At 32.5% G+C, this 70369-nt stretch overlaps 1 protein-coding gene across 2 annotated transcripts; it reads left to right on the forward strand.

Moving 5' to 3' along the window:
- Positions 1-2922: 2922 nt before the first annotated feature.
- LOC127704508 (Friend leukemia integration 1 transcription factor-like) lies at positions 2923-60726 on the forward strand. 2 transcript variants are annotated; one of them, XM_052208604.1, is made up of 7 exons: positions 2923-3074; positions 54885-54917; positions 57130-57235; positions 57828-57959; positions 58833-59108; positions 59475-59658; positions 60072-60726. In XM_052208604.1, the coding sequence occupies exons 2-7, from the start codon at positions 54894-54896 to the stop codon at positions 60211-60213; spliced, it is 864 nt and encodes a 287-aa protein (XP_052064564.1). In that variant the 5' UTR covers positions 2923-3074; positions 54885-54893; the 3' UTR covers positions 60214-60726. The 2 variants fall into 2 exon arrangements, with proteins under 2 accessions (XP_052064564.1, XP_052064563.1); XM_052208603.1 differs by lacking the exon at positions 2923-3074 and adding an exon at positions 52072-52183.
- Positions 60727-70369: the final 9643 nt, after the last annotated feature.

Here is a 70369-nt window from a genome sequence, read left to right on the forward strand (position 1 = left end):
TATTTAGTTATGGGCTAGTTTAAGGGCTATATAAACAATTATTATCACCGTAAAAATTAGTATGTGATATCCCGTCCGTTTTTAATGAGAGTTCTACAGCCAAACCTTCTAATCAAATCTAACTATGAAAGAATTTGGTAAAGGTAAAGATTTTAATAATTTGTAATTATAATATTCCTGACTTAATAATTTACTAGTGATGCATAATTTACGGTCATTAAAATTTAAATCACGACTACAGACACGGGCATAGCGAGCAAGTTGTGAAATACACACACCGTTAGAAGAGGACAAAATTGAAAATAACTATTAATCAGAAACGATTGTTTTGTACATAAGTCAGACCGTAAGTTTTCTCGTTTGTATTGGTTTACACTTGTCATGTCGGAGCCATTTATTGCTTGCTGTGCGTTGATAACTTCTACTTTTTTCTGGTATTAAGTTGTCTCATTGGCAATCATACTTCAATTTCTCAGTTTTATATAGGTAGCATTGAAAATAAAACATCGGCGATACTAAATTCTTTAAAAATCGAGTATTGATACATTGTAACAGATGCTGTGAATCATAACCCGGTTCTTTGTTTGCGCGAGACAAACGAACCATTGTTAGAATCTCGTCTAAATATACAGGGATATGATAGAAATTATGGCTTAAATAATGTTCAAATTAACTTTTAACCAGCAAAAATTTTACGTCAGAGAAGATGTATTTGGAATTTGATTTCATACTATTCATATAGAAATTCATTAGTACACTGCATAATGTGTTTCCAATGAAATATAATTCTTTCTTTAATTCATTTGAAAAGTTGTACATGTAATTAATTTGAATAACCATTATTCTATGAAGGGTATTTTTTTTTCTTTGTACTATGCTCGTATGCATGGATTCCAAAGGAAAACATTTATATGTAAGATGTCATTTGTAAGTATTGATGGTAGGATGTCATTTGATGCATAAGTTACATGTTAATATGTCCTTTGATTGAGTTAAGCTATTTCAGCTGATATTTTATAGTGTGTCTTTCTATGTTGTGATGTTACACTATTGTTTCAGAAAAAGGGTGAAGGTTTGGTACCATTAAAACGTTTAAACCCACTGCATTTGTTTGCACCTGTCCTAAGTCAGGAATCTGATGTTCAGTAGATGCGATTGTCATACAAGTGAGTGGTTTAGCTAGCTATAAAACCAGGTTCAATCCACCATTTTCTACATAAGAAAATGCCTGTACCAAGTCAGGAATATGACAGTTGTTATCCATTCGTTTGATGTGTTTGTGTGTTTTTTTTATTTTGCCATTTGATTGGGGACTTTCCTTTTTGAATTTTCCTCGGAGTTCAGTATTTTTGTGATTTTTATTTGTAAGCATTGATGGTAGGATGTCGTTTTTTTTTGTCCCTGCATACAAACTAGCTTTAAATCGGCCAAATATCCTCTAACTATAAATACTTGATCAATAACATTTAGAGAATTAGTTAAGAAGAGCCCAGTTCTTACCGAAATTTTTAAAATCTGTTTTACACACTTACGAGCAACACTACGGGCGCCACATGTGGAGCTAGATCTGCTTACCCTTCCGGAGTACCTGACATCACCTCGGATTTTTGATGGGGCTCCTGTAGCTTAATCTTTAGTTTTTTTATGTTGTGTTCTGTGTATTGTTGTTTGTCATTTGGTCGTTTTTTGTTGTTTGCTATGGCAACGGACGTACTTACAAATGTTATCAAGTTAAAGGCTGCATTAAATATATTCTCAGAGTTAATGTATCATTTCAAATCTTTTAAATAAATGAGACCAGCTGGAACCCGCCTCAGGTTTCGCTCTACGTTGAAGACCCATTGGTAGCCTTGAGCTGTTTTCTGCTCTTTGGTCGGGTTGTTGTCTCTTTGACACATTCCCCATTTCCATTCTCTATTCTATACATATGTAGTTACTTTTTATGCTGATGAAAAACTGAATAGGATTTACTGCTGAACAGAATACCGTGACCTAGCATAAATAATCCATCATGTAACATGACCTATTTAGTTTAAGTTACACATGTAATAGTGCTTTCAATGACAGTGGTGACTTAAGTATTCTTAGAAATGGATAAAGCCTTATAAGGAAATCGAAAATCAAAGAAAAATATACTGTTTTTTTTTTTTTGCATCGATCTAGATTTCACGATTAACCTTCACAACAGCTGCTTAAATTCAAAGATAATGATATATAAGTACGCAGCAAGGGTATTTCGTAACACCAGCAATAATCTCCATCAACACATACACGCGCAATATGATGGATCAACATTTTCCCCAACAAACCCTACTGTATAAGTATTTTTTAAAGATTATAAAAGCAGAAAGAATTTTTAATTGCTGTTTCTTCAGTTTTCACAAACAACTGCAGAGATTTGTGTATCTTAAGTTATTTTCAGCTTAATTATTTTCCTGAAATCATCTTTCACAATTGACTTCACATTGCTTTATCTTAAAATCCTTTTACTCACACGTATACATTATGGTGCCATTGACAAATATATAATGTGTGTTTCGCAATCATTTTAAGCCCAACAAAACAATACTTTGTATGTGAATTTTCTATATCATTTTTTGACGCTTTCTATAAAACTTCTAAGGTCAGCATCTTACTCAACTTATCTAACATTGTTAAATCAGAGATGCTCCATTTTGTATTGTATTAAAATCTTCCTTAAAAATAACTTTTTGTTATATGCGATAATGTAAAGAAATTGATAAACTAAAGTCAAATACACAATCAAAGTAGATATAATTTCCTACTGAACTTATTTTTTTTTATATTATACATATACACGGCACTAAAATTTCCCCGTTCCGTGAGGAAACAAAAAATCATTTAAGAGATATATGTATGGAAATCTTTCCGTATTTTAGCACTTTCTATCATCCATGTCCATAGTTGTAGAATCTAATGAGTGTTAATTAATAGTTTTCTTTGGATACTATGTGCTCTAGCTTTATCAAAAACTTATAAATACCTGAATGTTACTAGGGAGTACCTGAATTGAGTATTCACATTTGAAGCATATTGCTGGAGATGATTTTCAGGTTTGTTCCTTTTGTTTATTGAGATTGCTTTAAGCTTGCTATTTATTGCACGGGACAAAAAGTAAGTGCACTCATTTTAAATGATCAGAGTTGTTGGTTACAATGATGTGCCACATATACATCCACATGACAAAGATGATAAAAAGATAAAACTGAATTGTTTGAAAAACAACTTGTAGAGACGTTTATGCTTATATGTGTATATGTTGATAAATACATGTTAAAATAAATTAAACAACGACAGATGTTTCAATCTTTATAATTATAATGGTTATATATAGATGTTGAAGGAATATCAAGTTATTCTAGGGAACATCTCATTAGTCAAGGTATAAAACAATCACGGCAATGATAGTGCAACCAAATGCCTTCAAAGGGTCTAGGCATCTCATATTATGCATGCATCATACGTCATAAACCATTCCAAATTCTTATCAAAAGTAAAGGTCAAAGCTAGGGAATGACTCAGGTCAAAGCTAGGGAATGACTCAACTGATAATAATGACACTAGTGGGTTTAGAAACTGAGATCTTCCAATTTAAGACCCCGACACCATAGAACTAGGAAGTGGTGTAAAGTGAAAATTACCGTAGTTCTTAATAAATGAAAATAGTAATTTAGTCTATAATAACTCTATTATCAAACCAAATAACAGATCACGAGGTTTTAAGGTTTCGTTAGTACGAAGACATTAGATGAGTGCATCAACTTTTTTGTCAACAACTACAGTTCTACTCTTTTGGGGCAAGGTTGATTTAATGGTTTTATTGTTTTGCTATTTTTCTCGGTGACCAATTTTGATTTTCCAGCTCTCCATATTTTTACATCTTTCCTTTGACCATTCCTGCAAAAATGTCTTTGAACTCAACGAATTGAAAAACAAAATCATTCTATTGTAAAAATGGTGGTAAACATTCTTTTTAAGATTTCATTTTTGAAGCATTTCCTTGGCAGATATGGTCTTATAAACAAATGATAACCTGACATGAATTACAATAGATATCACATGTTCTTCCTAGAGAACAAACAATTTTTATTATTAAAAAATTAAATAAACAACCTGCATTGTAAAAAAAAATGTCATAAAGTCTATGCATGATGCGAAATTTCGAATTTACGCAGCGGGGAAAAATAATTGCAATTTTAAGTAGAAACAATAATGATTTGGTGGCTTCTGTCATTACTCCTTAAACAGTTAAAGTTTTATTCTTTGGGAACTGAGGGTATATAAGTATTAGAATAACAATTTAAACTCTGACATGAAGTCTGAATGAACACTTTTAAAAGACATGTATTTTATTTTCTTTACAAAAAAAGAATACAAGAGAAGAGAAAATGCCTAAAAGATACAAATGAGTTCAAAATAAGTCATTTGTTTGGAATCGTCACATTTCTACTTAAAAACTTTGTCTATTGTGTTCACCTACGCAATTTTATTTCAAACAAACCAATTTCCCCCACACATATTACTGATATTGGATGTACTTATGATATACAAAATAAAACATGAGAACAATGTAGAACAAAAAACCAAAAAACGTGCGTGTTAGGTATACATGTATGGAGTGTATTCGTAGTACTTGAACAATTTCAAAATTAAAAAAAGATAGATTAATAAAACGAGTACATTCTGTATATTCATAAAAATGAGAAGATATACGTCAAACTAAAATTTAGAACAAAATAGACGAATATAGAAATCTAACATATATTAATATGTAATAGATACGGTCTATAATAAATACTACAGAAACCAGAGATACATTATTTTGACTAGCTTTAATGTACGCTTCCAATTAATATATACATTTATATATATAAATCTAAAGTTCGAAATGTACTAACAATCCTTTAATTTAAAAACTGGATGTACATTATCATCCATGATTATCACAAAGTTGTGAAACCGGTTGGAGAAAAATGTAGTTAATTAAATATATGTATATAAGTTCATCTTGTCGTCATATCAACCAAAATGAATACTAATTGAGAAATTTGAAATCTGTTTATTATTTATTTTTAAATATGAAAATGTTTGTACCAGGCAAGTGGAGGCAACAAGGATCCGGAAAGTTGTCTCTTTTATCTTGTTTACACATCATCCGCAGACTCGAGGGCCAACACTTCAGTTAACCACAAAATGTCGTATCTCTTACCATCTTAGGAAAGTCATTTTAAAATGTTAATTCTATAAGCTTAAAATAACAATTTTAAGTTAAAACAGTACGATCAAATGAAATAAAAAAAAAATGCGGTTATATTTTTTGTATACATGTAATAAACAATACTGTAGACTAGACAGATGTGCAGTGTCCGTGTAAATAAACATTCACACATGTATATACACCTAGCACCCACACGTACATTAGTAGACACGCTGAAAAATCACAACTTTTATAAGTTAGAGTAGATTTAGAGCAAGGCATATTGTATATAAGCTATTTCTGATAATGCCTTGTGCTGAGCTCAATTGTGTTATTATTTGTGTTTCGTTGGGGTTCTGTCTCATTTACTAATACCGATTCTGTTTAACTCACAGTTACAAATATGTATATACTTCTTGGTTGGTCTCCTGAACAATTGTACTAATTCATCATTGTTATAATTTGCAAGATTTCCAAGGGCAAAAACATTTAGCCATGTAATCTAACATATAATTATCGAAAACCTGATTATTAAAAACCTTTTTTAATTGGCAGCAACAGAAAATTAAGTCTTAGGATTATCAGCCTCTATCTGGATTCCTTTTCGGGTTTACCACGCCATTTTATTTTAAATCTTCTGTTGATAAAGTTCTTCAGCGTTTGATTCAGGTTTCGGATTTCCAGATACATATGTCGGTCAACAGACAGTCTTGTCCCAAATAAGAATCTAGTTCATCAGAATTGATAACTTATATGTACGTAGTTGTAAACAATTTTACAGTTAAGCTTTATATAGCATACATTGTTAATACAACACAAAGACGAAACAATAATCAATATTGTATACATGTATAAGGAAGACGAATGTTCGGTTTTCACTGTTTTCACATTATTGTTATTCTATTTTCTCATCATTTTGATAAGGTACCATAAAACTGCGCATGACGTCTTTTCGGTTTCATTAACATAAAATAATGAGCATTTTGTCAAATATGGAGTTTAACAATTTTAACACATAAAACATTTCCTTCTAAATAAAATTAATTATCGAATATATACTACAAAGGAAAAATATAAGTACATTGCAAGTTTCTAAATTAAAATTCATAAAAAAAGGACTCAAACTTATTCTGGCAGACATGTAGATGGTTTTAGATTTGGCACAACTTGTTTTCGAAGTAGACAAAGCCTGACGTACTAATTCATAAGCCTGGTTCCTTGGTGACTTTTTTTAACCTACACCTGACATAATTTGCTTTAATTTCTGTAAAGCATATATCATGTATTCCTTGTAGTCAACAAATTTATTTTGACATAGTAAATTATATCAACAACAATGTTGTGCCTTTTTCAGTTCATATATGTTGTACCCGACTCTTATAAACATGAATAAAACGAGGTAAGGGATAAATTCTATCAGTCCTTACTAACTCTATTATTAACCAAATGACAACAATAATCAAAGACATCTTGAGGTTAATAAGCGGTTTTCATCAAGAGACAGGGGTTTATACAAAATGTCTAGTTTTATGAACAAATTAGACAGAATCTAGCAAAGATTTGCTATGTAGACCAAATTCTGAAAATTAAAAAAAAACAACAAATAATTAAGAAATGACATATGACAACCTTTGACGAGGTCACGGACTAAGGACAGATATATGACCATGCAGTGAGGTGGTAAAACAAACATATTTAAAAATATAATTGCGTCTCGATTCTTTAAAAAAAAATTATATATACAAATACAATAAGTTTGTTCTCGATCACCCCATTGCATTGAAAGTATACATTTTTTCCAAAAGAATTTATACATGAAAAGAAAATGAAGACTAAATAAGAATAAAGGCTAAGACAAAATGATTTGAATGGTTATCACTATAACGTATCAATTTTGAGGAAGCTTTCCGTAAACTGATTTGTTATATATTTATTTTGTAAATGTCCTTCAAATAGTATATCCACAATTACTGTACTCCATATTTAGAAAAAGCTATTGCCGGTTTGTTAAACATTGAAACGTTAAACTTATTCATTATAGATAACGCAAATAAAATAGAAAGTAAATTTAATTTAAAGTATTAGTTTCAGTTAATCAATTAAATCAAAACTAATCATGTTATTATTTGTCTCATGTATTTTTATTTTATTTTTTACATTATGTTTGAAAATAAGAATAGTAATTGTTCTGCTCATTTTGTTAGCCGTGATTGGCAAATAAATATCTTGGGTTTTTTTTTTTTGGGGGGGGGGGGGGGGGGGTTGCTGGGGTTCGTATGTCTCAGTCTTTAGTTTTCTATGTTGTGTTTTGTAAACTGTTGTTTTTCTTTTGGTCGTTTCTCGCTTTTTACCACGGCGTCGTAAGTTTGTCCTCGACTTAATGAATTAGATGAATTAGGGAGCTACCATTTGATTTTTATGGGGGGGGGGGGGGGGGGGGAGGGGGGGCTAGAATGAAAAATTTTGTCCTGAATTTTTTTTAGTTGTGATCTCTGTCCTGCCTTTTTATTTTTCACTCTATTCGGTCCTGCCTTTTTTTTATTAGTTTATCCTGAATTTTTTTACATAAATTGTCATCCTGCCTTTTTATTTTGCAAAGTTGCTTATCCTGCCTTTTTTCAAATTTCATCCTAGTAAAAAACTGTAAAGTAACAACATACTAGTTTTTCGGTATCATTTTCATTTTCAGCACTGATTACAAACACGGTAATTGCTAATGAGTCTGATAAAACCCAAATATAGTCTAAAATTATGTCACTCTTTGTGTCTTTTTATTCGCTTATTGTTTTGTAAATTAGGCCGGTTTTTGTATTTTTAGATGTTTCCATTTGTTTCATGAAAGCCTTTTATGTCTTGTTCGATAATTTATAATGCGTATTATTGAAGGCCGAATAGGATGTGTAGATATATTGATATTCATTCATATATAAATATACGCTTTCCGATGAAAATTCTACATTAATAATCTGTAAAACTCTTCCATATCCTTATAAGTATTTATCTGCACTTATGTTCTTATTCAATACTTCAAACGAACATAAAGCATTTACAAAGTAAAAACTCAACACAGTTTTTGGTTATCAGCTCGCCCCGACAGCACAGAAAGCTTATTTTTATTATAAACAATAAACAAATGTCCAATTTGCTGTCATCGACCGCTGCCATCACATATAAACACAATCTACAATAGAAAAATGTTCTATAAGTTGAAGAAAAAATCATTTCGATTTACATACATGTATTTTATCAACTATTTTCTACATAACATACTGATTCACATTCCTATGAAGTCTTAATAAAAGGGGTGGGTGGGTGGGAAAACGAACCTTTCTGTCGGATAGGCGAACCTCGAATGACAATTCTAGATATCTTATTATAATTTTAGCGCTAAAATTCTAGCATGAAGTCATCATGATTGATATAACTTAAACCGGTAATAACTTACTGATGGTCCAATCAAATTAAACATAAACATGTTTTGATTTAAACACACGTGTTAAAAGTAAACAAATACACGTGTTCCCGAGTAACCTTTATAAATACATTTATGTTCTTATTCAATACTTCAAACGAACATAAAGCATTTACAAAGTAAAAACTCAACACAGTTTTTGGTTATCAGCTCGCCCCGACAGCACAGAAAGCTTCGATTGATAAAGAAAGGGACATAAAGAAAAAGGGGGGACAAACAATATAAATTACAATCCTAAATTCTTAGATACTGACAATCTGTTGAGTATACTCTCTTTAACATAACCATCTTTGGCTTTATCACTTTTCCATCTCCCGTGTTTCTTAAACAACCGGTCATCTATTCCAGCTTCTGCCGCGGCAGTAGCTCCTCCTGACCTCAAACTATGTAAGCCAAACTGTTTTTTATCAAGACCTAAACTGTCAAGTGCAGATAACAATAACTCTCTGGCTCTGGTGTAAGAAATATGACTACTCTTTCTAAGTTTGTATATATTCAAAGATTTACAATAACAAATAGATCTAAAAATAAAATCATTCGATTCTTCAGGAATGTTAGCTAACTTTAGATAACGCTGAAGTACATCTACCGGGCATGTAATATTCCCTGTTTTTGAAATGACAACATCTTTCCCTTCTCTATATACATCAGTTTTACTCTTGACTAAATGAAGTGTAAGGTAAGTAGGGGAAAACTGTATATCAGACCTTCTCAAGTTAGCTAACTCGGAGAATCTTAAAAAGCCAGCATAGGCTAATAAACACATACATGCTATTCTTACATCTTTTAAATTACAAGTATTATTAGCATATTTACATACAATATTTTTCAAAATATGCGGTGTGATAGGTTCTTTTTTGACAACTGAATGACCTATTTTTCTATGAGCCCCTTCAAGAACAGATGCAACTAGATTATTTTCACTGGGATCAGCAACGCCAGCTAATTTATGTGCCCATTTTATGGCGTAAAAAGCATCATTTAATTTTGAAACCGATTTTGCAGTTTCAGACAAATGAATTAAATATAAAGAAATATGTAAATGAGATGCTGGCAATGGTGAAAAAGAATATTGACTAGTCCACTTACACCATGAATTGAAGGCATATCTATATTTCTTCTGAGTACTCGCAGCCTTGGACGAAAGAAGGAATTCTGGTAACTGTTTGAACAAACTGCTGAGATCATTATTAGAGGCAACTTGTGAATTAAAGTCTGACCAATGTCCTACTGAAAAAATATCTGAAAAACGTAAAATTGCAATAACATTTTATATACATATACAGAGGACGAATTATTAGCATATTTCAGATTTCTATACACAGTAAAATATAATATATATTCAAATATTTCAACGCCAGCTACAATATCTTTATAGATACTAGGGCCATAAACTGTAAAACAAATTACCATGCCTGCTAAAATATCATTATAGATACTAGGGCCATGTCAAATAAAAAACCAAGCCTGCTACAATATCATTACCGATACTAGGGCCATGTCAACATAAACACCCATGCCTGCTACAATATACATATACTAGGGCCATGTCACAAACAGACCATGACTGCTACAATATATCTATATATATATTAGGGCCATGTCACAAACAGACCATGCCTGCTAAAATATATCTATATATATTAGGGCCATGTCTAAGATGCATCTAGCAAAACAGCCAAAACTGGCGAACCAAACGGTTCAATTCCGAATATCGTATTCTTATTCGAACCTTGCTTATAAATACCATCAGTATTTTTAAACACAATAACATCTTTTACATAATCTTGATAAATCAGATGTTTATCGAATATCAAAGGCCAGAATGCAGCAGAAATCCACTTAGGCACAACTAACGTGCCTCGAGCTTTACAAGCTATAATGTGTTTAATCGATCGTATCACAAGATTAATTGGTGGAACTAGCCAATTATTTTCATTGGTCCAAACTTGAGAAAATGCATCAACTGCTTCAGAATCAGGTTGCCAAAATAAGGAGTTAAATCTCATAACTTTTCTATTTTCGACACTTGCAAACCTGTCAATCGAATAAGGACCCCACATATCATTTAAAAAATTGAAAAATATATGTGTGACTCCCCAGTCCTCGAAATCAACCATTTTGCTGATATAATCAGCCTTTTCATTTTCTTTTCTGGGAATCCATTGAATGTCAATTGATATTCCTTTTTGAATGCAAAATGAAAAAATAGATTTTGCTATAACATGAAGATTTTCTTTCATACTTCCCGAATTAACAATTTTGACACAATTTTGATTGTCAGTAAACCACTTTATAGTTTTTCCTGTGAAACTATTCTTAAAAGAAAAAAGGGCCAACTCTATAGCTTTCAGCTCTCTCCATGTGGAGCTTTGTACCGTTTCACTACATGTCCACATCTTATGGAAAATCTTATTTTCTAATTCAACGGTGTATGCACCAGCGGCAATATTACTAGCATCTGAGTATATGACAACAGAAGATTTACTGTAATGACATAAATTACGATAGTTAATCATGGTGACATTTTCTAACCAGAACTTTAACTCTGATAAAACCTCGACGGGTTTGTACCCTGTAATGGGAATATCCCACCCAATTCTACTTTCAATTTCCATGTAACAGAACTTTGACATAATTCTAGCCACATTTCCGATTACGGGAGTCATAGAAATAATTCTACCTACAACCTGAGCTAAAGATCTAGCTGTAACATAGGGAAATTTAGCCAAAATTACATTCAATGAGAAAATCAAATCGTCAACTCGACGTTGAGTAATAGATAATTTGTATTCTTTCGAGTTCCAAACTATTCCCAACCATTCTAACTCGGTAACAGGTTTAAAAACAGACTTCTCCTCGTTAATAAGGAAACCAGCATCAATCAAAGACCTTTTTACGAAGGACGATTGCTCATTACATGTATTTTCATCTGGACTCATGCCAAATCCATCATCTAAATACAAAACAACTTTTATACCGTTTCCACGCCAAAATTTTACTAGTGGCCTCAAACATTTAGTAAAAATGTACGGACCGGTAGTAATTCCGAAAGTTAAAACAGTATAGCAATAAAATTGACCTTCCCACTGAAAACCTAAGAAAGTCTGTTGCTGTGAGCATATGTCTAAGTGAAAATAACCAGATTTTAAATCAAACTTAAACAGATACATATCTTTGTCAAAATATTGTATAGCTAACTTCCAATCCTCAAATTTTATTTTTTCGCGCTTTATGTGTTTATTCAATTGACTCATATCTAAAATAAGTCGTTTCTTACCGGACTTTTGAGTAGCAACACTCAATGGATTTACCACATATGGTTGAAAAGGCACTTTAATTACGCAACCTATTTGAACTAAATCTTCAATTGACTTTGTGACAAATTCAGTATTCTGCCGTGCTGATCTATTATTTCTGTGGTACATTTTAAAAGGTGTATCTATAAATGGAATAACATAACCATTTTTTATTGTATCAAGCACAAAAGGACAAGCACCTATATTTTCCCAATACTTTACATGACAAGCTAATCTACCTTTCACCCCTTTAAATTTATCATATGACTGACAATTTTCAAAATATTGAACTTGATCTAAAAAAGACTCTATATAATCGTTATCAACAAAACATGTAGAAAATTGGTCATTAATAGTGTCTAAATACTTATCATTCACAATGACTGGAGAGTGACGTGCAGGCCCTACTTTACTACTTCTGGTAGGTTGTGGAGTTGCTGTTGGATGACCTGAGACTGGCGAGAAGAGGACAGTTTTTTCTCCAGTGGCCTTGTTGCTTGCAGTAGTGGCACGTGTCGATTGAGCAAGGCTCACGCCTTGCGAAGCTCCCACGAAAGGGCTGTTGCTGATTACGTTGATAATGCTGAGCGTAAGCAGGGTTACCATAAGATTCCGCAGGTTGTTGACGAGGCGGATTTTTTGGGTAAGGTTGCTGGCGAGATTTTGACTTCTCCTTGGAGGTACGGATAGCTCTGGTCTCAGCTTGTCGTATCTTTCTCTCATCTTCAGAATCTGAAGCCACGGCATTGGATTCGTATTCCCTAACGGTTCCCCAACCAGCAGGGGAAGCATCAGCTATGCGTATTTTCTTATTACGGCTTTTGATCTTATCAGTTATGTCAAGAACTAATCTATAGGCTTGAGTATTGGAGTTAGGGATGAATTTTGAAAGTTTATTAACAGTGTCTAATAATTCCTCGTTAAAGGTGTACTGAATTCTGTTTCCTTCCCCCTTAAATTTTAGAGTGACGTCCTCCTTAATTTTTCTCTTAAGGCAATCTTGTTCTTGTATGAGTTCAGATTTCAACTCACCTAACTTGCTGTCTAAAATTGTCTTAAAAAGCTCTACAGTATCTACCAAATCAGACGACTTATCAGCTGCTTTATGAATATTAGGTGGCGGTAAACTATTATCTCCTTCGAGTAGTATGTCTTCATTCAATTCCAGACGTGGAGAAGATTCGGACATTTTACCAAGTGGCGATTTAAGAAAAAACGAACCTTTCTGTCGGATAGGCGAACCTCGAATGACAATTCTAGATATCTTATTATAATTTTAGCGCTAAAATTCTAGCATGAAGTTATCATGATTGATATAACTTAAACCGGTAATAACTTACTGATGGTCCAATCAAATTAAACATAAACATGTTTTGATTTAAACACACGTGTTAAAAGTAAACAAATACACGTGTTCCCGAGTAACCTTTATAAATACATTGTATATCAACTCTTTAAAATATGTAGTAGATTTTTGATTTTCAAATATTTTGGCCAAGAGCATAACGCAAAAGACTTTAATTAGTGGAACGCTCACCTGATGCAGTAAAATTGGTACCATTAATGTTATGATAGTTTCATGGTGATGACCGATCAGTCATGAAACTGTCATTTGGTAAAAACTGACATAAATTATAAACTATATTCAACAACACTGTTAAACTGTTTCAAAGTATACATCGGGGTTTCATTTTTACTCTTAATTTGAAATGTATTCTTTCACTTATATTTATAATACGTGTTTGTGCAAAACTTATTAAATTAATACAATTGCTCTATTTTAGAAATTATAGGGTAGAATGATATATTTTTTATATGTCCTGGTAATATTTTATTTATTTGTATTAAACAAATTTGAAATTGTCTTCAATTTGAAATTTGTTAAGGTGGATGGGGAGTCTTAATGAAAATCCATAGAATTTTTTTAATAATTTGTTAAAATGTAGTTTTTATCATGCTTTTTTCCAAAATATAATAAAAAGTATGGGTCACCGGACTTTTTTTCACGCTACAGGTTGTGCAAAATTGTCAGATTTTGTATAGATTATGCATGGAAAATCCAATTTTGTGGGATAAAAAGAAAACTACACCATAGAATTTTAAGATAAACTGTGAGAAGATAGCTCTTATAACATACTTTCAGATAAGAAAAAGAAAAAAAAGTCACCGGACTTGTTTTCTTGCTACATATTGAAATAGTTAAATTATCAACACTTTCTATTATAAAAAACACTTTATCTGAGTTATCTCCCTTATCTGGCAAAGTTGAAAAAAATGAATCAAAGAAAAATATTGTGTTTTTTTAGAAAATACAGCCGTACATATGATAAAACACATAATTTTCTATATTAACATAAAAAGTCTTACACATGAATTACATACTACTCTCAAAATTTGCACATTTCATTAAAGATCTAGACCAATTGTTATCTGCTACTTCAAAATCCAAGATGGAGGAAGACGCCCCAGCCACCTTAATAACCATTACCTCACAAAACAATATGATAATTATTGCTTTAACCACCACTATAACTCCTACTTATGCTATAGAGTTGAAAATATAAAAGATTTGAAAAAATATGTTTGGTAATTGGAATTATTTTTTACAGGCAATTGATTATTAAACGTCTCAAATATTGTAATGATGAGTCTTGTTTACACGAAACGCCAGTTTGATGTACTAAACTATAAGCCTTGTATCTTTGAGGACTTTTATCAACCACTAAAACAATACTACTGCTGAAGAAAGTTTCGTCCCCAAGGGCATCATAGGTATCATGATTACATGAAATTCATTTAAACGATCATTTTCTGTAAATTATTGTTAATAAAGTTTCAGATTTCAATCGAAACCCATAGATTTTTTTACCCTAGCCATATAAGGCTTAGGCCAAATTTTGTACAACTTTTTTGAATTTTTGGTTTTAAATCCTCCTCGCCGTTTTTATTGATTTGATCTTCCGAGTTCCTGCTGTTTTTATTCAAGAGCCACATATGAGTTCTATGTAGACGAACCGTGCATTTGGCGTACATAATTGTAAGCCAGGCATGACCAGCAACTAGCATTAGGCTTCATTTTAGAGTATCTCTATTTTAATATCTGATAGACAATGTGCAATAAAAAAACAATAAGTAAAATAGTCTTTTCATAATGACAATTTTGATTTTTTTATATTTTTTATCGGCTGGAATTTCCACTTGATATGCATTTGAATATCACGTGATTTTAAAGTTTGATTTGCATATCATGTGATTATCTTATTTACTTCCTGGGTTTATAATTAAATTTGTATATACAAAAACCTGCTGAAATTGTATTTTATCTTAAAGAAAAAACTTAAGTGCCTTATACTGGGAAATCCAAAAAAAAATGTCTTGAAGTAGCTTATCTCAACGTTTATGCTACATTACGTTTTTACATCTTAACAGATGCTTAGGGAAGTATTTGGTTATAAACAAAACATGACAGAATCTTTTCATACTTTGACAAAGTAGTAAATGATCACGTATGTCAGTCTTCGCGAGACTTCTGTGTCGGCATATAAAGTCCAAATTTTGAAACATCACTTTGATTACCCATTTGTCCGACAAGAAAGTGAAAACCCTAAAAATGTAAGGAAATAAGTCATGGAACACATATTTTAAAGATTGTTTGTTCCAAAAAAAGAGTAAAAGTTGATTTTAACATTACAAAAAACCCTAGCAAAAATCATTCTGTTTCCTATAGATGACTTTTTGTGTTTTCCGTCGTCGACTTGCTGTCTCATTGAATATAAATCCAAGCGATTTTAATTATAAATAATAGAAATAGTAAAAAGTGTCTTTTTAATTTCTATTAAAACATTTGGAATCTGGAATTAGAAAATACTTGAGAAGTTCAAATATGTAACTTTATCCCTAGTTTGTGTTGTTCTAAATATTTTAATAAAGATACTGATATTTAAGTAGGATGCTATCGTTAGTTTTGAAGATAATGCAGGGCGAGTATGTTTGTACTAATATCAACTGTTGCAATATATCTGATAGGTCAGTTGTACTGTATCTATACATTAAACGACTTATATTTGTTTGATTTTTTTTAGTTGCAAGTAGGTATTAAATTTGTATGGATGGTTTACCAAGTCCTCAGCTACAAGTACAAATTCTACCACTCCCTTCAGGACTTTAAGATTGTACTACTGATCTTACATAATACATCTGTATATAGAGATTAAAGTAACAGCTACGAAATACCAAACGAACAATACCAAGTAAATGAAAAGTAATATAAGAATATAGAAGAAGACAAGGACGTTGATGCATAGACAACCGCATGTCTTTTAACAATGAACAAAACCCATACCGTATAGTACGTTATAAACTGTCCCATTGTGTTCAAATGTGAAACAACTCGAAAGGGAAAATCAAACGGACTGATTAATGTATGCTAAATACAATAAACTAAAAACAAGTGTGACAGACAGCAACCTACGATAAAAATTAAGGCTACAGTAATTAACCGATGTTCAAATCTCGTAAATCGATTAAAAAGAGACAAACCAAAGTGACAAACAAGAATCGCATGAGGTTCAAAAAGACAGAATTAGCTAGCCATAAAACCAGGTTCAACTCACCACTTTTTCTTAAAATTTCCTGTACCAAGTCAGGAATATGGCAGTTGTTATCAAATAGTTCGTTTCTATGTATGTTGGCGTTTGTTTTTGTTGCAATTCAGTGTTTCTGTTGTTCCGTTGTTTTCCTCTTATAGTTGATGTGTTTCCCTCGGTTTTAGTTTGTAACCCGGATTTGTTTTCTCTCAATCGATTTAGGACTTTTGAACAGCGGTATACTACTGTTGCCTTTATTAACAGACAGATTCTTAACCTTAGACAGGCACATAAAGAAGGTGGCGATGTTAATCATGCTTGTGAGCGCTCAACCCATGCACGTTTTATATGCTGTAATTAATTCTACGTTACTGAATTCAATGATCACGACACGTATATCTTAAATAACTTTCACCAGGTACGCGCTCGGCCCTTATTGTTTTGTATGTAAAAGACATATCACGCAGTGTTGTATAAAATCACAGGGTGTAACCTGATTTTATTTTCAGTATGAGTCAGAGTTCATTCAGACACTTGTCAACAACAAGAAGATCAAAGAAGCCACATCATCTATTTTCACATTAAGATATATTGATGATGCTCTTTCCATTAACAATCCAAACTTTTCTGATTGGGTTCCATTAATATATCCGCCAGAACTAGAAATTAAAGAAACAACAGACACGGCTTCCTCTGCCTCATTTTTATACTTATACCTCGAATTTGACATAAGCGGTCATCTCAGTACAAGAATCTATGACAAACGAGATGATTTTAATTTTGAAATTATTAATTCCCCCCACCTTAGTAGCAATATACCAACTTCACCTGCATATGGGATATACATTTTCCAACTCATTCGATATTCAAGAGCTTGCAGTTGCTACTTAGACTTTGTTCAACGTCACCAGTGTCTAAGCAGAAAGTTGATGAACCACTGATATGTCAAAGAACGTCTCGTCCTTTTTCTAAAAAAGTTCATCGGAAGATACCAAGACCTTGTTGATAAATATTCTATATCAACTTCACTAATAATACACGATGGTCTTGAAATATAGATTCTAGGTACTGACGTTATTTATTATCTTAATAATGTGTTATATTATTCTTTTATTTGTCTTTGTAAATCATTACTTTTACTGTTTAGTCTATTTTTTGGTAATATCCATTTGACGTGGCTCGGTACTTGTACATCCCGTCATTGTGTTGTGCTATGGTAAATTTGTGTATTCTTGTCTTTCGTTTTTGCTAATGTGCTTTGTCTTTATGCCTTTTTGTTTGTCTTTGTTGACATATTTGCTTGTTTTTGTAGTGATGAAGATTATAATACAATGTTGACTGCTGTACCTCTATTTTTGACATTTTTACCTATTATGGCGGTTTGTTTTGTTCACACATCGTTGTCAATATAATGGAATTTTATGCGACTGTCATACAAGTGAGAGGTTGAGCTAGCTATAAAACCAGGTTTAATCCACCATTTTCTACATAAGAAAATGCCTGTACCAAGTCAGGAATATGACGATTGTTATCCGTTCGTTTGATGTGATTGAGCTTTTGAATTTGCCATTTACTTAGGGACTTTCCGTTTAGAATTTTCTTCGGAGTTCGGTATTTTTGTAATTTTACTTTTTACACAAAAAGATTACAATGTGTTTTCTGTTCTTAATTAAATTGCTTATATTGATAATAGTGTTAACTTTTCATTTTTAACAATTATAAATCTTATAAATAAGTGCATTTTACACTTGTCAGCTTATTATAACAGCCTAGAATGAATAAGTGCTACATGTATATAATTTAAAAGATATGTATGATTGCCAATGAGACAACCCTCAACCATAGATAAAACGACGTAGAAGTTAACACCTATAGGTCACCGTACGGCCTTCAACAATGAGCAAAACGCATATCGCATAATAAGCTATATAAGGCCCCGAAATGACAAATGTAAAACTGTTCAAACGAGAAAACTAATGGCCTGATTTATGTACAAAACAATAAACGAAAACCAAATACGATATTCAGTAACAAACGACAACCAAGGAATTACAGGCTCCCGACTTGGGGCAGGTTTGTACGCCAGACGCGTGTTTCGTCTATAAAACACTCACCAGTGACGCTCGAATCAAAAAGTTAAAAAGGCACAATAAAGTACAAAGTTGAAGAGCATTGACGACCCAAAATTCCTAAAGGTTTATTATTGTTGCTGCATGTGATATTATCTGGACTACACATGACTATGACTTCATTTAGATTAACACAAAGATAGAACTTCATATCATGTAATTTATATTTTCTGAACATGCCACTATTGTGTAAAGTCTGAAATTCATTTCACAGTAATTGATAAAGTGATTGAGCTTTGTTACCGCTAGAAAAAAATGGTTGGATAATTATAAACATCAACATAATGTTCTGTACAATTTGTTTTTTTATCTCAATACGTTTTGCTCTTTCTACTCATGTAACATTGTATTATTTCTTAGAATAGGTTATTCAATACGAGTTTTAAGTTTAAAAAATATCATGTACATAACATTGTAAATTGTGATATAAAAGATAGAGGGGAAATCTTTTTTTACTTTAGAGTATCATTGAAATGTCTTAAAATGTAAAATTAGTTTAGGCATCTGCCAGCATCATTTCTTACATTGTGACTTTTCTACAAACTCCGCAATAATGTCTATAACAATTATTGTACAAAGTGTCAATTTATGCCACGTATTGGGATTTCCATTGATTAGTTATTTACATTTTTAGACATTGAAGCGATTCATATTGGAGCAGATTCAAATATCATATGTACCCTGACACAGTTACTAGGTCAAGGTGACCCTACCTTTCGGCTGTTTCCATCAGTTTTTTGTTTTTTTACTTTGATTAGTATCGTAGTAATGAATTCATGAGATTTGAACATCGGTAATTTATTGTCTGTAACTTGTTAAGGATCTTTTCGATTTTGATGCTTCAAATAGTTCATCTATATGACCTCGCATACTTTTGGACTCGAGTATGTACTAAAACATTTATCATTCGCATTGGCATCAGTATCTAGCATACGTGTATTGTATAGTCTTTCCCCAAACAAAGAAAACATTATTGTGTTATGTTTGATCCTAAATGATTCCTTGTTTAAGTATTAATGTAACTATTTTCATCGTTTATTTATCATGTTTTAAAATAAGAAGATGTGGTAAGATTGCCAATGAGACAACTCTTCATAAGAGGCCAAATGACATCAATAATTTAATATTTAAGTGTCTCTGTAATTTTTGGTGAACTTAGAACTTTTATATTTATGTCCAATGCATAAAATGTTTAATACGTCTGATACCCTACACCCACTTCATCTATTTTATAGGATTTCAAGCAAACTTTTCAAAAGTGAAAATATATGGAAACAGTCAATATATAGAAGTTCATAATAAATATATAACGTATTTGTAATATAAATAATAATTTGATAAGCATATTAACTCAAATATTAAATTCTCACTTAAATTGAGATATACAAAGTAAAAATTAATACTTAACAATTATCAACTGAGTTTGATAAAACTGTTATAGAAATACACCGTTGGCACCCTAAGACAAATCATTGATTCAATGAATGTTAATACATTTGGTGCGTCCAAAGTCAGAAGAAATGCATCTGAATCTGTTGCATATAAACACCAGTTTACATATCATTCCATACTCTTTTCTCAGTGACAATTGATTTTCAAGAACAGAAATGTATTAAAATCTTAGTTCAACGGGTAGATGACCATGTATTATCTATCATTCTGTAAGTGACCGACTTACTTAGACATGTAAAAACCGCTTACGCATGCAAAAGAGAAAGACAATACCAAGCATATAATTACAAACCATAAGTCGAAGAAATAGGAGTATGTAATACACATATATGTGATTTGTAGTTTCAGTATTTGGTACTATCATCTATCACAACTAGTAACAGTCTTTTTATATGTAACATGCAAACTTGAAATCTACTGTTCTATTCCTGTCTCTTTTATCAAAGTTTACAGACCTGTAAAGTGCTGTAAAATGGAATGATTGTTCACTGCACGCAAATACAATTATCAAATCTTTCTAAATGTTATTGAATGGGCCAATTGTTTGTTTTGCTAATGCATAGTGTATTCGTAGTTAATAAGGGGGAAACATTCGATGTGCATACTGATATTGTATCCTTCTTGCAGAAGATTTGGCAATTTAGATCGAATGTGTTCCATTTTTAGCGACAATTTAAAGTCGAGGATATGACTTTTTTAATGTTTTTGAATTTATGTATTTCTCTTCAATTGTAGACACGACATTCTTATTGAATAAATATGTAATTTTCGATTTCGCAGATACCGCACTAACATGACCACATATTAACACATTGGCATACATCTCCATTTTTATATTTGTGTAAAAGATCATTTGAAAGTGGAAAGTTCAGTTTTCTGCATTGATATAACGTTGAACATTGTTGATCGCTAGACACAGGTCATCATTTTATAGTTCATACAATTTCCTCAGTTTTTTGTTTTGTCTGTTTTCTTATTTTGTGTCTTCTTAATTGATTTATGATGTTTGAACATCGGTAAACTACTGTTACTTAAATCTAAGGTTAAATGTGTGTTAGCAAAGAAGGATTAAACTGTTTCTTTTTTGCACAATTAGCGATCCCCGCTAGTTATAAGATAAGAGATAAGATAAATTTTATTTTCAATAGAGGACCCATTATAGGCATAATCAGTACATTGATTTTTTTATCACACAATTGCAATAGACAATACACAAGAAAATAAAAAATAGAAATACAAATGACAAAAATCATGAAATATAAATTAATTAGTAAACCAGTATGTTTAGTGTTTATTGACCATGCACCAGAAGCAACATCACATCCATTAAAAAAAAGCTTGTGAGTTAAGTCTTTTCTCGTGGCTGATGCATATGAACAAATATTATTGTTGTTCATATGCAGGAGTCACAAAGGGCAGGTGCTTAAAGGACACTCAAGCCAATACACAGAAATATGAAAACTTAAACCCTTTACAACACAAGCATAAACTAATACTTAAAAAGAATTACTATATTATAGTCCTCCTTGTGGCTAATGCAAAATAAATAAGATTAATATGTAGTTATCCAAATGCAGGAGCCACCAAGGGTTATATGTTTGCAAATATAAATTAATTGAAATTAAAGACATTACAATTGTATTTCAAATATCAAAGTTTCAATTACTATATATATTGTAAAAAATTCAATAGAATATCGTTTAAGTGTATATCAAAATTAAACAACAGGATAGAATTAAATGATATTTTAAAATTTTGAAAGAGTAGATAAATGCCCTGTTCATCGTTATCTTGCTTTGAGTTTTACACGTGTTTCAAAATGGTTATACTTTCTTTCTTCAAAATTATATAGTTTATTCTTAAAATATGCTTCTAACATAAATTGTGTTACAACAATTGTGCTACAAAATTATAATACTTGTTACGTTATGACGCACTGTTTAGAATAGTTTACATACATATTTTTTTCATAATAATGGAAATCGGTAGGACACAAGTTAAACAAACTTACGCAGTCTTCTTCCTATACAGATTATTACAATATTTATATTATTGCAATATTAATAATATTGTTATCATTTAAATTATATGAAATAAAATTACTTCAGATTGAATAAACATACAGAGGATGATGATGATGATGATGATGATGATGATGTGTATCTTCGAAACGTGAAATAAGATTTCAAAGAAAACAAGAAATCTATCTCATTTAAAAAAAATCCGTTAGAATTGTACAATAAAACGTGATACAATTATCCTCGTTTGAAACTTATACCAGCCAAAAACCGGAATTTCCACTGGACATTAAATGACTTAAATTTGTCATTTATATATTTTAGGGATAGTTGAAAATAGTTATAATTATAAAATTACCGATATATTTCATCCTTTATTTTTTACAAAAAAGTATTGAAAATTAAAGAACCAAAAAGGTAATTATCATGATTATGGAATTAAACACCTGTTAAAACTTTATAAATCTGCACCATTGCGTGACATGTGAAGGTGAAAGGTTATCAACTTTTGCCGATCCAGTTTTCTATATCCAGCGTTATGATTAAATAAATGAATGATTTATTTTATAAAACATATTATTTACAATATTTCTATCCTTTTAAATTTGTTTTATATTTCCAAATAAATTTTCTTCGATAGAATTCTAATATCAACACTGGTATAACTTCAACTAGAAATCGACTAAAACTTCATATAATTTTGTTATATTACTGAGGTTATTCAGGTCCTAAATTTTACAACAATTTGATAAGCAAAGAATTTAAGTTTAGATTTACTGGGAAGAGTTAGATTTAAGATTTAAGCAAGCTTTAGCGAGAGTTAAATGCGTTTTCTCTACTGTTATTATTCATTTATGTATGACGTAAAGCTGCTGTCTGTCCTTAATCAGGAAAATAATCAGTGATTATCTTTTGTCATACAAGTTAGCCATAATTCCAAAATCATTGTACCAAGTGAGGAACATGACAGTTGTTTTCCATTCGATCCGTTGGTTGATATATTGTAACGTTCGATTTTGTCAGGTTTGGGGACTTCCCCCTTTTTTTAATTTACCTTGGAGTTCGGATTTATTTTTAATACTTTTAATATCTTTTTGTCATCACTTGATTACTTTTTGTTTTTATGGAATTTTGATGTACAGGGCTGATTTTTTTAATGTATCTGAATTTATTAACTTTTCAAGACTGCGGTGACGGTTGTTTCTCCCTTTGTTGAGCCATTGCTTTGATTTGTGAAATACAAAACAGCATTTAAAGCTTCTTCGTTACGTTTTTTGCAAGTACGTGGATTTTTACTTGAATTTTTTCATCAAACAAAAAAATACTGTTGACAACCGTTAGTAAACCCACAACTGTCGTTTCTTTGTTTTTACCGAACATCCTCTTTTATTCGTGGGTATCACCATTAATTTTCAGTTTGTTACTGATCTGTGAATGAATAGGATGGCAAGATCAATCAGAGGTATACAATTTTCCGAGTTTTGATTGTCCTATTGGAATCTACATTCTTCAAAACTGTGTGTGATTGTACTAATATCAAGTATATTTGTAAGATTGCTCATGCTCATATAATGTTCATGCAGCCTTTGCTCATTGTGTGAGATAATACGGCGAATTTTCTGTTGCTTGTTTTTCAGCATAATTTTTTAATACTTTCCTCGTTCTTCCTCTTATCATTCAAGTGTAAATTTAAAAAATAATTTTTTATATCCACTTTGGTGGTATAAATCGAAGTCAACAGAAATTTACCAATATTCAAAATATTTAAAAATATTTTTTTATATCCACTTTGGTGGTATAAATCGAAGTCAACAGTAATTTACCAATATTCAAAATTAGAAATTTAATTTTCAATATACATAACAAGGAAGGCATCATAATTATAATCTCCAAACGGATAGAGACCGGGAGCGTCGACAGGGTAAGGGTAAGTTTTGTATTAAAGATAAAGAGGAGTCTGTCACATAATAACAATCATTGTTTGAATCTAATATTTTAAGTCCATAAAGGTCACAATATAAAATGTGATTCCCTTTTTGTAATTAAACATGGTCTGAAGAATAAGGAAACACTATTCCTTTATTTTCTATATTCATGAAAGAAATAATGTCAGTTGAGTTAAAATGTTCTAAAGGGTGTGGCGTTTTCGTGACTTGTTTTTTTTTTATTAAGATATCACATATATTGTAACTGTATTATAACATGTATTAATGATTTTATTAAACAATAAATAATAAGAGTGACGTGAATGAAATAACAAACAAAAATATTCAAATATTAAGCAACCACAATTGCAAATCCCAGTGGACTTTCCATGAAAATGTTGTACTCATATTATAAAACGTTACCATCGATACCGGAATTTTGTGGAAAAAATGCAAAAACACAAACTATTTCCTCGAGTTAATTTAGTACGCGTACATTTGTGGAAATGAATTATCGATTTATAGTGTTTATGTACTATTAATGTATATTCGAATTACATGGTTAAGTCCTAAATATTATGAAAAAGGTATAAATGATTATAAGAATGATAATTATTATGTGATTTCATCATTTATTTATCTATGGTGTATGATGAAATTGTGTAGTTTTATAAACAATAGTATGTGTAGAGTTTTGAGTATAAAAATTCGGTCAGATTACTTGTTTTCACACCGGTACTAGTGTTTGTCCTTAATAGAGTACATACGCATTATACAAAGATACAAAGAAATTCTAGAAAATTGCACGTCTTAATCAGGTAATTTATTTCTAATTTCATCTCAAACATCTTAATTTTTTTTTTTAATTTTGGATTTTCAAATATTTTGGCTTTGAGTAGCACCGAAGAGACATTGATTATCAAAATGCGCATCTGGTGCAATAAAATAAGTACCGTTAATGTTGATGATGTAGTCCTAGAACACAGCGAATGTGCAAAACTTTAGTCTTTAGTGGTCATTTTAATCTTCTATCAGCATCTGAAATTTCTGAACAATGTTGATTCTTTGCAAGAGTTAATGTTGTGATTTGCAGATTTTATCCTTGCGAAATACACGAGTATTCCCCATTCCAAACTGAAATAAAAATTGAAAGAATTGATCCTGCTTTGTTTCATGAAAAGAATGGACAACGTAGAACAAGTATCTTGGGGAGGGACAAATCGTACTTTGTAGAAACATCACTCTGGTTCAAAAAAATCTTTGAAACTGACATTATCAAGATGCTTAATTTCTTGAGATTGATCACATATTTGTTCCGTTAGGAGGGCCTTTTTTCAACAAACAGTCGACATTCTAATCGGAACCAACAGTGCTTCTCTTTTGGCTAACTTGTTCCATTATTTATATATGGCTAACTTTATACAGAGGAAGAATGATATGAAGCTAGCATTATCCTTTAAATTAACGTTCCGCTATATAAATGATTTCTCCCACTCATCAAATAACTATGTTGAACGTATCTATCCAATATCGAACTTGAAATATAGGATACAACAGATACAGTTAAGTCTGCCTCATATCGTGACTTACTTCTAGAGATTGAAAATGAGAGTGAGTTGAGGGGAAAATATTATGATAAAAGAGATAATTTCAGCTTCCCAATTGTACACTTTCCATTTCTATGTAGCAATATTCCAGCAGCGCCTGCATATGGAGTATACATGTATCATTTCGGGGTCTTTTATAGCTGACTATGCGGTATGGGTTTTGCTCATTGTTGAAGGCCGTACGGTGACCTATGGTTGTTAACATCTATGTTATTTCGTCTCTGGTGGAGAGTTGTCGCAATGACAATTATACCACATCTTCCGATTTTTATATCTCCCAGTTGATACGATATTCAAGAGCTTGCATTTTCTATCATGATTTCCTTGATAGAGGATTGCTGCTTACAAGGAAGCTATTGAACCAAGAGTTCAAAGTGGTGAAGTTGAACTCATCCCTTCGAAAATTGTACGGACGCCATCACTACTTGGTTGACCGTTATGGAAAATCTATTTCATAGATCACGACAGATATGTTCCAATTGTAACCCCAATCCTTGATGTGACCTACCGAATTTGACATATCACCGGGTTTGTACTTACATGAGCAACACGACGGGAACAAGGTCTACTCACCCTACCTGAGATCATCCCGTTTTTTGTGGGATTCCTCTTGCTAAGTCTTTAGTTTTCTATGTTGTTTTTTGTGTACTGTTGTGTCTTATCGTGGCTTTTCGAATTTTGCAATGGATTGTCAGTTTGTTTTGACTTACTTTTAGTATGAGTTTAAATATCCCTTTGGTATATATCGCCTCTCTTTGACTAGGGGGAAATGGTGATGAAATTATGAATTAGCATATATAAAAATAACCCGTTTAAAAATTTCAAATACTTGAGTGTGAGTTTTGAACTAAACTATTAAATTCTTACAAAGGAATGTGCTGTTTGCTATAGAATTAAGTAAATGAGAGTCAAAAGTACGACCTGATGTTAAAATAATGCAAAGTCATTTAGATTATTCAATTTTAATACATAGATACAACATCAGATATTTTGCGGTACTAAAATTGATTTTGTTTTTGATAAATTAAAACATAACTAGCCATGTATTGCTATGTAGTTATTGAAACTTATGGTCCTTCACCCTGTTAATATAATGTACTGCTATTTTGCATTGCTCCATGTCATGCTTTTTTCAGACTGTTTATGACGTTTTAACATTGATTGGCACTTTAGGCTTGAAGATCATGATTTATTTATTAGTTGTTTTTGGCTCCTAACTAGCTTTCAGCAATTGCGAGGGCTTAGTGTCTTTTCTAGATGTTAGATGTGTGGTTATGCTTCCTGCCATTCAAATGAGTCAAACCATTTCCAGTTTACAGTTTGTTGTGTTGTTTTATGTTGTGCTGTTACACAACGTGCACTGTCTCAGGTACGGGGAGAGTTGGGCCTCACAAACATTTTCAACCCCGCCACATTCTGATTATGACTGTTCCAAAACAGGTTCCCGCACTTAAGTCGTTGTCTATTGTTGCTTTCCTTCATATTTGCTTTTCGTTAAATGTTTTTTTCATTAATCAGGCCGTGGATTTTTTCGTTCAAATTATTTCACAATTTTTCATGTCGGGTCCTTTTATAGTTGACTATACGGTATTGGTTTTGATCCTTGTTAAAGGCCGTACGTTGACTTATAATTGCTTAAATCAATGTAATTTGGACCCTGCTGGATTGTTGTCTCATTTGCAAATATACCACATCTCCTTCTTTTATGAAGGTCAAATAAAAAATTAGGGGGAATCGCATCAAATCCAAAATGGAGCGAATCGGGTCGACAGAGTTAGCGTCTCTTACTATGCATGTGTCATACGCTATTCATTCAAAACTAAGTTTAGATGTCACAACATGGAATATGACATAATCGGCAAATTTACAGATTTCTGGTATTCATAAATTTAAGAGAGCGAAACATGTCTTATATGAGTTAAGACACAGACAGATCTGCAATGATGACCGTAAAAACCTGGTGTTGATTTCAGTAGTTCATCCTCGTAACCATGCTGATGCGGATTTTCATCAGGGAAACTAATTAACCCTGATGATGAAGTCCGAAAATGCACACTCATAAAGAATCAGTTCAGATATGTAAACGTAACAGTGCAGATAATGTGCTACTGCTGACGAGCCGTATATATGTCATTGTTTATGAGGATTTTTGGTTAAGTTATTTTTGTATTTGGTATATAAAAAATGGAGATTTCAACGCCCTTTGTATGTAAATACCAGAAGACAGATGGATAGATTTGTGATTTTGTTTAACTCCTCTTTCATGAATGATATAAACATGAAAAGGTTAGTTTGTCGTTGGTCAAATAGCTAACTGAGTGTATTTTTTTCTCTCATTTAAATCTACATATCTTGTTACAACAAAGTAAATGATCCACATCATTTGCTAAATTTTACATAGCAGCAGTGGCACGAAATAAGTGTTATATTACTTTAAAAAAGTAAATTTGATAGAAAAAGCTAAAATTCCAAAAGCGGCTGCGATACTAGGAAAATTTATGTGTCGAAAACATACATGAAAATATACTGGGAAAACCCCAAAAAGGACTCGAAATAGCACATAATCAGCGAAAAAGATGAACCATATCAACAGTAGACATCGCTTATCATTAACTAACTTGTAAACAGTTTCTCTTGCTAAAGACACGTGTATACATTTTATTTCCTGGATTGATATATGAGTAGTTTAGTAAATCAAATAGAGTCGGTCATATATCACAAAGTAAACCGACCGAGTCCAGGAAAATAAGATCTGGTATACAGTTAAATTCACCCAGCTTGATTCTCGCCTATTGTGAACATTGGTAATTCGTTTTCGTCGGATCTCATTCTTCTGTTTTATTTCCAAATTCGTAACTATTTTCGTAGTATTTGTGTAATTCATCTTCAAGTCTATTTTAGCCGTTCTTTGTATCTATTTAATTTTTAAAATTTTATATTACGTATACCGTCAACTGTTGTTCACAAAAGTATAAAAAGATCTTGCTTATATATTGTGAATAATTAGTAATTGTTTGAGAATCATATATATGAACATGCTTTTTAAACACGTCGGAGAAAGTCAACTCATTGTACATAAACACAAATATCTGAAGTCTATTGACAAAATAGTTTTGCAGCTAACAAACATGCATGGTTGTTTCACAAGATTTAAAAACGTTGCATGAGTAGTTAATCTTTCGATGCAAATGATTCATTTCGTTTATCGTGTATTCAAGTCCTCTTTGTATTATTGATCTTTCGCTTCCCTTCTGTTTATACCGCTGCATTTCCTCTGTAACTACGCTTGCAAAACCTTGTTGCCATAAATATATACTTTGAGGTTATTTTTAGAACACCATGCATCATTGACCTCTGTAAAATTTATTGATTTACTAACAAAATATAAAATTTGATTTTATTGTGGTTCCCATATATATTTTGCCTGTGATGTTTACTAAATTATTTTTTTTTAATAAACAAACTTTTCTACATTAATATGTATATTACAACAATTAATACACAAATGGTTTTGAAATGGATTGACCGAAATAATAAGTGGTACACTCAACGGTTAATTAAGTAATTATCAGTATAGGAAATTGGTTCAATAGATATATAAATCAAGCATTGCAAAACAATAACCCTCATTGAAATGTTAAAAGTATTAACAAAGTTTAATCGCAAATAAATTGGATAGGTGTATAAAGTGCAATATTGGATAAATAAAGCGTTCCCGACGCACTTGACTTGTGGGTATTTAAAAATTACCTTGTAGCGTAGCCAAAAATAATTTCGGAAAATCTGTTTAGCTCGGATCAAATTAAATAACGTTTCCAACAAAAATTTGAATATTTAAATAAGTGACGCTTTACTTAATCTGCGCGTCAAAGGGCGATATTGGGATACCCAGTTTAATTCTTTAGAAGACTGTACTATATAAATAGAGTATCATTTATGCTCAATTAACGATGTCTTAATTGCAAATATTAGTACTTGCACGATATGTTAATGGCATAATTATAGTATCAGTTTTTAAACTCCATAAAACAGAGATGTTCTTTTAAAAAAAGGATTGCAATTTAAAATTCTTAATACTAAAAGAAGTGAAATGGCTTTTAGATTTAAAACAAAGTAGTATTTCCTATTGATCTATAGAGCACACGGCATCTCCTTATGTTAGTATGTTGAAAAGAAAATTAAGAGAAAAAAATCGAAAGGACATCTTAGAAAATATATGAATAAAAGGAGACATGAGGTATGCTTCAATGAAACAGCAACCCAAGGACAAAAATAACCAACATATATATAGAGGTTTACAACCAAGTGTCTATGGCTCTAAATCATCCTGAGTACATATAGAGGTTAACAACCAAGTGTCTATGGCTCTAAATCATCCTGAGTACATATAGAGGTTAACAACCAAGTGTCTATGGCTCTAAATCATCCTGAGTACATATAGAGGTTAACAACCAAGTGTCTATGGCTCTAAATCATCCTGAGTATATAAAGAGGTTTACAACCAAGTGTCTATGGCTCTAAATCATCCTGAGTACATAGAGAGGTTTACAACCAAGTGTCTATGGCTTTAAATCATCCTGAGTATACAAATAGAGGTTAACAACCAAGTGTCAATGACTCTAAATCATCCTGAGTATATATAGAGGTTTACAACCAAGTGTCTATGGCTCTAAATCATCCTGAGTACAAATAGAGGTTTACAACCAAGTGTCTAGAGGTTTACAACCAAGTGTCTATGGCTCTAAATCATCCTGAGTATATATAGAGGTTTACAACCAAGTGTCTATGGCTCTAAATCATACTGAGTACATATAGAGGTTAACAACCAAGTGTCTATGGCTCTAAATCATCCTGAGTATATATAGAGGTTTACAACCAAGTGTCTATGGCTCTAAATCATCCTAAGTATATATAGAGGTTTACAACCAAGTGTCTATGGCTCTAAATCATCCTAAGTATATATAGAGGTTTACAACCAAGTGTCTATGGATCTAAATCATCCTGAGTAAATATAGAGGTTTACAACCAAGTGTCTATGGCTCTAAATCATCCTAAGTACATATAGAGGTTTACAACCAAGTGTCTATGGCTCTAAATCTATGGCTCTAAATCATCCTAAGTATATATTGAGGTTTACAACCAACTGTCTATGGCTCTAAATCATCTGTCTATGGCTCTAAATCATCCTGAGTACATATAGAGGTTTACAACTAAGTGTCTATGGCTCTAAATCATCCTGAGTATATATAGAGGTTTACAACCAAGTGTCTATGGCTCTAAATCATCCTGAGTACATATAGAGGTTTACAACCAAGTGTTTATGGCTCTAAATCATCCTGAGTACATATAGAGGGTCTATGGCTCTAAATCATCCTAAGTTCATTTAGAGGTTTACAACCAATTGTCTTTGGCTCTAAATCATCCTGAGTATATAAAAGTTGTGAATACATTAAACGGAAACAACTGACGAGGCTCTTGACATTAGAGAGGCACATGCAAATGTAGAGGGATTGATCAAGTCTATTAAAATCTCAACCTCCCTCTATTACTAGGTTAACCGAAGAACTATGGAATGTTCAAAAAGTAAAATAACAAAAATATCGAACTCCGAGGAAAGTTCAAAACGGAAAGTCCCTTAACAAATGGCAAAATCAAAAGCTCAAACACATCAAACGAATGGAAAACAATCGTCATATTCCTGACTTGGTAGAGGCATGTTCTTATGTAGAAAATAGTGGATTAAACCTGGTTTTATGGCGGCTAGATAAACCTCTCACTTGTATGACAGTCGCATAAAATTCCATTATATTGACAACAATTAAGCTTAAATTTTCATCGGTTTACATAATGTGTAAATTTTTAAGTATTATAATCCACAAAAACCCAACGATCATTATCCCTATGTTTACCGATGGTATTATTTTTGTGTTATATCTATAGAAAACTTCACTGATTTGATCTAAATGGGTAAATGCACAGGAATGTTCCAATAATTATTGTATATACTAATGTGTGTTGTTCAGCCAGTCTATCTTCGCTTAAAGAGGGATGTTTATGAAAAAGTAGATGTTGCAAAAGAAAATCCCGTGCACTAGACATTTATTTCTGAAATAGTCTTAATCGATTGATTATACACGTGAGTATGATCACCTGGGTCAGGTGAGTTTTAGAGAATACCACAGAGTACAATACTTGTACGGAAAAAGTAAAGGGGTACGTACGTCGCTTGCATATGGCAGAGAAACCCTCACAAAGATACTAACTTATCGAGGAGTAACATATTCTGCTTCGCGTGTGACATTTGTCCTATGTATCAAATTCAACAGGAGTTTAATAAATTCTATAATATATCCAAAAACGATTAATGTAAACGCATATGCCTGTCTCAAGGCAGGACCCTGTAATTCATTGGTTGTCGTTTGTTACTGTATACCATATTTGTTTTTTCGTTTATTGTTTCGTACATAAATCAATCCGTTAGTGTTTTTTAGTTTGAATTTTTTTTTATATTCGTCATTTTGGGACTTATGCAGTTAGCTATGCGGATTAGGTTTTGCTATTCAACAATTAAGCTAATTGTTGAAGATAGTACGGTGACCTATTACAGTTACTAACTTCTACGTAATTTGGTCTTTGGCGGAGAGCTGTATCATTTGCAATAAAACCACATTTTTTATATGCACTGACATGTTGACTTCTAATTGTCTTTTGGTTATGTGTATGGTATGGTTGCTGTCTGATTGGCGTATACCCAACAAATATATTCATTCACTCCGACAATATTAATAAGGTAGTAAAAATCAAACAAATATCTAATGCAGCCATTCAGATGTGTCCAATATTTTAACTTCATACTTAATTGATAAACATTAAATCTAATACTTGACAAGATTAATCAGCTGACAATTTAAACTCTGTAGATAAAAAAACATAATTAAACCGGAAGACTTCCTACAAAACAAATGGTATTTCCATCCAATACACAAAATATATTGAAATAAGTATGCTCAATTTGATGTGCATCGCATGATTAGTGATGCAATATTTGATAATAAATCAATTCAAGGTACACCATCACGTTATATTTCCTCAGATAGAGTTTTCCTATACTTTGTCAAAATGGAGGTTTTGCCATGCTTTTTTTAGAAAATATTATCAAAAGTATGGGTCACCATGCTATTTTTCAAGCTACAAGTCATCCAAAATTGCCAAATTTTGTATAGATTATTCATGAAAAAACACTTTTTTAATAAAAAGAAGTCTCTGAAATTGAATTTTGAAATAAAATATGAGAAGATAGTTTTAATAATATGCTTTAAGAAAATAAAAAGAAAATATGGTGTCACCGAACTTGTTTTCTTGCTACAAGTAAAAAATAAAAATTTCACTTTAGTTACAGTGTAAACTCTTACTATAAGAGTTCCTTATATGGTTAAGTTGAAAAATTGAATTGAACAAAACCAAATATTTAGTATTTGTTAAAATAGTCTGAATACTACAATAAATCTTTTATTTTTCTTTATTTAAACGAACAGTCTTACACATTAATTGCAAATCTGTCTGAATATTTGCAGATCTAAGCAAAGAGCTAGACCGATTGTGTATTACTATTTTACAATCCAAGATGGCGGTATACAGGCAATCTACCTTAAAACGACTAACAGAGGCTAGCTTTAAAAATAAATGTTATCTTCCTTTCCCAACTTTACCAAACAACCGTTAAGTGATTTTGGTCTTGCACTACTGTTTCAGGTTAGGGTGAAGGTTGGCGCCTGTTAAAACGTTTAAACCCGCTGCATTTGAATGCACCTGTCCTAAGTCAGGAGCCTGTTGTTCAGTGGTTGTCGTTTGTTGGTGTGGTTCTTAAGTGTTTCTCGTTTCTAGTTTTTTATATAGATTAGACCGTTGGTTTTCCTGTTTGAATTGTTTTACACTAGTCATTTTGGGGCCCTTTATAGCTTGCTGTTCGGTGTGAGCCAACGTGAAGGCTCCGTGTTGAATGCCGTACTTTGACCTATAATTGTTTACTTTTTACACATTGTGACTTGGATGGAGAGTTGTCTCATTGGCACTCATACCACACCTTCTTATTTATATTAAAAAGTGATGTTTTGTTCTCTTCATTGGATCTATCAATAAGTTTAGTCAGTCGATGCATTTGCATTGCAAATATGCAATAGGAGACAAAGAAATACAGGACCATAATGAGATACTTATGTCCTCTGAAATACAATATCAAAACCTAACTACATATGTAAATAGTTGGACGGTAAGAAAACACATTTTTAAATTTCATTAAAAAAAGATAAGAAGATGTTGTATGACAGCCAATGAGACAACTTCAAGTTCATGTTTCTTCTGACTAGTGCGCTTACGACCGTTAGGAAACTTGTTTGGTTTTTTAACGGTTTTTGAAAGTTGTGGTGTGATCTTTTCCTACTATAATATACGGAATTTTTAAAGTTTAAAGGTCAAAATAGGTTTTTTTTCTATCGCAGGATGTTTGTTTTTATTGAATATTGATTTGTCTGCTTGTACAACACTGTAACCTGGTTTAGATCTAAAAAAAATAGTTACTCCTGGACATATGTATGTGCCTTTCTCGAGTCAAGATCTTTGTCATATTGGTGGCATTATCTTAATGTGTTTTGTTATCTTATAGAACTTCATGTTGATGGCAGATCTTGTATATTCTCTGTTAAATTCATGCACCTTTTTTCTAGATGTATATATCGTAGAATGTACATGTATGTTGACTTTTAGATTTCTTTTTTGAGTTGTTTGGTTGCAGTCTCAAATCAAAGATGAATGTTAAATGGATGATAATCAATTCGGGAGCATTAATTTTTTTATGATATCCATCACCACAGAAGTAACAAGATTTATTTTTCAACAAGTGGAACAAAACACCAAATTACTTGGATCAATATGATATCGAAGTGTTTCATGTGCCAAGTGCGCAACCACATAAGTATCTTAGAAATCAGTGTAAACAATAAGAAATTAGGAAGGGGCATTTAAAGAATGATTTTATCTCTAACATAATGAAAATTCTTTATTTAAGTGGACGTTTGGGTGTCAGGGTACTTTTCATATCTCAAAGGAGACAGGATGAAGTGTACGGACAAAGATCTAAGAGTGGATTTTATCTCGTTTCTATATAACGGCAGACAGCCTTGCGCGTACCGAGATTTATATATCTATCTCTAAGGCGAGAAATTGACAGGAAAAATGACACTTAAATCTACCCATGATATAAAATTAAGAAATTAGTTATCTTTGTGTTTGATACAATAATAAACTTAACTGCGAAATGCTGTGCCGACAATTTTTAGGAGGAAAAAGTTGGTATACATAAAACTAACACTCTTGTTCACCACAGTACCAATATCATATATCTGGAGTAAAACATTGTTTTGCAACTAAAGTAAACAATCACTTTCAATCATACAAACGCATACTTCACCATTAAAAAAAGGTTAATAAAAAATTAGAAATCTTAATGAAATTATACAAATATGAAAAATATCAATGTAAGTTGGATATAAATCAACTAAACAACAATATTTTAATAAAAATCAACATGCATAAAAAATAAATTAGTGTCAAGCTTTAAATCTTCTTGACCTGTGATAGTTGTAAAATATACTTTTTAAAAAGCTGCAAAACATCCGTCACGAACAACAACAATGTTTCCACTCTTCGAATACTTTTTACGCAAAAGATGAAGACTAAGAAAAAATGATGAAAAATTCCATTTATATATTTTTTTTACACATTGAGTCGTTCTTTCCGATTTGTATAGTTGGATAATATCTAGTATTGTTTGTATTAACACTAAGACAGGTCATTAAGTGATTGATTCCGAGGAATATTAAGCTTTGAAAAATGTTAGATTTCGTAGAAAGATAAAAGATCTGTGGCCAATCGGCTTCATTAAAGGTTAATATTACTGAAGATGATACAGAATGTTGATGAGAAAAATGTACAACAGATTTATAAACAAGATAACCTTATTATATTTCATCTTAACAGTGGACCTTTACAATGTTTACGGCGCTGTGAGACATTTATATTGTGTATATTTTAAAGAAAACGTATAAAATAGATCTGTGTCGAAACTTATATTTAAGGTCGTTTTTATTTATATACAGTACACAATATAATTTTTGAAATCTTTTCTATTCCATGATCGTAAGATACATGTTTTCAACAAAACATTTTTTTTAAATCGGTTACAAAGATAAAAATAAATTCTTATTTGACCACTACTTTCCTTTTGATAATATATTCAAAACTATATTCATACTTTACTACTTAAAAAACATTTTCAAAGAGTTCTTGTATTTATTTCGGTATCATGTACTCTTGTGTCGGACCACAGCATCTTCCTATCAGAAAAAGTGGTGGAAAAAATACCAGCTAGCCCTACTGTATTGTTGCACTAAGTCCAAGTGTTAGTTTTTGACAGAACGGTTCTGTCCATAAACTAATTTGTGTCCCGAAGTTACACGAAATTATAACTTATTTAAGCTACATCATATTCAATAGGTCATGTATTCTAAAAGTACAGGCAGGTATTTTTATTGTGTGTCTGACTTCTACGACATATTGTCTTAAAGTTCAAAAGGAGAAAAAAAGGGATATAGAGGTGCGCACGTACAACAGTTTTAAACCTACCATATTTTGTCCTTGTACAAATTCGGGTTTTATAGATCATGTGTTGTTCGTCCGGTGGTTTTGGTAGCTTCTGACCTGTTTTACTGTCCAATATATTTGGTGGCCTAGCATATTTAATAAAAAATTTGAAAATGAAATTTTAAAAAATGTTAAAAAAATCCATATACTGACATCAAATCATGTTTAAAAACTTTAAAATTTGACATTTAAGAGCATTGAGTATTCCCTTTTAAATATCTGTAACGATAAACAAATCATACTATCGCATTGTTGACGAAAGTTATACTTTGTTATCGATACATCTAAAGTGTAAAATGATAACGATCTTAATTTGAAAGTGTTACAGGTTTTTTGGTAAACTGATCTTATTCAATTACATAACACGAAACACGACTTCATCTTAGACGACATATTTATTAAACCTCAACGATTATTATTAAATGTATACTCATATTTTTTCAAGAAATGCGGAAAAATAAATTCTGTTATCTTCATTAAAATATATGATATTTTTTTAAAACAAACTTCGAAGTGTATTGTGAAATTACAGCAACTAGTTGTAAATATATTTCTTTGATTGTTAAGATGAATTTTCTTATACATTTCTCTGGTTCAGTCAATTTAAGCAATAAAACCAGGAAAGCAAAGATTTGTTTTTAAATATTTAACTATGTAATACCCAACCTAAAAACTATATTTACAATCTAAGATCAAGGATGCCTGGGTTACACCTTCGGACATTTTGGTCCTCAATGCTGTTCACCTTCGTAATTTGGCTGTATTTTTTTTTATTCGAGCGTCCCTGATGAGTCTTTTGTAGACGAAACGTGCGTATGGCGTACACAATTATAATCCTGGTATCATTGATGAGTTTACTGATGTTCAAATGTCATAAATCAATTAAGAATATGCAAATAAAGAATAACAACAAAAGCTGAGGGAATCGCTTGAGGAGCAATACCAGCGGTGATAAAACATTTCTCAGACTCAGTGCTCGGAGTACATAATTTGTCCTCGAAACACCAAAATCCAGTATTTTGATCGGTTGATTTTTAAGTCTGAGAACGAAAATCGAACTCAAAACTTTATGACTGTAAGGTCGGGTGCGTCGACAGGGAAAGCGTCTACTTTTATGCACATATCACCCGCCATGCATGCGAATCTCCATCAGTCATCAGTCATTATGTCACAATAGGGAATAGGAGCCAACTATTAAATAAACAGATCAGACGACTAGTCTAGTACCTAAAGATCTAAGACCGCGAAAACATGTAGCTAGACATTGTATCGGTCAACCAGTTCGTGGTGGTAAGCAGACAAATAAATCACAATAATATTAAATATTCCTGATAAAAAGCCCCAATTCGTAGCTTCCTGTGTAAAGGTTTATTTCATTTGAACTTTTTTATTATTGCTTTAATTGATGATACATTTTGTCCCTCAAATTCCAGTCAATAAAATTATGTACTTGTGCATATAATACGCAAGCAACCCAATCAGATAAAATTTACCGAAGTTGGTTTTCTATGCACGCGTAGTTTTGTATATATTGATGGAGTACGTTTCGCTCAGTCTTTGGTTTTCTATGCACTCGTAGTTTTGTATATATTGATGGAGTTCGTTTTGCTCAATCTTTGGTTTTCTATGCACGCGTAGTTTTGTATATATTGATGGAGTTCGTTTTGCTCAATCTTTGGTTTTCTATGCACTTGTAGTTTTGTATATATTGATGGAGTTCGTTTTGCTCAATCTTTGTTTTTATATGCACGCGTAGTTTTGTATATATTGATGGAGTTCGTTTTGCTCAATCTTTGGTTTTCTATGCACGCGTAGTTTTGTATATATTGATGGAGTTCGTTTTGCTCAATCTTTGGTTTTCTATGCACGCGTAGTTTTGTATATATTGATGGAGTTCGTTTTGCTCAATCTTTGGTTTTCTATGTACGCGTAGTTTTGTATATATTGATGGAGTTCGTTTTACTCATTCTTTGGTTTTCTATGCACGCGTAGTTTTGTATATATTGAATGAGTTCGTTTTGCTCAGTCTTTGGTTTTCTATGCACTCGTAGTTTTGTATATATTGATGGAGTTCGTTTTGCTCAATCCTTGGTTTTCTTTGCACTCGTAGTTTTGTATATATTGATGGAGTTCGTTTTGCTCAATCTTTGGTTTATGCACTCGTAGTTTTGTAGATATTGATGGAGTTCGTTTTGTTCAATCTTTGGTTTTCTATGCACTCGTAGTTTTGTAGATATTGATGGAGTTCGTTTTTCTCAATCTTTGGTTTTCTATGCACGCGTAGTTTTGTATATATTGAAGGAGTTCGTTTTGCTCAATCTCTGGTTTTCTATGCACTCGTAGTTTTGTATATATTGATGGAGTTCGTTTTACTCAATCTTTGGTTTTCTATGCACTCGTAGTTTTGTATATATTGATGGATTTCGTTTTGCTCAATCTTTGGTTTTCTATGCACTCGTAGTTTTGTATATATTGATGGAGTTCGTTTTACTCATTCTTTGGTTTTCTATGCACGCGTAGTTTTGTATATATTGAATGAGTTCGTTTTGCTCAGTCTTTGGTTTTCTATGCACTCGTAGTTTTGTATATATTGATGGAGTTCGTTTTGCTCAATCCTTGGTTTTCTATGCACTCGTAGTTTTGTATATATTGATGGAGTTCGTTTTGCTCAATCTTTGGTTTTCTATGCACTCGTAGTTTTGTATATATTGATGGAGTTCGTTTTACTCAATCTTTGGTTTTCTATGCACGCGTAGTTTTGTATGTATTGAAGGAGTACGTTTCGCTCAGTCTTTGGTTTTCTATGCACTCGTAGTTTTGTATATATTGATGGAGTTCGTTTTGCTCAATCTTATGTTGTCTGTAATGTAAGAGATATACAGTTTTAAGTAATTCTAAAATTAAAACAAAAAGTGTTTATGTTGATTTTAGTTTTTGAACCCCAAGTAAAAAGAATACTTTATTTAAAGGATCTGATTCTACAAAAGTGACATATTACAATCACTACGACGGATAAAGTAGACGATTGTTTTTCGATATTATAATAAATAATCGTGATTTGCATGAAGAGATTAAATGTATTTGTGAGTGGGTAACATGTACACATTTAAGGAGCGTCAAAATTGAGACTTACATAACAATTTCACATTTAGATACATTTGAAAATGGGAGTTTTTGTAAGTATCCCCAGATTTAATTTCCTTCTAGGAAAATAACACACGTGTACATCAAATTGCTATATTTGGTGTCATCAGTGTACCGAATATTGGTAGTTATATACCGGGTTGATCTTTGTTTTGCAAAAATATGGCAAAATTTCTTACAATGACACTGAGAAACTGTAACTTAATAAGAAAATATACAAAGTATTAAGAGTGTATACACGAACGACATTGCATAGATTTTCTTTTTTAAACAGAAGATGATGTCTAAAAGAAATATAAACAGTAACTCGTTGGTTGCTGTTATATATGTTTTTCGTTAATTAATTTGTAAAAAAAACCAGGTCCTTGTTTTTTTTTGTTACATTTTGTCATGTCGGTATAAAAATAACAAGATGTGGTATGATTGCCAATGAGAAAACACGCCACAGGCGATCAAATGAAGTAGAAGTTAGCAAATATAGGTCAACAATGACCATAGGAAGTTAATAAAAGCCCCGAAATGACAAATGTAAAACAATTTAAACGACAAAAAATCAACGATAAACAAATTTTATATAAAGCAACAAACGAAAACCACTGAATTACAGGCTACTAAATTGGGACAGGCACATGCCGAATATGGCGGGGTTAAACATGTAAGGTGGCGCCTAACCCTCCCCATTTAGACCTGGATCCGTTTATAGCTACTATACTGTATGTTTCATTGTTTAAATGACTTTGTTTGATAGATGTCTCATGGGGGCTTTGATTTGTTTTTGTTTTTGTTTTTATTATTGTTTGACTTATTTTATTTCGATTTAATTTTATTATTCTTTGTATTTTTTTAGAATCAATATGAAAATACTACACTAAAATGATAAGCAGAATACTGTCTGAATAGAATAATATGAGGTCATTTCTGTAAGTGGAATAAACATCAATTAAATCTTCAAATTAAGAATTGAATATAGAATGATAACATTTCCGTAGTTTTGGGAAAGCATCTATTTGTCTCGATTTCCTCAATTCTATGAAATGCACCTATCTTACACAAACATCATATAATGTTACAACACATCTTGACGTTTTATCCAAGCACCCATATAATTGTAATTTTCCAGTTTCTAATTCCGTTCGACAAGAGCCAAAATTTTATCTTTCTAAATTTAGGATAGAATACTTAAAGAAATGATATACATGTATGTTACACATTTAACCAGAATAGATTGAAAAGACATTATCATTCTTCTTTCTTTGTTATCTCTCTCTCTCTCTCTCTCTCTCTCTCTCTCTCTCTCTCTCTCTCTCTCATTAAAATGGTACAGTCCAATCCATTTTCTATCGTATATACATATAAAATCACTTTGACTTATTCCTCTTTTCGCCTCTTTGTTTATCTTTTTTTGCCGTGGCTTTTTTGTTTCCTAAGTGCTTTTCTGGATTTGCCTTCATCACCGAAAGAGAGGCGAAAGATATTAAAGAGATATTCAAACTCAGGAACACTCTTACCCACAAATTTGACACCCAAGGATTTATAATTGCTTGAATACATGAAGAGCTTTATGTTTTAAACGGGTCTTAAAATTATAGCCAAATCCATCCAAGTTAACTTTGACTGAGGGAGTTTCTAAATTAATCAACAGAGAAGTTAAAAAAATTGTATGTTACCAATAATGTCAGTACCAAAGCACTGACTATAGAAGGATAGAGCGTAAACAACTTTAGAAAATACAAGCAATGACTAAAACATTAAAAAGCTATAAGGGTTGCTGTTTACAAGAAAGCTATTGAACCCAAGAATTTCAAGTGGTGAAGTTGAAATCATTCCTTCCAAAATTTTACGGACGCTAACACGAGTAGGTTGAACGTTATGGAACGCTGGTTTCACAGATGACGATAGATATGTTCCAATTGTCGTAACCACAATCCTTTTCTCGAATTCGACCTACTGAATTAGACTTATCACCGGATTTATACTCACTTGATCAACACGACGGGTACCACATATGGAGACGGATCTGCTTACCCTCCTGCAGCACCTTAGATTACCCTCGGTTTTGGATTGGGTTCGTGTTGCTCAGATTTTCGTTTTCTGTGTTTTATCTTGTATGCGGTATTTGTCTTTTGATCGTTTTTCTTTTCTTTCGATGGCATTATCAGTTTTTTCTCGACCTATGAGCTTGAATATCCCTTTGGCGTCTTTTGCCTCTCCTCTATAAAAAGCCAATTAAACACTGAAGTAAGTGGTATTTCTAATGAATCATGAATCTTACAATTACACGTAAAGTGTAGTCTTACGAAAAAACTCATCAATCAGCAAAGTCTATGTCCCCATTTTTAGCAGTAACAACTGTTCTCACCACAGCTTTTATTTTGAACGCCATGCTAAGATTTTTGGGAGATCCGTCAGAGATAAATGTACGAAGTATGAGCTTGAACAAGAAGCTATGCAAGTGGTGAAGCTAGAAATCTTATATATAACACTGAAAATAGTTATCTCATTAACAAATTAACGATATCTATGACACACCAAACTGTAAAGCGGAAAATAAGTATTTATGTTCTTACGTGTACGTGGAGATAGCATTTTTTACCCCTATATTCCACATCCCCCTTTTTCCCCCTATGTCCCAGATCCCCACTTTTTTCCACGTATATTCCACATCCCAAAAGTGTGTCACCGCCTCATTAAATAATCATCAGTCAATTGATACCAAAGGAAGAAAATTTAATGGAGAGTGAGAGAAATGTTGAATGCACTAGCTACTAGCAACATACTCTTGTATCTGATGGACTCAATGAAGGAGATTAAAACAATATATTAAAGGAATAAATCTTGAGCGTCATGAAATCTTACAAAGTAAAATATGATCATTTTGTACGTTGAAACTATACAGAATAATCTGCAAAAATTTTATAACCGCATCCGTTTCATCACAACGCCTGATGAAGCTAGCTTGTTAAGCAAAATATTGCGTGAAATTATGTATAAAAATATAACACATATTTTTATAACACTCGTTAGTGTGTTAAAATTACATTCTATGGCACTTTTTTAAATTTATCAAAGATTTTGCACGTTTCTAAATATGTATGATTCTACGTCTTTTTAATAAAAGTTCATATGATATGCATTTGATGTTCTATCGTTCCTATAACTGGTTGTTACTTGGAAACCGTTTAAAAATATTTATGTTTTAGTCGAGATTTTTTAACCCAATTACTATTTTTGTCCTTGTTAAATATAAATTGCTGTTGCCTTGTGAAGAAGAAATTTAGTCTTAACCGTTTGTTTGGTAAAGAAATGGTTAATAGGAAACTTATTATCGAGAAACTAAATGTTCTATTTGACATTGACATTTGGGTTTAATATGATGGAAAAATACACAAGGAATTAAAACAAACTAATAGTGTTATGATTGTATAATCACAATATAAAAGATTTACAAGCAAAATATCAGAATCATTAGGAACAATAGGTAAAATGACAAAAACACTCGATATTTTGACCTAATTTGTGTTTAGTAATTTACATCTAGGTTTAATCTTAAATTGAAATATTCATAGTTGTATGAAAGTCCAAGCCAACATTTCCTCGTTCAAAATATATTATGAGGAACGTTTTCTAAACAACTTAAAAAAATATTAAGATAATATAATCCATCGTATTAAAACCTTCAAATCATAAATCGTTAAAATATATTATGAGGAACATTTTCTAAACAACTTAAAAAAATATTAAGATAATATAATCCATCGTATTAAAACCTTCAAATCATAAATAATCAGGAAAAAATTGATGATGGTTTAAAAAGCACACGTTCAGAGGTTTAAATACTATAGCAGGTGACAGCTCCTTAACGATATGAAATTGAAAACTATAAAACAATTACTGCTATTTCTTTATAATAATTTCTAAAACTCATCAAAGATACGCCGCGTCAGTGGCTCTCGAATTCTAGTACGCCGCGTCAGTGGCTCTCGAATTCTAGTACGCCGCGTCAGTGGTCCTCAAATTCTAGTAAGCCGCGACAGTGGCCCTCGAATTCTAGTACGCCGCGTCAGTGGTGCTCAAATTCTAGTACGCCGCGTCAGTGGCCCTCGAATTCTAGTACGCCGCGTCAGTGGTCCTCAAATTCTAGTAAGCCGCGTCAGTGGCCCTCGAATTCTAGTACGCCGCGTCAGTGGTCCTCAAATTCTAGTAAGCCGCGTCAGTGGCCCTCGAATTCTAGTACGCCGCGTCAGTGGTCCTCAAATTCTAGTAAGCCGCGTCAGTGGCCCTCGAATTCTAGTACGCCGCGTCAGTGGTCCTCAAATTCTAGTACGCCGCGTCAGTGGCCCTCGAATTCTAGTACGCCGCGTCGAATCAAAACAGATGGAATGCAAAATCAAATCAATATTTGGAAAAACATTGACACAAAACTTGAAAGAAATTTGGCTTAGACCATCTATGCCTGATTGTACAAAACATAAGTGTTTCGAATATTTCAACACTGAAGAAAAATCAAAAATCAAAACTATACAAACATTTCACGTTAACAGGTTTGAACATTAATGACAACATTTCGAATTTATCAAACGGATTTGTCAACGATCTATATATTTTTGGAATAAATGAAATATATTTTGTATAGGATGTATGGGAAATGTCGTTCAATTTATATTTTGTATAGGATTATGGGACATGTCGTTCAGTTTCTGTCCCATTCATGTATATTTCACATCTCAACTTATAAATAACCTTAACAGTTCAACTTATCATTCAAATTAGCATCATACCTTAAATGATTTATTACAACCACAAAAACGATACAACTGCTGAATGATGTTTTTTCCTGTAAGGATATTACCAACCCAATAGTCAGCACTCATTTGATGCTTCTTCCTCTAAGGGTATCACCAACCAAATAGTGAGCACTCATGTGATGTTTCTTCCTCTAAGGGTCTCACCAACCCAAAAGTCAGCACTCATGTGATGTTTCTTCCTCTAAGGGTATCACCAACCAAATAGTGAGCACTCATGTGATGTTTCTTCCTCTAAGGGTCTCACCAACCCAAAAGTCAGCACTCATGTGATGTTTCTTCCTCTAAGGGTCTCACCAACCAAATAGTGAGCACTCATTTGATGTTTCTTCCTCTAAGGATATTACCAACCCAATAGTCAGCACTCATTTGATGTTTCTTCCTCTAAGGATATTACCAACCCAATAGTCAGCTCTCATTTGATGTTTCTTCCTCTAAGGGTATTACCAACCCAATAGTCAGCACTCATTTGATGTTTCTTCCTCTAAGGGCATCACCAACCCAATAGTCAGCACTCATTTGATGATTCTTCCTCTAAGGGCATCACCACCCCAATAGTCAGCACTCATTTGATGTTTCTTCCTCTAAAGGCATCACCAACCCAATAGTCAGCACCCATTTGATGTTTCTTCCTCTAAGGGTATTACCAACCCAATAGTCAGCACTTATTTGATGTTTCTTCCTCTAAGGGCATCACCAACCCAATAGTCAGCTCTCATTTGATGTTTCCTCCTCTAAGGATATTACCAATCCAATAGTCAGCACTCATTTGGTGTTTTTTCCTCTAAGATATCACCAACCCAATAGTCAGCACTCATTTGATGTTTCCTCCTCTAAGGATATTACCAATCCAATAGTCAGCACTCATTTGATGTTTTTTTCTCTAAGATATCACCAACCCAATAGTCAGCTCTCATTTGATGTTTCTTCCTCTAAGGGTATTACCAACCTAATAGTGAGCACTCATTTGATGTTTCTTCCTTTAAAGGCATCACCAACCAAATAGTCAGCACTCATTTGATGTTTCTTCCTCTAAGGGCATTACCAACCCAATAGTCAGCACTCATTTGATGTTTCTTCCTCTAAGAGTATTACCAACCCAATAGTCAGCACTCATTTGATGTTTCTTCCTCTAAGGATATTACCAACCCAATAGTCAGCACTCATTTGATGTTTCTTCCTCTAAGGGTATTACCAACCCAATAGTCAGCACTCATTTGATGTTTCTTCCTCTAAGGGCATCACCAACCCAATAGTCAGCACTCATTTGATGATTCTTCCTCTAAGGGCATCACCACCCCAATAGTCAGCACTCATTTGATGTTTCTTCCTCTAAAGGCATCACCAACCCAATAGTCAGCACCCATTTGATGTTTCTTCCTCTAAGGGTATTACCAACCCAATAGTCAGCACTTATTTGATGTTTCTTCCTCTAAGGGCATCACCAACCCAATAGTCAGCACTCATTTGATGTTTCTTCCTCTAAGGGTATCACTAACCCAATAGTCAGCTCTCATTTGATGTTTCTTCCTCTAAGGGCATCACCAACCCAATAGTCAGCTCTCATTTGATGTTTCCTCCTCTAAGGATATTACCAATCCAATAGTCAGCACTCATTTGGTGTTTTTTCCTCTAAGATATCACCAACCCAATAGTCAGCACTCATTTGATGTTTCCTCCTCTAAGGATATTACCAATCCAATAGTCAGCACTCATTTGATGTTTTTTTCTCTAAGATATCACCAACCCAATAGTCAGCTCTCATTTGATGTTTCTTCCTCTAAGGGTATTACCAACCTAATAGTGAGCACTCATTTGATGTTTCTTCCTTTAAAGGCATCACCAACCAAATAGTCAGCACTCATTTGATGTTTCTTCCTCTAAGGGCATTACCAACCCAATAGTCAGCACTCATTTGATGTTTCTTCCTCTAAGAGTATTACCAACCCAATAGTCAGCACTCATTTGATGTTTCTTCCTCTAAGGATATTACCAACCCAATAGTCAGCACTCATTTGATGTTTCTTCCTCTAAGGGTATTACCAACCCAATAGTCAGCACTCATTTGATGTTTCTTCCTCTAAGGGCATCACCAACCCAATAGTCAGCACTCATTTGATGATTCTTCCTCTAAGGGCATCACCACCCCAATAGTCAGCACTCATTTGATGTTTCTTCCTCTAAAGGCATCACCAACCCAATAGTCAGCACCCATTTGATGTTTCTTCCTCTAAGGGTATTACCAACCCAATAGTCAGCACTTATTTGATGTTTCTTCCTCTAAGGGCATCACCAACCCAATAGTCAGCACTCATTTGATGTTTCTTCCTCTAAGGGTATCACTAACCCAATAGTCAGCTCTCATTTGATGTTTCTTCCTCTAAGGGCATCACCAACCCAATAGTCAGCTCTCATTTGATGTTTCCTCCTCTAAGGATATTACCAATCCAATAGTCAGCACTCATTTGGTGTTTTTTCCTCTAAGATATCACCAACCCAATAGTCAGCACTCATTTGATGTTTCCTCCTCTAAGGATATTACCAATCCAATAGTCAGCACTCATTTGATGTTTCTTCCTCTAAGGGCATCAACAACCCAATAGTCAGCACTCATTTTATGTTTCTTCTTCTAAGGGTATCACCAACCCAATAGTCAGCTCTCATTTGATGTTTCTTCCTCTAAGGGCATCACCAACCCAATAGTCAGCACTCATTTGATGTTTCTTCCTCTAAGGGTATCACTAACCCAATAGTCAGCTCTCATTTGATGTTTCTTCCTCTAAGGGCATCACCAACCCAATAGTCAGCTCTCATTTGATGTTTCTTCCTCTAAGGGCATCACCAACCCAATAGTCAGCACTCATTTGATGTTTCTTCCTCTAAGGATATTACCAATCCAATTTCAGCACTCATTTGATGTTTCTTCCTCTAAGGGCATCACCAACCCAATAGTCAGCACTCATTTGATGTTTCTTCCTCTAAGGATATTACCAATCCAATAGTCAGCACTCATTTGATGTTTTTCCTCTAAGATATCACCAACCCAATAGTCAGCACTCATTTGATGTTTCTTCCTCTAAGGGCATCACCAACCCAATAGTCAGCACTCATTTGATGTTTCATCCTCTAAGGGCATCACCAACCCAATAGTCAGCTCTCATTTGATGTTTCTTCCTCTAAGGGCATCACCAACCCAATAGTCAGCACTCATTTGATGTTTCTTCCTCTAAGGATATTACCAATCCAATTTCAGCACTCATTTGATGTTTCTTCCTCTAAGGGCATCACCAACCCAATAGTCAGCACTCATTTGATGTTTCTTCCTCTAAGGATATTACCAATCCAATAGTCAGCACTCATTTGATGTTTTTCCTCTAAGATATCACCAACCCAATAGTCAGCACTCATTTGATGTTTCTTCCTCTAAGGGCATCACCAACCCAATAGTCAGCACTCATTTGATGTTTCATCCTCTAAGGGCATCACCAACCCAATAGTCAGCTCTCATTTGATGTTTCTTCCTCTAAGGGCATCACCAACCCAATAGTCAGCACTCATTTGATGTTTCTTCCTCTAAGGATATTACCAATCCAATAGTCAGCACTCATTTGATGTTTCTTCCTCTAAGAGTATTACCAACCCAATAGTCAGCACTCATTTGATGTTTCTTCCTCTAAGGGCATCACCAACCCAATAGTCAGCTCTCATTTGATGTTTCTTCCTCTAAGGGCATCACCACCCCAATAGTCAGCACTCATTTAATGTTTCTTCCTCTAAGGGCATCACCACCCCAATAGTCAGCACTCATTTGTTGACATGAAATATCATTACTTCAGCCATAGTCCGTAAATTTGCTGTTCATAAAAATTTCAATAATTGGAAACTCAAGGATTTTTCTACTTCTAGGCAAAGATAGCATTAGCCAGATCAAACATAATTTTGTGGGATTTTTTTATTTTCTTTGATTGCTTTCTATCATCTCAATTTAACTGACCACTTAACTGTTTTGACTCAAGTGCCACTGGTGATGCTTGTGTAGACGAAACACGCATGTGATGTTCTAGATTATAAACCTGGTGTCTTTGATCAAATTTTGCATCCACTAGGTCGATATCAGTTCTGTTGGGCGTGTCATGACCCAGGAAATCATCAGGTGAGTGTTGATATATCATTGATGCGGTCGTTTTCTATTTTCTGTTAAAAAAACTGTTAGGCACGGATAATTTGTTTTTCTTGGGAGGAGGGGGGGCTGGTTTTTTTTAAAATAATCTGGCTTTTATTTTGATGAAGAAAAACATAACCCCGCCAATTCAGGTGCTACAGAAATATTCTGGCTTCACCTTCAGCAAGTATGTCATGTATAATGTTGAAAATGGTTTTCCTTGCTCTGGATTGACTGAAAAAAAAATTTTGCTTGGTTTCATGGTAAATAAAAAATCTGGCTCGATATAAAATCCCAGGCCCTCCCCAGAAAATCAAGTGGTCTGTGCCTTAAATCATTAAAATTTTCTACCCCTGGTATATAGGCCTTGTCCATATTTTGAACAACATTTTGGCATTTTTGGTTTTCAGTGAAATAGAAATAAGGAACCATTAGTAACATCGTGCATTGTCAACATTAACTTATTTCTAAGTTATATCTAAAACGTCTTTGATTTCTGCATAAATGTACAAACAAATTAATTCAGGACTTTTCAGTTTTAACTTCCCTTTATTGTGAAAAAGGGAAAATATACTTTATACTATTAAAATGAACGCCCCGTACATTTAAGCTTGTACTTATCAAAATGCAAAAAAAGAAGGCGGATTGCACTGTTGCTGTGTTTTACAGGATAATGATAATTCTATTTGTGTCTTTCATGGCTGAATCATCATTAAATGAAATATAAAAAGATTCTCGTCGGGGTCTTTCAAGGGATTTTTATATATATACCCATTATCTTATCATGTATACGTGTATGTCATATCATTGCAAATTTATTTCAAATTCCACAATTTTCCCGTGAATATCATAAAAACGTTTTGTAATAGTTACATGCTTTACATATGAATATATAATTAACTTTAAATATTATGAACGAAGCACATAATACAAAAGCTATCAGAACACAAATGTATGTCCCCTTTTTTCAATTCAAACATGTAAGTGTGAGAAACAGAGTAAATTAATATCATTCTCGGTCTCCTTTTCAATTAACCAAGTGTGAGAAAAGACTAATCTGAAGTAAATCTTCTGTCACCCGGAAGATAGTATATTTTAGTTAAATTATCAGTAAATAACAAAGTATATAGCTAAAAGTATAGGTAGACAGAATTTAATTAGAATTGAAATATATGTCCCCTTCCTGATAGCAATATCCGTTAACAATTTAATTTTACACGAGTGTGTTGATCATCTTCAGTACACTGCGACCGGACTGTAGAGCTCTGACCGGACTGTAAGTATGTACCTTTTAGGATACTGCTATTACTTTTTAGGTAGGTGGTTTAAATAATTGTTACATAAAATAAAGCAAAATTATGAATACTACTTGTTTTTTTTTTTAATTTATAATATTGTACACTTGACATTACAACAGCTTCTTTGTACTTTATAATATATATGTATTACACTTAACATTAAAATAGTTTCGTGTTTTTTTTTGTAACACTTGACATTATAATAGTTTATTTGTCTTTTTTTTTTGTGGGTTTTTTGTATGACCAATCGCATTGAAATGAGCTCATGATACATTTAATTAGCTTCGGTTTTAATTTTGTAATATTAATTTCATAATTAATCAAAACCCTACGTTACTCTTGTTTTACTGATCCCCATGTTATTTAACAAATGGTGTTGGTATTTCGTCGTTTTGCCTTTGGGAATCCTGTTGTCTTTATTAACTTGTTATTTTACTAAGCCCGCCTCCCCACCCTTTCTTATTCGGTAAATTTTTAACCGGTAAATTTTTACTTTAAAAATTATTTTGATTCCAGTACGGACCGAGTACACTTTATTAGACAGACGTGAATCAAAAATTAAAGTCCAGTCATAAATATATAACATGTGAAAAAATTAGGTTGGAATCATCTCCGGAGATAAGCCGTGTCACCCGTTGTTTAATTAAAAAAATATATTTAGAATGAGATGATTGAGATATTTTCTACCTAATACTGCAGTCTTCAGTGCCATGCACATGTATATCCGTCTCATACATTAATTATAGGATTGTTGTTTATAATAGAAAACAAATAATTATGTATATAAGTAACAAGTTACATAAAAAAAATCATAATTATGTCAGTATCCGTGATACAAGCAATATTCAAGAACATATAGATTTTATTCTTTGGAACAGTATAGATTAAAAAACTTCACATAGTTTTAGATAGCAATATCTTTGATTTATTATATAAATTTACATTTTATTATCTTTTTTTCTTAGAAATATGAACAGTTATTTTTTCTGTTACTAGAAATAAATATTGCACATATCTGGGAAAAATACTCTACTTTTATGTCTTAGATTACATTTATTCTTAGAACGAGTTTGCAGTTTGAATTAAATCAATTAAATGCACCTATTAATGCATTTCATGCGATTACGTGAAATTTTCCAAAATGTAAATTCTATTCTATTAAATACTTCATCACGCTTTTCACAACAATAAAACATTGCAAAGGCTTTTATACTTCATCACGCTTTTCACAACAATAAAACATAGCAAAGGCTTTTGAATTCGCAATATTTAAAATTTGTTGTAAAAGATGTTACGTGTATTTAACTTTTAGAACTGTCAGGTTTTAAAATCATGGTCACCCAATCGACAGGAAAAGGGCATTTTTATATGTCTGTTTTGATCAGGCGTAACACATTGTTTCTTGTAGTAAACAAAAGGAGCTATTAATATTTAAAGTGTTTTTCAGTCTTCTGGTAGTTTAGTGACTTCTGAAATCAGGTATTATTCAAGTAATTTCTCAGTGTATATTCACTGTTTCAATGTTTGTATCTGACGTTGAATGATTATGTAAGAATATGTATAGATTGATTGATTGATTATTGCTTGTTTAACGTCTACATGCATAAAAGGAATACTACTAGTATACGGTAATCTATTACAGTCAACTTCATTCAAGGTTGGAAACATGTTTTGCTAAAATATTAATTTAATGGCTTATTTCTTGTATCTATTTATAATCAAACAACTATCAGTACGACTCGTGATTTCAATGTTTAAGGTGCTTTGACCCATACTTGTAATGGTGTACATCAAATGAAGCTAAGTTTCACATTAATAATGTCATTAATTTCACGAAAGTTATAATTTCTTAAGTGTGATAATTTTGAAATAAAAGTTGGTCAGATATCACGCAAACGAAGAAACCGAAAGACTGTTAATCACCGAAATAGGGATATTTTTAGTAGTGATAATATTTGTTGTCAAACAATTTCTGTCTTAAGATTATATCAAGGTCAGCACCATAAACGGCTTTAAATCATAAAGTTCATCGAATAGGTATCGTATGTACTATTTCCTACAAGTTTGTAAGTTTTTTCAATCCAATGAGGAACTGAATATAAGTAATGTATTGTTTATGTGTATTGACTTTTTGTCAACAGTCTACTAGTAGTTTACCTAAGAGAATGCACACGCATTCATGATTAAGGTACACGTCTTTAACTTACGGGTATTTATGTATAGGGTATTCCCGGTAAATAGCGTCACCTGGATTTTCCCCAGTATAAAATATAAATTCGGCCCCAGATGATTTAAAAGCATAAAGTATGTCACTTAGCAAGTATTGATGCAGTCGTGAGGATAACGTCACGAGGCATTTAAATTATTTTAAAGGTAAAATATTTTATTTAACCACAATATCAGCTGATTGTCTAATATTTTTATTTGTGTAATGTTTTGTGTCATGTTAATGATGCACAGTCTGAGTTTTTGACTAAATCTTGAAGTCTTGCAAAAACTTATCTAATTTTCATAAATTTGGTTCTTTTAACAAATACTGTAGATTCAGAAATTATTGCGAGGTTTTTATTAATGCGAATAATGCGACTAGGTGAGTATCGCAATAATAAGAACTCTCATTTTGATAGCTAAAAAATAGATCTGTATATAGATTTTTCTGAAATCGCAATAATTAAACTTAATCAAGTATTGAAATGTGTACTGTTAACATAAATTAATTTTTTTGTTACTAAATAAAACAGAAAAGGATGTCTACATTTGCAAATATTTTTCTTTGTAATTTTTATTTACCAAAACACCATAATGATATATTTATAAATTAACCGTCATCAGGTACGCTAGACACAAAAAGTTCGGAAATCCAAAAATAAGAATGAACACTAAAACGGCCTTAACAGAATAGCTAAACATTATCTAAGGTCAACTTTGGCTGAGGGGTTTCAACTTTACAAAATGTGAAGTTACATACTTTATTAACGCGTTTATTTCTTTTTGTCGTCAAGCTATAGTTTGTCTTGACTGAAAAAAAAAACCAATGTAAAATTCCCATTTCAGTGCATATAAAACAATACGATTAGGGGTATGATACAGTTTGCTGACAACATAACGCCGTTATGTCTATTTTGGTTAACTAGTGAAGTTGGGTACCTTTCACACTGATGTTACCTCTGCATCACCTTGCATTAATATATAAATGTTTTAAATATATATATATAAGTACAGACCCATACCAATGGAGAGGAGTAGAATGATTGTATGCAATTGCATCCCTTTTTTTGTCTGAGTAAAATACATATGGAAATTGCATCCTGTAGAATGAAGCAGTTTTGGGGTTAGATATTAACAAAATTTTAGAATTAATTACTGTATCCATTTTTACATTTCTAACTACGTTATAACTTTACATAAAGAATTAGAACCAGTAAAATAAATGTTCAATCTTTTGCATCTAGTTTGACATTTTATGGTATCATGCAGTTCCGCGTATTCAGATCTGGTCGCTTTGTTTATTTTCTCATCTTAGCTCTAGTATTTAAAGTGTCACTGTGTTTTTAAAAAAATAGTACAAAGGTGCATTTATGTTTACTTATTACAACGTCTTTATCATGGTCTCCTCCTTTCAACTGTAAAAAGTCTTTCGTATGGTTAAACATAAAACATTCTAGGTAGTTTGTGTTTATTTATAATAACCTGGAATGCTGTACAATTATCTATTATTAATAAAATATGCAATTTCTTAAATAATTATATGCAGGCACAAACGCTCTTTATATGGTAAAATTTAAATCTAAACAAATTTTAAAGTTTTGTTATAAATAGAACAATTGCTTCCTAAATATTTCGTCACACTAACACTTGATAAGACGCAACCTAATCCGGAATTTCCCTTTTACACAAGCTTAATATTATGTAATGCAAAAAATTATCTAGGGTTTTTAAATATGCTAAATTTATATCAACATTGGTGATCTAGCTATTTAAACAGACCTACAAACCCATTTAAATGGCAGCGTGGGACCTTAAATTAGTAAAAATGTAAAAACCTTGTTTTGTCCACCTCTGCTGTATACAATGGGTATACCAAGGGATGGTTATATATGTGGTGCTTTCTTCTTCATTTTATGTTAGGGTTCGCCTAGGAATAAGACGTTAAAGGTCTATATTTTGACAAAAATTGGCTGTAATTTTACATATAAAATACATTTTGATTCTTTTTTATGGGGCGCCGGGTGCGCTGCAGTCAGAATCCGCACCTGTTCTTATTTAAAAGTATACATAGCTTTCATTTTTTGTATCCTGACCTTTGAATTAAGTTCATCATTTGTAGATAGCGACTGACTTCACTGGCACACTTTAAGTCGTTATTCCCAAAGCAACTTTGTAATTTTGCTTTTTTATTAATCAAATGTGGGTTTAAAGTTGCAGCTTTTATGCTGTTTTGAAAAGGCATGCATCTGAATTAAATGAAAGTTAATTAATTCTATACATAACAAATCTCTGGGTCCAAAATCAGCTATTTTCATGAACTCATATAGTATTACTTAAATTGTGTTTAATTCAGTTGGCAAAAGTAATTGTTCCTGATTCATGTAATTATTTTGTTAAACACGAATCCACGTGGAATTTCTTGATTAAGAATTGAAAATGTTGACAATATTTATTCCTTTTACGTGCAATGATATTATGGGTACAGGAATGTATGCACGGTTTTTACATGTAATGTAAGAGATACTAAATGGTCCACCAAAGATTTTCTATTAACTAGAATTTGATCTTACAACAACAACTAAATTTTTTTTCTGACTATTATTGGATCGTGTAATTGTTAAAAATGCTAAATTATAAATAAAATAAATTATGGAACAGAACAAATGTTGTAGATTGTATAATTAAACCATATCCGCTGATTTTTGCGAAAAACCTGCATAGCATGTAAATGTTCATATTTGTATAAATTGTTAGTCATTTCCTCCTTAATTCCGCTTTATTATGAATTAACATTACAAGTGCCATTGTCTGTTTCAAGTACTGTCAAGTACCTTGAGGTTTCTAACATTTTGTTTCATTGTTGCAGGTCAAGCCAATGATATCAGATATGGATTTACAAGTAAGTCGATATTTTTGTATATTGGTATTTGCTTAATTTTACAAATGATGGCATTTTATTTTGAAACAAAGATAGTTTATGTCTGATTATTTTATCTCTCCTGTTTTTGTTCTGTCCTCGTGAAACTTTGCCGCAACAGTCTGCCTACAATATACACCTCGCCAAACACGTGTTAGGTCCAAACATTGAGCCAGTATCAGTCTTTTATCCCGTTGTCACAGAAAAGTTAGGTTCAAAATTGGGCTTGTATCTGTCTTTTATATTGTTTTGTGAGTTTTATGCTTTGTTTAACTTTAATCTTTTAGCTTCACTGGTCATATCTGTCATGTCGTTCTTTATTGACCAACTCGGTGTGCTCGCTTCCATTCAGTTCCGAAGATAGGTATTCCCGAGCTGTATTAAGCCAGACTTGGGAATTGGTATTTACTGATTCTCTGCTAAGTATGCATCATTGAAGTAAGCAAAAAGGTAAAATAACAAAAATACCGAACTCCAAAAAAAATTCAAAACGGAAAATCATTTATCAAATGGCAAAATTAAAAGCTCAAACACATCAAACGAATGGAAAACAACTGTCACATTCCCGACCCGGTACAGTACAAAAGAATGGTCTGTTCAGAGTCAAAATAATTTATTCGAATAGGGTGGCATTGTCTGTCTGCAGACTATTACTTTGTGAACTACCAAGTTAAAAAAAATAACGTGGCGGTCTTGTACTAAGCAGGGTTATATTTATTTCACATAAAGATGCTTTCTGTACTGTTTATAAATGAAATGTTGATGATTCGTAAGGTTTTCTACTCCCAGTCAAAGGTCACCTAAGCTGTATTTGGCACAAATATTTAGAATCTTTGGGTTTCAATGCTCTTTAACTTTGTATTTAATGTGGCCTTTCAGCTGTTTTGATTTTAGCCTTGAGTCTTATGTAGACGAAATGGCGGTTCTTGGTTCGTACAGAATTATAAGATTGATATTTTGGATGAGTTTTCATCATTATATTTATGAAGTATTAATGGAATTGATTTGAAAAAATTGACAACATAATTGTAAGCAAAATTTTATTATTCAGTTAAAAAAATGTTGGTTCCTGTAAATATACGTAATTTGTTTTCCCCTAAAATTTCAATAATTATGGTTTAATTTTTGCTGTTTAAATAATGATAATATAAAAGTACATATGATTTATTAAAACGTGCTTCCTTGTAAATGTGTCTGAATATACATAGTATGTACCATCCGTAAATCATGATGTGTGCGGTAGTGTCACTTAAGTCTTAAATATGGAGAGAAAACAACTCGGTCTTCTAAATATTTTTATATTGAGAAACCAAACGAAAACATAAGGAAATGAGGACGCGTCGTATTCCATTTCACTGTATTTACAAACTATGACAGAAGAGTACACAAACAAGATAAGATATCAGTAACAATCTAGGCTTTTATTACTTGGTGTTATCTTGACAAAGTTGACATCTTTATCTGTCTATGACTTTGTAAACAAGTACCATACCCCCATGTATAACAATCATCCAGGGTAGTTATCTTTTTTCCTACTCATGTTGATAAGGTTTCACACTTCTGCATTCCGACTTCAGACACGTGCCTGTTCCAGATCTTATCTTATTATGATTTGTTAGTTAGTCAAACATTTACATTGTGATTTATTACAAAGGAAAAGAACTTTTTTTTATCCTTTTCTGTGTCTCTTCCTAAGTGTTTTAAAAGGGTGGTAGCGTAATTTCTAGAGCAAAAAGTTTTACTGCACTTATCGGGCGGATTAGATCCTGGCATCTTTTTTTAAGCAGCTGTGCCTAATTATGTTAAACACTGGTCGCTTTTTGTCATAAATCTGGCCGTTGTTTTTTTCGTTTAAATAGTTTCACGTTTTGTCATGGTCGAGCCTTTTATAGCTGACTATACAGTACTGGTTTTGCTCACTGTCGAAGGCCGGACGGAGATCTGTAGTTCAGTGCTTAATCTCGCTTAGTTTGCATTGTTGGATAGTTGTCTCATTGGCAATCATACCACATCTCCTAATTTTACATTGTCCACCAGAACAAAAGTGTACATAGCGTTCAATGTTGGACCTTCATAGGCGTTTGCATGAGGGTTATAATCAATTCATCGAAAACATTTTCTTTTCAATCTTTGATTAAGAATATAAAAACTACTACAACTTCGTTCACGGTTTTCCTATTTTTATTTGTTTCAGAGAAGTTTGAGTGTTTTGCAGAATTATCACGAGTCTGAATGGGCTGGCGATGACAGTTTGTACTCATCGTATGACCCCAACAATAATGGACCATATATCTACACAGGTAATTAATAGCTGATTAACAAATGATAAAATATCACAGCACTCCTAGCAATTGTTTAAAATAATTTTGCAGTTTAATTTTATCATTAAATCTTTAAAATGATATTTTAGGCGTTTTTTGAAAAACCCTGAGTTGTCTCATACAGTATCGTATTAGTATTGTTTATTTGTATTTGTGTTTTTGTTTACATCCTGTACGTCGGTTTTATAGAGTAAACCGGTTTTTTCTGCACTAATTTTGTTTTTTGTTCTTTTTGGTTATCATATGCTATTCCATTTGTTGCCGTTCGTCATGTCTTATGTTTTTATCATTAAGGTAATTTTGTTTTAATGGCGGATCTTTGATAGTCCCTTTTATATTTACATACTTCATTTCTACACTCCTGGCTAATAATTGCCTGACATATTGCATAGACATTTATTCTATTTACGAAGGAAGTTTGTAGACCTCTACATGTCTTATAATTGTTTGTTTTTTGTGTGGGTGAGTTGCTGTCTTTGTATTAATCTCGATTGTAACAGTTATGTATTTTACAGATCCTTTGGAATATCCCCTGGGGACCCTCTATTGTAATTTTTTTTCAATTTTACAGATCCTCTGGACTATCCTATGAGGCCGATGAATGGTCAGTTTATGTTGAGCGGAACAGATTACCATTATACAACAATGACTTGCCCTGGAAGCTCAGATTTAGACGATAGTCATGAATCAGATGATTCTAGTGGTAAGATTTTATTTTTGGGACCTCGGACCTCAAAGTATGGGACTCTTCGTAAATTGCAGTGTGATTTGTCCAATCTTTAATTTTCTATGTAAAATTTAGTGGAATGTATTTCATTCCATTCTTGACAGCTAAACTTTAAGATATTTTGAATATTCGACAAGTCTCGCTTCTTAAAATATTATTATCTACCTCTATTGAGGGGAATATTCTCGCACCTCACTTGATGCAGTGGTAGATTCTATTGTACAAATATAACCATTAGACACCTGGAGAGCAACACACAGTCTTCCGCAATAGACAGGTGTCTGTACAATATGTCATACTCTACAGGTCAACACACAGTCTTCCGCAATAGACAGGTGTCTGTACAATATGTCATACTCTACAGGTCAACACACAGTCTTCCGCAATAGACAGGTGTCTGTACAATATGTCATACTCTACAGGTCAACACACAGTCTTCCGCAATAGACAGGTGTCTGTACAATATGTCACACTCTACAGGTCAACACACAGTCTTCCACAATAGACAGGTGTCTGTACAATATGTCATACTTTACAGGTCAACACACAGTCTTCCACAATAGACAGGTGTCTGTACAATATGTCATATTCTACAGGTCAACACACAGTCTTCCACAATAGACAGGTGTCTGTACAATATGTCAAACTCTAAATCGGCCCGGTTCTACAAAGTTTGTAAATGAATTAAAGAGAAACAATCAAAGATCGATCATCAACACTAAATTCTCCAAATAACAAAACTTTTCAATAAAGACGTATTTGGAATTAATCATATTTTGATCACTCTAGGATTTTCTCTTTGAAACTTTTAAATATAATTTTATATATATTGTTTTCTTCATATTTCAGTAATACTTGATCCAGCAGAGATGGAATTGATAGAATTTTACGAAAGAGATGTGGAAGAAAAGTATTCACATACTGAACAGTTTCAACAATCGCTTAGTGCTCCTTATCAGCAACTGTGTAAACCACAACAAAGTAACAATTTACCGGCCTTTGAAACTTTATTCAAAGGAAATCGTCATTCCACATGTTCCAATAATGTAAATAGACTGAGTAATGTAATGTCTGACTCTGAGGACGACGAAGAAAGTAGCAGTATTTGTAGGAAAGGGAAACGAGGTACAGTAATGTCTTTGTTTTATTATATTGTTGGAATGCTGTCAAACCAATGTAGATCTTTTTTTCATTTATTTGAACAGTTTCTGGTTATGTAAGGAGACGTTTTCAATATAAACTTAACTTACCGTAATAACGGAACTTTACATTAGAGTTATTTGATGCAAGGTGGAAACAATATTGCATCAATTCTCGAAGCATTTTCCATTCATTTAGCTTTTTTTCATGTTTCAGTATTTCTTTTAATTATTTCAGAATAAGTTTACAATAAACACAATACAAACATAAATATATTGGTGAGTTGCAAAGTGAATAAATATATCTTATTTTCTGTATGAAAGATATACATATTATGGTAATTACTTTCAGGTGCTAAGAACGTTTTGTTGTGGAAATTCTTACTGGAAGAATTAAAAAAGGGTAAACACGTGGAATGGACCGATATATCCCAGGGAACTTTCCGATTTGTCGACACAAGTGAGATCAGCAGGCTGTGGGGAAACATGAAGAGAAAAGATGATATGAACTTTGAAAAGCTCAGCAGGGGAATTAGGTACGTTACTTCCTACGTCACGTAATCTATCAAATTCAAAACATTTCTAAGAAATATTGCCGAAGAAAACAAATGGAAACTATCACAAGAAATTAAGGAAATTTGCATGATTGTTGCAAATATAATACAAAGCAAACTTCAGAAGATTTATCAAATATTATACAAGAAAACATGACGCCATTATATAACCAAAGGAAAGGGATAAAATTCTATCCGTCGCCGGAAATTATTTATTTCCTAACAGACAATATACAATAGATTAGGGTCTGTTCTTGAAATACCTGGAAATATTTGAAAAAATATCGAAACCATCTACCTGAAAGAAAACACTTAATTCTGTCAGAACCAATAAGTATTATTAAATTAGTTTTGATATTGTTATGTAATCATGAAATGTTATTTCCTCATTTCAGACATTACTACAAAAGCGGGTTTATGAGCAGACAAGAAGGTACTAGACTTATCTACAGGTTTAACTGGGCCAAAGTACCTAAAAAATACAGACAATACGACCCTAAAAGGGGAATGACCATTAAACATCAAATCGCATATTAAAACAAATGAAGTATTTCCACACAGATGTGTTCAGCGTCCAGGGGTCACAAACATTAAAACAGTGACAAAACAATATTTACTTAATACAAGTTACCAAGAACATGTTTTCATTATCCTTTACACACTGTTATATGAATCGCTTTATTGCTTGGTAATGAACAAAAAACATTTTATAAATCTCATTTATAATGAACAAAAGGGTCGACGAAGAGTGCAATTGTTTTTGTCGCATGATAAACTGTCAGGCGACATGTTAATTCCGGTACTTTATGCCTTATTATATTTGCATGTGTGATAGTGAGACATTTTTGAAGAATAAGAGATGTTAGTGTTGTATGCCAAGGGAGGAGATCTGAATCTGTGATTTTTGTTGCTCATATATATTATGTACATATTATGTAAAAATGAAATTAACACTGCCACTGTAATATACTGTTAATTCGAGGACGATTCCATCGTTCTTCTTGTTGATTTTTTCAAAATTTTATTTTGTAAATAAAATAATAAAAATTGCTAGTAGTTAATTCAAGCCCAATTATCCCTGTATTCATCGTATCATTCAGTACAGTGGTCACTGTAGAGTGTATGCTTCTGATTGAAGAAAACAGCCGTTAAATTAGTGGAATGGAAAAGTTACATTCAGATTTTTGTTATGCATCAATAGCGATACATATCAATATTTCTTCACCAGACATGAATTTTGTTTCACTTTATCTGTCGAGAATAGAGGCACAGAGTAGAGCAGTATTATATTGCAAGAGTTAGAATCTGTTTTTCGTATATATTTTTTACGACATTAAGGTAAACTGACATTAATTCTTTATTATTGCCAAAAGTTTTATCACTTTTTTTTACATAAGTGGGCTGATCGCTTTTTCCCCTTTATCGTCATATTCGTCTAACCAGAGAACGCAGATGAATCACCGTCGGTTCTTTGAAAAAGAGGCGAAGGATACCAAAGGGACATTCAAACTCATAAGTCGAAAATAAACTGACAATGTCATGGCTAAATTGAACCTAGATTCGAAACAGTGTTGATCATAGACGTAAAACTCTAAGTAATACTCCAATAACAGATAACGTTTATGCAATAATAAATTTGTGGCTCATAACGAAATCATGACCATGAAACTATCTTTTGCGAAAAAGAAAATCACAAATTTTGAATTGGTTACGATTAGGGAAGTTGATTAATTTTTATCTTTGTTTTTCAATAAGGTATGCTTGTGCATTCAAATATGAAAACCAAGTCTGAATCCTAGTTGTGGCAATGGTCAGCACAATGATTGTCGCCTTTTTTTTTTTTTTTTTTTTTTTTTTTTTAAATTTAATATGAACTTAATTCATTCGTCTTTATGATATTCATCATTTTGTTTGTCTCTTTTTTATTCTGAAATACAAAGCGTAAAATGTCAATGGTTTATCAATGATCATTCAAATTTGGAAAAGTTCGTTTCCGACCTCACTTGTAACTTTTCTATTTATATCTTATTTTTCGCGTCTTTAACTACGTGTGGGTTGATTTTGCATCTCCATTGTTTGATGCCACTTGAAATTTGAGAGTCTGAAGTGCAATTTTGAAGCACTGTGTTCCGGAAAATATGGACCGTTCCGGTGTCAGCCGCAAAATGAAATCAATTCGATTGTTTATTTTCTTGGTAACAACATGAATAAATGACGATAGGCGGCAAATTGAAAAGTTTAATATACTAGTCAACAAAAGTAACGATACACAAGTTTGAACTCCAATTTATCATAAAATATAATAAATAGGAAAAACTTTTAAATTAACCAACGAAAAACATTCATTTGCAAAGCAAATGCATATGATTAAAAGAATCTGACCAAATTGGAAAGTGCGAAAATACCGTGTTATTGAACGCAGGGGTCAAATTTATTTTTGCGGGAAATGATGACAAAAGTCGGCACTTAATTTCGAAGATGAGAATTAAGTATTCAAATATCTGCAAAGGCTTTCAAAATTTTAAGCAGACCATGTTTAAGTTTAAAGTTTAAGTTCTAATATCGATTTTGGGTGAAAATACGATTTTTGAAATAACAAAAATTGCAACAAAAAAAAAAGAAATTCGCGTTTTTGCCTTAAATCACTGGTTTTGATAAGAAAATAACACTCTGCAGACATTAGACCAATTGGGCAATTATTTACCTTGGCACAGTGTGTCCAATTTTATTATACATGGAAAATACATTGCCTTGTATCGTTGGTTGACTAGTACATATAGTTTGTGTATACATTGCATTGTATCGTTTGTTTTGTTGACTAGTATATATAGTTTGTGTATACATTATCACGTCTATCCGTTATCCTATATGGAAGCAGTAATTTTGTCTGGAGCAACAAATGGTCGATGTCTGTCATATTTGATTTTCGTTTATTGTTTTTTTTTCATAAATCAGGCCGTTTGAAAATTCACATTTTACAAGTGAAAGGTTTAGCTAGCTATAAAACCAGGTTTAATTCACCATTTTCTACATAAGGAAATGCCTGTACCAAGTCAGGAATATGACAGTTGTTTTCCATTCGTTTGATGTGTTTGAGCTTTTGATTTTGCAATTTGATATGAGACTTTCCGTTTTGAATTTTCCTTGGAGTTCGGTATTTTTGTTAGTTTACTTTTTGTTAAGTCGGGCCTTCTAAAGCTGACTATATCTTATAGGATTTTCTCCATCGGACACAGGACTAACACCATAATTTATATATACTTCGTCTCAAATTTAGCCCATATAATTTCTTTGACATTCGAATAGTGGAGAGAATGACTCTAGATCGAGTGTAGGGGATTGCAGAAACTAATCTTACTACTGTGTTGTAGTGTCAATAGGCAACAATAACAAACATGATATTATTAAAACGAACAAAATAAACAAAACAAACAAATAGCAAAGACAGAATAAAACTTGTCACGATGCATTTTATGAAAATGATTTTTTATAATTATGAATAGATATAATATGTATCTGTTAAGACTAAGTGAGTTTTTCCTTTGTTCCTAGTGATGTTCTTCACATTTCAAATTGAAAGACATTTGAATGACATTCTTTTTATTTCTTCCTAGCACTACAGTATTCTGATTTATTAAAAATCACTTGTTATAAAACGTTAATTTATGCTTTCGTGTCTAAAGTTTAAACACTATTAACCATGCTTTGAATGTATCTACATAGAACTGGTAAAAACTTTCACTAGGTTTTTTCTTTCACGATTATAGGAATTTAAAATGTTAAAATAGAAATAAGAAGATGTGGTATGAGTGCCAATGAGACAACTCTCCATCCAAGTCACAATGTGTAAAAAGTAAACAATTATAGGTCACAGTAGCACGATTCTACTTAGTCAGGACCCTCGTCGTCAGTGGTTATTTCTATAGTCATCTCAAATGTTTGTCTTAGGAAAGCTGCAATAGCGTTTTCTAAAGTTAATAACTTTTTTTTCTTGACTCGGAATGATTGTCATACTATCATAGAGACTTGTCTATTGTTATTTGTGTAAATAGGTATCTTACAGGTTTTTTTTTCTTCATATTAAGCAGCAAACCAGTGAAACACTGATGTAGATAGTAGCTCCTAGGATGGCTCTTTCTGTGCTTGTTTTAATTTTTTTTTTTATCTTTCTTTAAATTTTCAAAATATTGACTCAGAATATATAAGAGGAAACTTAACCATGATCTTTAAGCGACAATCTCTTTATGTGCGATTTTTTAAAATTTATATCACTGGATATATTGCTTCGCTTGTAGGATGCTACAAATGTAGATCCGAAGTGTATCAGGTTGTATACTACTAATATAGGCCCTGAATGAACCATGTTGAGTGCTGCAAATGTATGCCCGGAATGTTATACGTGGAATGCTACAAAAGTAGGCCCGGAATGTAATATGTGGAATGCTACAAATGTAGGCCCTGAATGTACCATGTTGAGTGCTGCAAATGTAGGCCCGGAATGTAATACGTGGAATGCTACAAAAGTAGGCCCGGAATGTAATATGTGGAATTCTACAAATGTAGGCCTGGGATGTAATACGTGGAATGCTACAAAAGTAGGCCCGGAATGTAATATGTGGAATGCTACAAATGTAGGCCCGGAATGTAATACGTGGGATGCTACAAATGTATGCCCGGGATGTAATACGTGGGATGCTACAAATGTAGGCCAGGAAATTCTCACGTGCACCGCTACATATGTAGACCTTGACTTTACCATAAAATTAGGGGTGCTGCAAATTTAGGTTCGGAGTATACTACGTGAGGGTTACCCACGCAGGCCTGGAGAGTACCACGCGAGAGCCACAAGTGCATGCCTGTCCGTTTGTTTTCTCATTTGAATTGTTTTCTATTTTGTTATTTCGATGCTTTTTATAGCTTGCTACGCGGTATGGCTTTTCTTCATTGTTGAAGGCCGTACGGCGACTTATAGTCTACACATTTGGTCTTTGGTGGATAGTTTTCTCATTGACAATCATACCACATCTCATTATTTTATACTGAAGAGTACCACATGGGATGCTACAAATTTAGGTCCGGATTGTATCATGATGAGATCGTCCTAAGCATGTATGAAATATTTGCCACTGGACATTAACAACCAACAATCAATCATATCTTGATTGGTGCTGCAAATGTAGGCACCGAATAGGTCACATAGGATATCAAATATGTGTCTCCGAGATGTATCTTGTATATGGGATACGACAAATGTAGGTCCACAGAGTATCAAGTGTAGAGAATATTGCCAAACTTTAGTTCCTATCATTTTTTTTTGTTGCGTTTTTCAAAGAATATCAGTTACAAAAATAACATATGAAAAAGAGAAACAATAGATTGTTTTTTTATGATCTTTAATGAGAAGCTATCATAAGTCTCAGTGATGAAGCCACACATTAAGGTTTTTTTTATATTTCTGAAAGGATTTTACAAGTTACCAATATAGCAGATATTTTAGTTAAAAATTGATTTTAAATATATATTTGGTGTTTCCAATTTTCATTGGTGCACATGTCTGTCATCTATAACGTGACAGCAGTCACAGGAAATAATTACCCGGAACATATCCGGGTATAGTCAATGATATATATTCTTCATTTTCAATTTCAGTCTAATTACAGAAGAAATCAAGTATGTCAAAGGACCCTATTAAAAGTCAATGCAAATAAGTACAAAGAAGCTCTGTAGATATTTGACGCGACACATGACTTTAAAGTGTAATTTGCTAATTATATGAACCATGAATTCACTGTTTATTCATTCAAATACGAAAAATAAAATGAAACTGAAATCTTCCTTGACTGATTATTAACAAAATGAACTAATTATCTAGTTTTTAAAGAAAATTTTCTATTTTCTATAACTATTGGCATCCGAATTTTATATTGTGACATTTTAAGCCCTTGCCGGTAAAACGATCAGAATCGGTGGCTTGTTCTCATTTCGCCTTAGCTGTCAAAATCGTTATATAAAATTAATCCCATTTCGCCTTAGTACAAATTTTCAGGTAGAAAAGAATTAACGAAGGCGAAATGGGAACTTGTGTAAATATTGTAATTAAGTTATTTTCTGTTGGTATTGCAATTAGTTGATATTTGTTATTTAAATGTCAAAATCTGCCATGAAATACTTTTTAAAAGAAGATGTTTGTTTGGTGTCTTCCCGATTGTCCCACTTTTTGTATAATTCTTTTTATAGTGGCTCATCTTTTTTAAAAAATAAAACCAATTGATGAGTTTGATTCAGTAGTTATGTAGACAAAGTAACTAATTATCTAATCATTGGTAATTTGGACCAAGCTTGAATTTATAGAAGTCAAGTCATTGTATACCATGGATTATCCTTATTATATATAATTAGCACAATTTTAAAGATTTTTTTATTGTTTTTTTATTTTTATTAAAGTTTCTGTTATATATATATATGTGTGTGTAAACAAGTCTGTGGGAATACATGTTTTTTTTTTGTTCTATTAAACTTTTTGTGTTGCATAATGTAAACGATAATTGAATTATTTAGATTTTTCTAATTGCATAAAATTCATCAAATTGCAACTTTTATTAAATGAAACAAAAAATATTTCAAGAGAAGCAACTTTCCTACTGACAAGTGTTTTCATTGTATATTTTTTCTGATTTCACAACTTATGAAATCATAAAAATGGTCACTTTTATTAAATAATATAAAAATAATAATTCCAGAGAAACAATTCCCTAATTACATATTGTTTAAATTGTTATAAAAACTTTGAGGTTTAATTTGTTTGTTTAAATTTTTTATCTAAATTCACATTTCGCCTTAGTTCAATTCCCATCTCGCCTTAGTATTTTTTTTAACTTTTTTACCTTGAATTCACAGCTAAGGCGAAATGGGTTTAACACCGAATCGGTTATACGTTAGAACTGTCACAAACTGTTCTAGGGTATATATAATTGCTTCTGTCAAAAACTGTTATAAAGTTTTTCGGAGATTTTTTCTACAGACTATGATGATTAATTGATTGGTGGGTGGGTGGGTGGATGTTAAACGTCAAGCCGTGAAAATATGCTGCGATCATACAAAAACCAGGAGATATTTCTCCGTAACAACATAACATGCAAACAAACTATAAAAATCAAATGAGGAGGGATTAACTCATTAAATCGGTGCTAAACACACACAAAAATAACACAATTTGATAACCTTTATAAAAAGTTTATTAAAAAGAACCAATAAGTTACATCGACCGTAGTTTAATTTACGAACTCTATTGATACAATCACCGTAAACATTATCCCGTTTTGAATAAAATTACACCCAAACCTCAAACAAATATTTGCATCAATGGAATAATTCAGTGAAGGATTTTAAGTGATATTTGAAAACGAAATACCGGACATAACTATTCACCAATTATATTTATTATACTTCATGTTAAAATGCCAGATTTTGATTGGTTAATACGAGGGAGACAATTTACTCTATCCCATGGCAAATACTCTATTACCCTTCACGGAGACGTTTGCTCAAGAGTGAGCTTTAATAAATACGGATGATTGTCATGTACAAGACGACATAGTTTATTACTTTGAATTTGAAATTCAATAGACAGTAATAACAGAACATTCAGTATAATAAATTAAATAACACATATCTGAGAGGGTGATAGAGCAGATTGTTACCCCTCGAAAAGACATTGTAAACCTTGGCTTTGTCTCAGTTGACAATGTTTTCTCGGGGTAACAATCTGCTCTATCACCCTCTCAGCTATGTGTTATTTATATTATAGATTACTTTCCTTTCAATCTAAAACGTCGCTACAGACACGGTCATGTCGAACGAGTTTAAATAGTTACACAACGTTAGAAGGGACCAAAAAGGGAAGAGTTAACAATAGGGAACGAAAATCGTCCCTTAAGATGTAAATATTAGTAAAGAGTTTCCTGTTGGCACCTGAAATACACAATTCAAGAATAGGAAAAATCATTGCACAGTATTAGTAAACAAATATATGTGTACGAGTTCCAATTTACAAGGTTAACAGTATTATACAGCTTTCAAGTTATTTGAGCATGGTACCACACGACATGCACCAAGGCAGTTCGGGTAATATAGTTATGTAAAGCAATACACACTGCGTTGCTCAGTCTTTAGTTTTCTATGTTGGGTTGCTCAGTCTTTAGTTTTCTATGTTGGGTTGCTCAGTCTTTAGTTTTCTATGTTGGGTTGCTCAGTCTTTAGTTTTCTATGTTGGGTTTTGTGTACTGGTATTTGTATTTTGGTCATTTTGCGTTTTTTTTTTTTACATTGCATTGTACGTCAGTTTGTTTTCGACTTGTGGGTTTGAATATCCCTTTGGTATCTTTCGCCTCTCTTTCTTTCTTTCAATGTAAAAGAGAAGCGAAAGATACCAAAGGGACATACAAACTCATAAGTCGATAACAAACTGAAAATGTCATGGTAAGAACAGAAAAACAGAAGACAAATAACAGTATACAAAACACAACACAGAAAACTAAAGACTGGGCAACACGAACCCCACCAAATACCATGGGTGATGTCAGTTGCTCCGCCGGGAATGGTAAACAGATCCGGCTCCACATGTGGCACCCGAGTGACTTGATACATATAATATAATATAATAACTATATATTGCCTGGAAACATGATTGTATAAGGCTGAGAAACGGGTAAAATGAAAGGTTGTGCCAAGGATTTCTATCCTGTTATAAATAAAATCACCCAACCTCTATTCTTTATTGATGTCATAAATTAAATTCTACGAAAATGCATTTGAACGTTCTAAACAAGGCGATATACGGTGAGTGACTGTTACTTGTACAATGAGGCTCATGATGCTAAAAAAAAGTAAAATAACAAAAAAACCGAACTCCAATTTTATAGTCGTTTTCATAGTTGTTTGACAAGAACGTGACTTTAAAGATGCAATTTGTATTAAACAATAGAAAAACTTATATGGGGAAACATTGACAGTTGCCCCCTTTTACCTTTGTCCCTTTACTTATGGTGTCGTAACGATTTAATATTCTACCTCAAACCACAGAAACTTTCACGATCAACGATAAAACACAAGAATTTGGAAATAAGAATTTTCCTAAAACTGATTTCACAAGTAGGACAAATAATATTTAGGTTGATATAAATTAATTTAACAATGAAGTGCACTTGTGATTAAACAATGATAAAAAGGCGTCTGTAATAACCATGATAACAATCGGATATTGACTATTAAATCGTGGGAACTTTGTTTATATCATTCATACAATTTCCATACATCTCAAAACTATAGCCAAATAGGGATGGGTTTTATTAATTGACGATACAGATATAATATATAATTATTTTGTTTGCAAATTGTATACTGCATTCATAAAATCATTAATTTATATCTTTTCAAATTAACATCATGATGTTTTATTATATGACCTATGTTATCTTTGATTCAATTTATGTTTTTCATTGTATGAAAAAAACAGGTTCGGATTACGACATTCCTGCCACTATAAAATAAACTGGTTTATTATATATATATGATATGGTTTTTTCAATATCACACACCGTATCAACCCTCAACCAATATAATCCCTCGGGCAGAGCTCTTGGGATTATATTGGTGTCTCGTGTTGATACGGATGTGATATTGAAAAAGCCATATGATATTCTCTATATATAGAACAAACGTCAGTACTAAGCTAGCTTTTAGTTCTTTTCGGAAAGTAAAAAAAAGAACAGCAAAAGATGAGTTGTTGGCAGATCAATGTCAACATTTCAATGGAAACTTTAATATAATATGACTATAAGAAGATATGAACTGTACGTCAATAGGCCAGCAGTCCAATGCCATATCAAAAATTCTCTCAGTCAAGAAATGGTCTTTAACAAGTCTATACCAAATATAAAAGTCTTAATTGTCTTAACCCATGGCAAGATGTGAATGAACTTGATAGAAACTACTAAGGATCTTCAACCACCAAATTCTTTGGAGTACCAAACATTAAAATATAAGTTAAAAACACTATCATCAACAACAACCACTTAGGAGATTCCAAACATAGGACACACACATAAACAGATGTGTCAAGGTTAAATTAGTGTTTTGAGTACACAACCTAAGGCTCAGTCTTTGGAATTACTAAGTGTACATAGAAAAACTTACAATAAAAATCAGTCCTGAAACAGCACTTAAATACATATACATCAAATTCATGTGTAAGATGTAGGATACTTTTTTGCAATTACCGTCAGTAACAGAATTGTTCAGTAAACTACACATGGCAAACTTTTTACCATATATTCCAATTATTTTGTAATGGATTTATTCTAATATAGATTATCAATACGTAAAATAAAGTAAACTATTTTGTACGCACCATTTGAAAAAAAATAAACACTTAACCAAAACCCAAACTCTCCGAAAGAGTATGGACAGACTACTCAGAAATATAACAAAATCATGTTAATCTAATAAATCTGGGTAGAGACAGAGTAAAGGTGCAACAACAAAACCTTTTTAACTGTCTGAACGAAATCAAGTGAGAATAGGTGAGTTGACAGGGTAAATCGTTAATCATTTCGTCGCTAGCATGCTTCATCCGTCAAACGATTCGAAACTCACAGGCACCAAAAAAAGTCAAGACCAGAATTAAAATAAAGCC

The sequence above is a fragment of the Mytilus californianus genome, unplaced genomic scaffold, assembly GCF_021869535.1.
Source record: "Mytilus californianus isolate M0D057914Y unplaced genomic scaffold, xbMytCali1.0.p SCAF_6, whole genome shotgun sequence".
NCBI classification, from domain to species: Eukaryota; Metazoa; Mollusca; class Bivalvia; order Mytilida; family Mytilidae; genus Mytilus; species Mytilus californianus.

Excerpts from the sequence above, each read along its gene's own strand:
- LOC127704508 (XM_052208604.1), top strand. The coding sequence starts at position 54,894 with ATGATATCAGATATGGATTTACAA. Across the intron at positions 57,236-57,827 it reads TGGACCATATATCTACACAG|ATCCTCTGGACTATCCTATG; the intron begins GTAATTAATAGC and ends TCAATTTTACAG. Across the intron at positions 59,659-60,071 it reads AAGCTCAGCAGGGGAATTAG|ACATTACTACAAAAGCGGGT; the intron begins GTACGTTACTTC and ends TCCTCATTTCAG.